The sequence below is a fragment of the Choloepus didactylus genome, chromosome Y (assembly GCF_015220235.1).
Source record: "Choloepus didactylus isolate mChoDid1 chromosome Y, mChoDid1.pri, whole genome shotgun sequence".
NCBI lineage: Eukaryota > Metazoa > Chordata > Mammalia > Pilosa > Megalonychidae > Choloepus > Choloepus didactylus.
This window is the reverse complement of record NC_051335.1, coordinates 36,678,677-36,750,318: the sequence shown is the minus strand read 5'-3', so window position 1 is coordinate 36,750,318 and position 71,642 is coordinate 36,678,677. Positions and strand designations below refer to the sequence as shown.

General features: G+C 46.7%; 2 protein-coding genes across 2 annotated transcripts; both read left to right on the top strand.

Annotated features, from left to right (window-relative positions):
• Positions 1 to 44,809: 44,809 nt before the first annotated feature.
• LOC119524096 (N-alpha-acetyltransferase 10-like) lies at positions 44,810 to 46,192 on the top strand. The gene is made up of 3 exons (XM_037822751.1): positions 44,810 to 44,941; positions 45,160 to 45,309; positions 45,965 to 46,192. Exons 1-3 carry the CDS (start codon positions 44,810 to 44,812, stop codon positions 46,190 to 46,192), a joined length of 510 nt encoding a protein of 169 aa, XP_037678679.1.
• A 3,760-nt stretch (positions 46,193 to 49,952) lies between these two features.
• On the top strand, positions 49,953 to 65,449 carry ARHGAP4 (Rho GTPase activating protein 4). The gene is given in 22 exon segments (XM_037822892.1): positions 49,953 to 50,034; positions 53,562 to 53,769; positions 53,881 to 54,043; positions 54,231 to 54,304; positions 54,432 to 54,657; positions 55,533 to 55,661; positions 55,783 to 56,004; positions 59,087 to 59,188; positions 59,409 to 59,600; positions 59,718 to 59,802; positions 60,046 to 60,075; positions 60,324 to 60,427; positions 61,124 to 61,184; positions 61,281 to 61,358; positions 61,447 to 61,581; positions 61,671 to 61,785; positions 61,879 to 62,112; positions 62,212 to 62,285; positions 62,378 to 62,561; positions 62,892 to 62,981; positions 63,313 to 63,412; positions 64,326 to 65,449. Coding segments are annotated over 22 exon segments (2,901 nt in total). The 5' UTR covers positions 49,953 to 49,967; the 3' UTR covers positions 64,554 to 65,449.
• Positions 65,450 to 71,642: the final 6,193 nt, after the last annotated feature.

Here is a 71,642-nt window from a genome sequence, read left to right as displayed (position 1 = left end):
TGTACAATTTAACATTTCCCTTTTAACCACATGGCAATACATATTACAGTGCAGTTAATTTTGTACACAATGCTATGCTACTTTCAAAATCATCCATTAATAAAACATTTCCATGATTCCAAATCAGAACTCTGTACATTTTAAGACTTAACTTCCCATTTCCTATCCCTACCCCTGGTAACCTAAACATTAGTTTCTGACTCTATGAGTTTGCTTATTGTAATTATATCATATCTGTGAGATAATATCATATTTGTCCTTTTATATCTGGCTTATTTCACTCAACATAATGTCCTCAAGGTTTATGCATGTTGTTGCATTCATCAGTACTTCATTTCTTTTTATGACTGAATAATATTCCATTGTAGGTATATACTACATATAATTTATCTATTCATTGGTTAGTTGATTAAGCAACTTAGGTTGCTTCCATCTCTTTGGTGATTGTGAATAATGCTTTTTCAAGATTTGTGTGCAAATATCTATTGGAGACCTGGCTTTCAATTCTTTTTGGTATATACTCAGTTATTGCATTGCTGGGCCAAATGGTAATCCTATACATACCAAACTCTTGCACAGTAGCTGCATGATTTTACATTGTTTCCAGCAATGAATGAATGTCCCTATTCCTCTGCATTCTTTCCAAAACTTGTAATTTTCTGTTTGTTTTTATAGTAGCCATTCTAATGGATGTGAACTGTTATCTAATTGTGGTTTTCATTTGCATTTCCCTGATGTCTGATGGTGATGAGCATCTTTTCATGTGTTTTTTGGCACTTCATATATCTTCTTTGCAGAGATGTGTATTTCAAGTCTTTTTGCCATTTTGTAGTCAGGATGTTGGTCTTTTGTTGTTAAGCTGAAGGTTTTCTTTATATTTTGTGATATATTGGATAAGCGTTTCCCAAATATGTTCCCCAATTGTGTAGGTTGCCATTCTACTTTCATGATAAAGTCCTCTGAGATTCAAAAGACTTTAATTTTGATGAGGTTCTATTTATCTTTTTTTTTTCTTTTATGACTTATGCTTTGGATGTAAAGTCTGAGAAACCATTGAGTAACACATTGTCCTGAAGATGCTTCCTTAGGTTTTCTTCAAGGTGTTTGATAGATTTACCTTTTCTATTTAGGCCTTTGATCAATCTTCAGTTTATTTTTGTATAAGGTGAGAGGTAAGTGTCCCCATTTCTTTCCTTTGCAAATGTAGATCCAGTTTTCTCAGCAGCATTGTTGAAGAGATTCTTGTTTCCTAGTTGAGTGGTCATTGCACTCTTGTAAAAAATCAGGTGGCCATAAATGTTAGGGTTATTTCTGAGCCTACAGTTTGATTCTACTGGTTTATATGCCTGACCTTTTGCCAGTACCATGGTATTTTGATTAATGTAGCTTTGTAATAAAGTTTAAGATAGGAAAAGGTGAGTCCTCTGATTTCATGATTCTTTTTCAACGTGGCTTTGGCTATTGGAAACCCCTTAACCTAATATATGTATTTAATAGAGAAGTTGTGAGTTTACAGAACAATCATGCATAAAATAAAGAATTCCCATAATCCACCCTATTATTAACACCTTGCAGTAGTGTGGAACAATTGTTACAATTGATGAAAGCACATTTTAATAATTATACTATTATATTTTTACTTTTTATGCATTTGCACTTTAGCACTTTTAGTAAGCAAGAAGTGGAATCACATACCAAATAACACAATACAATAATATTGGTATTTAAAGTTACACAAATTGTTACCTTTACCACAGGTCTTTATTTCTTCATGCTGCTTTGAACCACTGTCCAGTGTAATTTCTTTTTAGTCTGAAGAACTCCCTTTGTCATCATTTGTAGGGCAGATCTTGTGGTGATGAAATCCCTCAGCTTTGGTTCATCTGGGAGCATCTTAACGTTTTTTTTTTTGTTTGCTTGTTTTGATGATTTTTTTATTTTGAAATAAATTCAAAGTTACATGAATAGTTGCAAAAACAATACTAGCCCCATTCACAGAATTCCATCATACCCTGACCCCCCTCCCCTGATAGCTCAACCCACCAACTTTAACCTGCTGTCACATGGCTATTTCTTTCCCTCCCTCCCTCCCTATCAATCATCCATCAACTATTGCTCTGTCTTCTGAACATATGAGAGTTACCTGTGCACATCCTTGAACATGCACTATGATTCACGTATGTACTTCCCATGAACAAGAACATTCTTTTATGTAATTCCACTAAGTGCATCTAAGAAGTATAAGAGATTCAACAATGACACAGTGCTTACATTCTATATTTCCTTTTCCTTATGTCTCAACTGTGTCCCTTTGAGCCACCTGTCCTCCACCCTCTAATCCCATCCAAGTTCATCTTTAGCATTCAATTGTCATCTAGTTAGACTGTCTTTTTTTTTTCTTTTTTCAATTGTGGAAACATATATACAGCCTAAATCTTCCCATTCCTCCCCCTTCCTAGCCTTCCATTAGTGGGATTAATCAGATTTAGAATGTTGTAATGCTCTTTCCCACCATCCATTACTAGAAATTTCCCTTCACCTCAAACAGCAACCCTACACTCATTTCTTAACTCCCCATTGCCCCTTCCCCCATTTCTCTTAACCCAAACTCTAATTTCATCTCTATGGTTATATTCTCTGATAATTTCTTTCTGTTTACTGTGGGGCATAAAATTAACCTCTTAAATCCCTATCAATCTTCTTTTTCTTTGATACCACCTTCACTTCAATAGGGCACATAAACTATGTTCCTATACTCCTTCATTCCCCAACCTTTACATAGTTGTCTAAAATTACATATTTTACATTGAGTTCAAAACCACTAATTTGTCCTTAGAGTTTGTGTATTTTTTATCATGTAGGAAGTAAATAGTGGAGTTATAGTTCAAAAATTATTGACTTCTATTTGTATTCCATTGTGGTTGGAGAATGTGCTTTGAGTATATTCAATTTTTTTTTTTTTAATTTCTCGAGGCTTGTTTTATGTCCCAGCTTATGGTCCCTTCTGGAGAAAGATCCATGATCACTAGAGAAAAATGAGTGTCCTGGTGATTTGGGAAGTAAGGTACTATATATGTCTGTTAAAATTCTCTGTATCTCTTTCTCCTTTCTTTGTCTCTCTGTTGGTAGGGCTTCCTTTAGAATCTAAAGTAGGGCAGGTCTTTTATTGGCAAAATCTCTCAGCATTTGTTTGTCTGTGAAAAATTTAAGCTCTCCCTCAAATTTGAAGGAGAGTTTTGCTGGATAAAGTATTCTTGGCTGGAAATTTTTCTCTCTCAGAATTTTAAATATGTCATGCCACTGCCTTCTTGCCTCCATAGCGGTCACTGAGTAGTCACAACTTAGTCTTATGTTGTTTCCTTTGTATGTGGTGAATTGCTTTTCTCTTGCTGCTTTCAGAACTTGCTCCTTCTCTTCAGTATTTGACAGTCTGATCAGAATAGGTCTTGGGGTGGGTATATTTGGATTTATTCTATTTGGAGTTCACTGGGCATTTATGCTTTGTGTGTTTATAGTGTGTAGAAGGTTTGGGAAGTTTTCCCCAACAATTTGTTTGAATACTCTTTGTAGACCTTTACCCTTCTCTTTCCCATCTGGGACACCAATAAGTCTTAAGTTTGGACGTTTTATTTTATCTATTGTATCCCTGAGATCCATTTCAAATTTTTCATTTTTTTCTCCATTCTTTCTTTTGTTCTTTCATTTTCTGTTCTGTGGATTTCTAGGACACTGAGATGTTGTTCAGCTTCCTCTAGTCTTGTATTGTGAATATCCAGAGTCTTTTAATTTGGTCCACAGTTTCTTTTATTTCCATAAGATCTTCTATTTTTTTATTTATTCTTGCAATGTCTTCTTTATGCTCTTCTAGGGTCTTCTTTATGGCACTTATATCCTGGGCCATGGTCCTCTTGATGTCCTTTAAATCCTTTGCCATGTTTTCATTCTTCGATTGTAGTTCTTTGATTAATTGTGTGAGGTACAATGTTTCTTCAGAAATCTTGATTTGTGTGTTTGGAGCTGGATTCTCCATATTTTCTGGTTTTATCATATGCATTAAGATTTTCTGTTGTTTTTGGCCTCTTGGCATTTGTTTTGCTTGATAGGGTTCTTTCAAGTTGTATCAAAAAAAAGGATATTGATCTAATTTTTCAGAGACACAGTTTGGTGATGTACACTTTCTCTAACTAACCAGCAGATGGCGTCTGAGAGTCACCTATATCCCTCAAGTCAGTTTTCAACCTTTTTTCCGAGGTGCATGGGGAAATGATTCTTGTGGGTTCAGTTGGGGAACTCAGTTTGGGTGTGCTGCTGGAGCCGTCCACCCTAAATGTGGGGTGTGTGTATGGGTGGCCAGGGAAGAAGGGCAGTTCTACTGTTCAAATCTCCCAGGTTCCAGGAGATTCAGGGCCACCGCAAGAGTCTAAGCCTTCATTTCAGTTCAGCCCCAGACCCTCTCTCTAGCTGTCCCACAAACCACCGGACTTGGTGTAGCGTCCCTGGGTTCTCCAAACAGGTCCCCCCTCCCAGCTACGATCCTCCCTCAGCTGAGAGAATGCTGTGCTACGTCATCAGTGTGCACCATCCCTCAAGGGAAGCCCTGGGGTGCTGGGCTGTGCCGTGAGGCTCTCAGCTCATTTCAGAATGCAGAATGTCTGAGGCTGTCTTTACTGCAATGCCTTGCAGGCTGAGAACAGCTGAGGTTTTCTCCACAGAGAGTGAGGGACAGAAAAACTTTCAGATTCACCCATTAGCCAGAGATAGCACCCAATTCTCTGGACTCCCTATCTTGAGACAGATATGTCCCCTGATTCTCCCAAGGTCAGTTGTCACCAAAGCCTCTGTCTGCTTGTTGAGGATTTGCTGTCTGTATTGAGCAGCTAGTATTAAAACCCCACTTGGAGCTGGGCTAAGAGAGTGCACAGCGCAGCTTCCGTGAGGGAGAGGCTCTCAGCTTTAGGTTCTCAGCTCTCAGCGTGGGTCCGCAGTTTTACTTACAGATTTTATGCTGTGATCTCAGGCATTCCTCCCAATTCATGTCAGTGGATGTTGAGTGTACAGTCATGTTTGTCTCCCTGCTGTTATTCCAGGTTATTTACTGGTTTTTTGTTCATTTATGAATTGTTCTGGGGGAGACTAAGTCTTCCACTTCTTTCTATGCCACCATCTTCCCAGAATCCCCCTCTTAATGTTTTTGAAAGTGAGATTTGACAGATAGAAAATTCTTGGCTGGCCGTTGTTTTCTTTCAGCACATTAAGTATTTCAAACACTACTTTCTTGTCTACTGGTTTCTGATGAGAAATTGGGCCTCAATCTTATTGGGACTCCCTTTTCCAGAACACATTGCTTTCCGCTTGCAGCTTTCTGTGTTCTCTCCTTGTCCTTTTCCTTCAATAGTATAGTTTGTTTAAATATATAGTTTGTTTAATAGTATAGTTTGTTTTTCTGTGGGCTGCATGGATATGCATATTACATTTTTACAAAGTTTGGGAAGTTCCCTGTCATTATTTGTTTTAATACAACTTCTGCCTCTGTCTCTGTTTCTGTTCCATCTGAAACTCCCATAATGCATATATTAGTACATGTTAATATGTCCCAGAGGTGTCTTAGACTGTTTTAGCTTTTTCTGATTCTTTTTATTTTCTGCTCCTCTGTCTGACTCATTTTAATTGTCTTGTGTTCAAATTCATTGGTTCTTTCTTCTGCCAGCTTCAGTCTGTTCTTGAAACCCTCCTGGAAATGTTTCATTTTAATTACTGTGGTCTTCAATTCCAGTTTTTCTGTTTGGGTTCTTTTTAAAAATTCTGCCACTTTTCTAAAATTCTCATATTGTTTATTGATTGTTTTCTTTATATTCATTTTTTCTTTGCATTTTCCTTAACCTCCTTTAGCATTTTTAATTTCATTTATTTAAAGGCTTTGTTCATTATGTCCACTTTCTGGTTTCTTTGTTGGTTTTCCTGGGTTTTTATCATCTACCTTTGGATAGGCCTTAATTTCCTATTTCTTTTTTCTTTTACTCTTTTGTTGGACACTGTACCTTTCAATATTTTAAAATGTTAACTCAGGGATGTATTTGCTGAGGTGTCTGCTTCTTGGTTTTGTAACTAGCTTGTGATGAAATAATTTTTTTTTTTGAGCTTCAATCTTCCTGTCAGGAAGGTCTCCCTAAGGCAAATGTGGCTGCAGGGTCTTCTCTGTCTTTTCTGAGCTTGTGTCCTGTCCTAGGCTTGTGCTTATTTGTTGTTTTGGAGTTCCCCTGTTTACAATAGTTTGAATGACTCTTTTATTTCCCAGGAGATAGAACTCCCTCTCCCAGGTGTTTAAAGAAGGAAACCTTTGAACCACACTGTCTGCCACTATATTTTATTATATTCCTTTCAAAGTCTCAAGGTGCTTTCACCTGGAAGGCAAAATCTCAAAGGGGAGCATGTTGAAGAGGTGATTCCAAAGTCAGTCTTTCCCAGGAAAAACAGGACCAGGGACCTAGGAAGGGGGCACAGACAAGCTCCAAACTGCCCTGGGGAGGGGATCAGGAAGGGCACCAGGAATTTCTTCCACAGCTCCCCAAAGCTGAGCTTTCATGGCATGACCATCAGATGCATCTTTTGAACTTATTGCATGCAACACTGAGGAAGCATTGTGTCTTAAGTGTCCTCTGCTGCACCTTTGCAGCTGGTTGAAACAAGGGCCAACCTCAGAGCTGGGCCCCTAGTGATCCAAAGTCTCTAATAAAAGATTATGATCAACAACTGGCTATGAACACACCTGCTCTTTGGGGAAGGGACCTTTATGTCTCTTCCTGCCACCAGTGAACTAGCCAAGGGCTGAACCCCATGGTGACTTGCCATAAGAGTAGGGATTGGGTGCCACTGATGTTTCATGGAGAGAGAAATTTGCTGGTTCTTATTATAATTTACCAGTGTGGGAACCCTGAGCCCCCAAGTGTCTTGAAGACTGCACACAGCAGTTTGCTTGACCTAGGACCATTAGTGTTTGACCTATTCTCCTTTTCTGTGCTAAATATAATCAACTACCTCCTCCCTGAGACTCCCTGAGAGACTGTTACCTACGAGATAATCTATAATCGTCCCCTCCTCACTGTTGATTACAATCAATCAATCTCTCCCTACTTTGCAAGACTGCCTTATGCTCTCATACCTATTGGAATGTTGAGCCCTTATAACCAGCTTATTCAGCAGCCCTAAAGAGCAGACTATTTTCATGTTGAGCTCTGAACTTGCCACCATACAGAGCATCTCCTGAATGCATTCAGAGAAGCTCCTGAATTCAGAGCAACATGGCTTGACTTCCCACACTGTTGGTAAGCCCCCAAAATAAAAGCTCACATCTCAGAATGTGTCTGGTGCTTTCTTTAGTCCTTCAGCTGCAAAAGCCCTCTTGGGCAGTGACAGTTAGCATGCCAGCCTGGAGACTAAAGAAATTCCAGCCACTGATGACATGAACTTGTGGAAGGGGAAGATGAAGTCCCCTGGCAGGATACCAGGGTGGCCTGCATCATCCATGTGGGGATGGGTAGCTACCCTCATAGATGAATAGGATCTGTCAAGGGAGTATGATGATGTGTACACCTCCTTGGCTGGATTAATAGCCCTCACGTAATAGGCCACAGGACTAGCAGGATTTCAAGAGGAAAAGGACAGCTGCCAGGCTGCTGAGTGGCTTGCAAAACTATGTGGGGAGGGGTGCCTACCTTCCTAGATGAATGGATATCTATGTGGGGAAGAGTGGCTACCCTCCTAAATGAATGGGGTCTGCCAAGGGATTGTGAAGATGTGTAATAACTCCCTGTCTGGACTAATAGCTTCCTGCAATAGGCTGCAGGACTGGTAGGATTTCATGAGAAAAACAAAGCAGCCAGGCTGCCAGAACAGTAACCTGGCTGTTCTTGGAGGCTGTGTATGCAGCTACAGAAAATGCTGTAATTGCTGTGTGGCAGTGTGATGCTTAGAACAATTGAAGTTAGAAAGGGATATGCAATTGACCAAGCAGGATTTAAAGACACTCTGGATGAAAGTTTAGAAATACTGGCATGTCACACTACACTAGAGTCAGAGGGCTTAGAAATACTGACATGTCAGTACACTATAGTAAGAGGGCAAAAGCTGTCCAAAGAGCAAGTTAGGCATACCCTAGCTTCCCCTGACTAGGACCATAAGGATGGTACCCTGTTGATTCTTCCTAAAAGATGATGATCCCCTGTCTGACTGGGAAATTAAAACTGAGGAAAGTAAAAGGATGCACATCCTCTGGTCCAAAAAAAGGTGCCTTCCCCCATTTGTACTGTGGCAATATTTCAGTATAAATTACCAGGGTCATTTAACAGCCCTGTCTGGCCAATGAAAAGAACAAATGATACCTGGCAAATGATTATTAATTATATCAAACTTAATTTAATAACTTCTTTGTTTGCAGTTGTCAAATATAGCTACCTTGTTGCAGGATATGAATACTCAATTAAGCCAATTTCACTTTGTGTTAAAACTTGCTAAAGCTTATTTTAGTACTTTAGATCCCTCCAACCAGACTGCATCTACCTTCACATGGGAAAACCAACAATGGACATTTAATGTGCTTCCACAAGGATACCTCCAGAGTCCTACCATCTGCCATGGACTGCTAGCACAAGATTTAAATAAAAGGACACATCCTATGTTTCACTATAATGATGATATCATACTAACCAGCAATTCTTATCCAGAAGTAGAAATTACTGCTAGCACAGTGGTGTCCCACCTTGAAAGTCAAGGATGGGCAGTAAATCAATGCAAATTACAAGAGCCTGGATATCCTTTTAAGTTGTGGGGTATTGAATGGTTGGGTAAAACTAAAGCTATTCCTTCAGCTGTTGTTAAAATATAAAGTTCTCCTACACTGCTAACTCCAAAACAATTAATAGCTTTCCTTGGTTTATTAGGTTATTGGAAACTGTTTACACTCTACTTAAAAATTTAGAAAACTTTGTACACCTCAATTAGAAAAGGAAAAGCATGGGAACAGGATTTTCCATGGCAGGCTGTTTATAAACTCTAAGCAAACTATTATGCAGCCACAAGCCTTAAGAGGGCTTGACCTCAGTATATCTTGTGACTTGGATGTGGCCAGTTTCAATATTGGCTTTGGGTGGGGTTTGTGGCAAAGGTAACAGGCTAAACGTGTAATTATTAGAATCTGGCTCTGTCTTTGGAAGGACACAGAACTCAGATATAGCCCATTGAAAAGCAATTGTGTGCAGCTTATAATGCTCTGTTACAAGTAGAAGCCCTAACTCAAAGATGCCCAGTGACCTGATGGGTGGCCATAGCCATACAGGGGGCACAGGAGTCTCTATATAAACCCCATTCATGGCATGCTCAGCTAAGCATGCTGACAAGATGGAAAGCCTATATTCTGCAATGTTGAATTTTTAACAATAGCCCTGTGAGTGCAGGGATGCATGAAATTTTAGGACCAATCTCCCTTGTGGAAGAGCAGCATGCCCTGCCTCTTTTTGATCCTCCTAAGGTGGCTCCTCCCATTCCCACCATTGACAGACAAGGGAGTATACCTTACTCTGCATGGTATGTTGACAGATTGGCACTGGGGCAACATGGTACCTAGATGGCCATGACTGTCCAGACAAGTACTGACATCATCTGGTGGGAGACTGGAACTTTGCAAAGCAGCCAGTGGGTTGAGCTGTGGGCTCTATGGATAATAATTGTCCATGAACCAGGAGATACCTTGACTGCTCAGATAATTGGGCCACACATCAAGGCTTAACAATATGGATGGTCATGGGGAAGCAGGAGCAATGGACAGTGGTTGACCACACCCTATGGGGAAAGGAACTGTGGGAAGCCTGCCAGAAATGTAAGGTAACTGTTTTCCATATTTCTGCCAATAATTTTAACCCATTGCCAGGTAATGCAGGAGCAGATGCCCTAGCAAAATTCAGCAACGTAACAGCAACAATGCATGAGGTGACTGAATATCTGCATTGGAAACCCAAGCACTGGTGTTACCAGACACTGGGGAAGCTGGTGCTGCAGTTTCAGCTGCCTATCACCCAACAAGAGTTAAAAGGAGTAGAGGATGCTAGCCCCTTCTGCTCACTGTGATGGCCTAGAATGCTTCCTCACTGACTTGGACCCATAGGCCAATGCTAGATTCCTCTCACCTGGTGACAAGTAGACTATATTGGCCCTCTTCCTTGGTCCAAAGGGGCAAAATATACCTTCCCCACCATAGATATGGCTATGCGACTGCTGCTGGCCTTCCCAGTGGGCAAGGCCAACTAACAAGCTACCATACACAGCTTAGAAAAATTAAGTCCCTTTTTCAGAGTCCCCACACACTTGGACAGCAATAGGGGGACCCCCTTTACTAAGCAATTCACCCAAGCCTGGGCTACAGAACGTAATGTCCTTTGGACTTTTCACTTGCCCTATATTCCCACAGCAGCTGGGTTAATTGAAAGAATGAATGGTCTTTTAAAGGAACACTTGAGGATAATAGAAACTCCTTGAGACAATGGACTCGATGATTGTACCAGCATTAATTCCAGACCCAAATTATGGCCATGATCCTGTGGAAATGGTAACCACAGAGCCCATGCAAGCCTTATGAATTCAAATAATGGTGACCAGCTGCCCTCAAGCTGCAGCAAGTCATTGATAATAATATGCTCTTGCCTGTGCCACAAACACTAGAAATTGGGGAAATAAGGTCAATTGCCTCTGGTTCTGGCCCATGCAGCAAATCTGGTTGTGATTCCTGAGCTCATGGGGCAATATGTCAAATGTTATTTGTATTCCCCATCTGGGACCCACATCCCCCAGGGAATGGTATACATAACTTTGCAACCCCCTCACCTGGAGCCCTTCTATCCACTAATGAAAACTCAGTGTGTGTGTGTGTGTGTGTGTGTGTGTGTGTGTGTATATTTATATATATACATACACATACATATATATATATACATATATATATGTATATATATGCACATATATATATATTTCCTATGTGTCCTATTAATTCTTATTAAAATCTGTATATTACTGTTTCAATAACACATTGACTAAATTGTTTTAATAGATTATTCTAACAAATTTTAATTTTAGTGGTAATTGTGTGCTGTAGAACGTTTGCTTGAAAACAGTTACCAAAATTATTTTGGTAACAAGTATAAGAGGTGTAAATGATGTTTTGTATTAAAAGGAAAAGGAAAATAGTTTTGTCCTAAATGACTTCTTGTTTCTGAAAGAAAAAAAGAAAATGTAGGACAAAAGCCTGGGTGGATATAGAAAGTAGCAGAAAGTTTATAAAAAGGGAAATTTATTTCTGTGGAAAAAGTTAGGAAATGGTAAAAAACAAAGCTAAACTAAACAAAAAAAAACTAGATATAGAATAAAGCAGACTTCCTGGTAGTTTTATCCTTTAGCTATTTTAGCCCCAGGTGTTCCTGTGCTTTAATTAATATTCAGTGTTGTGTATATGTACCTTAAAATTCACAAAATGTAACAAAAGGTCTTGATCACATGCCAGTTCATATGCAAAATATTGAACATTTATCTGGTGAGCCTTTTTCCAAATGGTTTAATTCTTTAACTTAGCCATAATGCCACTTGTTAATAGAATGACTTTCCTTATGTACTGGTTTACTTGTAGTCTGCTGTTCACTGTATTGTTGTGAATAATAGATGCAATGCCTGTCCTTTGGCCAATGCAAATTGCTGAGTGGGGGTGGATTGTGGGAACCCCAGGCCCCCAAGCGTCTGAAGACTGCACACAGCAGTTTGCTTGACCTAGGACAGTTAATGTTTGACGTATCTCCTTGTCCATGCTAAATGTAATCTATAACTGCCTCCTCCCTGAGACTCCCTGAGACACTGTTGTCTACAAGGTAATCTATAATCCTCCCCTCTTCCCTGTTGAATACAATCAATCCCTCCCTACTTTGTAAGCCTGCCTTATGCTTTCATACTCATTGGAATGTTGAGCTCTTATAACCAGCTTATTCAACCCCCCAAAGTGCAGACTATTTTCATATTGAGCTCTGAACTCACTGCCATTCAGAGAAGCTCCTGAATGCAGTCAGAGAAGCTCCTGAATTCAAGGCAATGTGACTCGACTTCCAACTCTGTCAGTAAGCCCCCACAATAAAGGCTCATGTCTCAGAATATGTCCAGTGCTTTCTTTAGTCATTTAGCTACAAAAGCCCCCTTGGGCTGTGACAACCAACTTCTTCCTCCTACTCTTCCCTGCATGCTGCACAATGTTCTACTGAGATCTGGAGTTTTAAAATAGTTCTATGAGACAGTTCTTGCCTGTATAATAGTTGTTCTTGTGGAAGGACTGAATACTTTTGCTTCTTACTCCAGCATCTTCCCACAATCCTCTCTCTAGTAAAACTTTTTTAAAGAAGGAAATTACTTGGTTAGTTTTTCAATTTGTAAGGAACACTGATAATTATGTGGAGATTACACTACAACGAGTTGAGATTAGAGAAAAGGAAGCAAGTTAGGAGGTTTTTGTAGTGTAAAAAAGATGTTAAATTTATGAATTAATGTTATTTAGGAAGTTAAATTAATGTAAGTTTACAATTGATTGGATTTGTTGTGAGAGAAGGATACATTGGTATTAAAAATGAATCTAAATTTTTTGTCTTAAAAGATAGGGTGATTGGTTGGGCTAGTCACTGAAGAATGGAAGACATAATGAAGGAAAGAATTAAGAGGGACTTGAGGTCCACTTCAGATATATTGAATTTAAGGTATATTTGGATACTTAATTGCCTTTGTCAATTGATCATTGAATGTAAATGTCTGGATGTAATGAAAGAGGTTAGATGTATAAATAAAGACTAGGGACCCATTAACTTTTAAGTGACAGTTAAAACCATGTTAGTGGATGAGATCATGGTAAGAGTTTGTAAAAATGATGACCCCCCCTTACAGCATTCTTATTTAAAGAGAAGGGTGCAGATGTTAATAAATAGTGGAAGGAATATAGAAAGTAGTCCAAGGTCTTTAGATGATTGAAGAAGTGCATTGTATCATGGAATGTAAGAGAAAAGAAAGGAGCAGGGAGGGAATGGTCAACAGTATCAAGTGACACAGGTAAAGAATGTCAATAGAAAGTTAAAAAGTGTCCATGAAATCTGGCAAATAAGGAATCATTAGTGTTATTGGTGAGAGCACTTTCAATAGGATGGTGGGATAGAACCTAGATTCTAGTGGGAGGGAATTAATGGGAGTGGAATGATTAAACAAAGTTCTATAGTGCATTAAAATATCTTTGGAATCAAGTACCAAGAGACCCAACCAAAAGTGTCTTAAATAGTAAAGAAAATTTATTTTCTTATATGACAAGATCTGAAATACAGCAATTTCAGCACAGTAAAGATTTTATTACAGGCCCAGTTTCTTTCTACATTTATATTCTACCATTCTCAACACTCTTGACTTTTGTCCTTAGCTTTTTACTCACATAGTTACAAGATATTTGCTGTAGCATTAAGCGTCATACCTCATACATTGGATGGAATGAACAAAAAGAAGTGATTTGTGTCCTGTTTTTAAGAATGAGGAAAATGTGCTCAAACTATCACAGAAGAATTTACCCACATCTCACTGGCCACCATTGTGACACAATATCATTAATAGATTTATAACTGACAAAGGCAATGGACTAATTTATAGAAATTGAGATTCATATCCCTCCAAAAAAAAACACATGGGCTAGCTGGAAGCAGACAAGACAAGGCTTCTGTGGTCCCAGAATATTCTGCTTTTTGATCTGGATGATGGTAACACAAATTAGCTAACTTTGTGAAAATTCATAGAGCTCTACACTTATGATTTGTACTCAGCTGTATATATATATATATTATATTTCAATAAAAATTCATATTACCATTGTTATCATCCACTCTGGGGTTGGTGGGAAAGAAAAGCTAGTCTTCCTGAAGCTGATGGTACTAGTGTAGTGTATTGTCAGCAAGGAAGAAAGTAGAGAATATCTTTTTGGTTGGTAATCAGTAGTATTTGCCATTTACCCTGGTAAAAATATATAGAATTTGGTTGAAACAGATTGTTAACTATAACAGAAGAAAAAAGCACAAAATTAGTAACTTAGAAACAAGAAAATATTCATTATTTAATCATACTATCTTTATGTAAAGTAGTTGGATTAGACTTTTAACATTTACACTGTATCAGAAGGAAGTTAATATAATTAGGGTTTATATAAACAGTTGAATTAGACTTTTAACATTTTTACTGCATCAAAAGGAAGTTAAGATAATTAGGGTAGGAAAAGAAAGATATAATTGAATTCACTATGTCAAAGATTCTCCACCCTATCAGACCCAGAACACCTATAACTAACATTTTAAAATAGAACTTTTCTTATCCTGAAATAAAATTCATAGATATTAAAACTTTCTGAGACAAATAATTTTAAAAATACAATGCCCCAATTGAAATACAAAGGAGAAATCAAAGTAAATGAATTTTTAAAAATAAAATAGGTATTTTAAGATGTGAATGCTTAGGTATTACTACATAGAAAGTCTCATGAAAGAGTAAGATACTTGCATTTATTTATAATGCATACTTTTGTTTTAAGAGTAGTAGGAGGAACAGAAGCCAGTTTGTACATAAAGTACAGAAAAATGATAAAGATGAGGTTTGGGTAGATATTAAATTACATACTAGTGTTAGGATAAGCAAGCTATAACAGAGTACAGTTATTGGTATATGAAAAGGGAACAGGGAAAAATAGCCTTAATTTAAATGGAGCTTACATACCAAGACAAATTGCATACTGTGGAAACAGAGAAAATTAAGAACTGTGATACTCTTTCAAATAAGCTGGACGTCCTAAAAGAGTTGAAGTAATCTGCATTATGAAATGGGATGTGGTAGTGATGAAATAGCAACAAAACAGTACATCCTACTAGGAAAGTTTACCACATGTGGGGACACATATTCTTCATCTAGTACTTAAAGAGACCTTGGAGATGGTGATTGGTAACTATTTGAATAGCATCACAGTAAGAGTGAAAAAACAAACCACAAAAATAAGTAACTATAACATGCATTTTTCACAATATATATTTTGTATCTTTTGGTTAAGAAAATTAAAAATATAGATGGCAATAACATGCAAATTTTAAAAACAATTTTTAATTAATGAAATTCAATAATATCCCTTGGTCTATCCTCTTTTAAATATTTGAACCCAAGTTTATTTTGAAAAATCTTTTACATATTTGCAATTCATTTAATCGTCTGCATTTGCTGTACTACTGCCAAGAAATGTTTTTGAACTAAATATGAATTTGGAAATATTATAGTAGGTAAGTTAGCTTATTTCAAATGAAGTGGGTATGAAAATTTTAAGTGCAACAAAAATCTTTTATAATTATGCAGATTAAATTCTGCCTTTTCCTCAAATCAATTTTTGAAAGATCAATTATCTCTATTTGCAAATGATTATTAACATGTTGCACATATATGAGTTTAAAACTGAATATCATTCAAACTGGTAATTTAATTTCACACAGATCTTTACATCTACTCATCATACATTTTACTTGCATGCAAATGACAGCAATGTATTTCCAAATTAATATCTCTAAACCTATCCTTAAGTAATTGAAGCAAAGATGGAACCTGAAATTCTTCACACACAGTATTATATTGAAACAATTGTAAATCTATTTATAAATCTCATATTCTCTTCAAAGTAATGAACTTGATCTAATAACCGTGAGGCTCAAGAATGACTTCATTTACCTTTCTGAATGTTAGGTTGGACCATATGAAATTTCATATTTTGTAGATCAAATGTTATATATTGACAATTTCATTTGATTCAATGTAATATAATTGAAATATATGTCATATCATTTCCTAACATTTTAATTTCATTGTTGAATTTCCTGTTGACTGAATTTTTAAAATTCTAAAATACCATGCCTAATAGTAAACACAATCTTTGTAAACAATTTCCTTTGGAGAACAAATTCTTCTTCTCTGCCATTGCATATCTTATAAAGTAATCAACAACTCAAGGGATTAGTTTAATTGATAACACTGATAGCAGCCTTCCTTGGTTTCACCAAGATTCTTGGTGACTACTTGTGGTCAATTAATAATGGGCTGAATTTCTGAACTTCCTGATGCTATTTCATTTAAGATGGCTATAAACACATGTTGTCCACCAGCCATGGCTGGTGCACCAGCTGTTGCATGAGAAATGGAATTTGAGAAGAAACATTTTTCACAGAACAAGTCTAAGAATTTCAAATACTGACACTTTGCATCCATTGTTGCTAACTTTAAAAATATTTCATTTATGATATTTTCCTTCCCAACAAATAATTTGTCGGGAACACCAAAGCTCAATTATTTATGAAGAATGCTTTCACCTGTTTGTAATGAAAATATGTTTGAGGATATTTGTTACATAGCCCATTTTCAACATTTTTATCATCTCACAAATTTTTCTCAAAGCCCTATCCCTGCTCAGTAGAATGGAAGAAATCATTTCACCAAGATTTTTTCCACAATTCTACTAAGAACCTCTCATAGACATGGCAAAATTAATTTTTCTTTAATATTGTGCATCTTGCCACATTTTACTTTACCTGTGCTATTCTATAAGACACAATGAAACCTTTATGCTTTGATTAATTTTTAATTCCAGTGATGGTATTAATGATTTTCAAGCTTTTATTTTTTTCTCAGATGTATGATATATTTTTGTCAACTTAGTATATTCCTTTTTTTAACAAAACGTTCACTTAATCTTGATGGCTTCATTGTTTGCTTAGCAGAACGAAATGGTAAAAATAAGTGTACTAGAAAAACATTTCTGTTTTGGTGAGGCTTTACAAACAACCCAATTTCAAGTATTTAACTAATTTTTGTTCACTTTTTCCCTTTACTTTTGACTTTTAATATAAAGATAAATCAAACATGAAAATATTTATCACTGCAGATAGAAACGCAGATTGATACAGCAGTAGTGGCCACAATATCACCAATCATGTTGTCATTACAGACATGATTTTCCAAAATGGTAAATAACTTCTAGTAAAATTCTGTATCAAACAAGGTACAATTCTCCCCTTAATTTATGTAATGGTTTCTTTCCTTGGAATTTCAACATGTTAAACCTTTGCTAAATGTACATTGTTTTGTTGTGGAATGGAGTTAGGTTCAAGGCTGACATAACTGTAATCAGAATTTTCACCTGCATGAGTATATGTAGGGACATTAAAAAGGCATGCAGAGTGATTTGTTAATGTTCAGCATTGCTGCTAGCTTTGCAAGAAATCTAGCATGTCTGGCCTCTAACTAAATGCCAGGAGCTCCAGCAATCATTTCAATGAACAAAAGCACTCATAACTATGTAATAAATGCACACCAAAGGTCGTGCAGCCTTAATTGGGAACCACATTGCAGTAACTTCAAGGTTTTATGAAATATTGTATTAAAAGCATGCATTGCTTGAATATATTATCATCATCTCTTTGATTCTTGGTTCATAAGTGTTACTTTTGGGATATCAATTTGGGTTTTCCTTTGGAAAGTGTGTCATACTATTCAATTTATTTAAATTATGTGGATTCCTATTTCATGTAATACATTGGACTAGGTGCGAAGAAACCAACCTGACACAGAATGCTAAAATGTGCCAAAGAAAATATTTTAAATGTCCTTAAAATGTTTGGCTAAGCTGGTGGGAGGAGAAGGGAAACACTTTGATTCTAAAAACTATTAGATAGTTTTAATTCTGAGAGGTAAGCAGGTATTTGCTCTGGGAACTACAATTTGAACTTTAAAGAGCTCTTCTAGGAGGAATGCAGGCAAACACTGGGATGTATTAGAGATGAGAGGTATTTCAAATAGGGGATTCTCCCCTTAAGGTTAAAAGCCCCCATATAGAGATTTGTCCCTCAAAGTCAACACCCTTGGGGTGGGGTGTGACTTAGAAAACCACAACCTGAAGAAAGATATGTTGGGGATACTTTGCTGCCAGCCTTGGCTTTAATAGAGATGAAAAAATAAATAAATGTTTTTTTTTCCCAAGAAATCCTAAGCTCAAACTCAACTTAATATAAATCTGGAGAGAAAATTCATATCTTCCTGGTCCCAGAATCCCCCAAGCTGAAAATTTAGTTTAATGTGGTCCATGTTGGGTAGTGCTCCCCAGTGCAAGATACATACTTGTCTCTAGACAAATGGTTCTCTACCTTGGCTACACAATAAATTTACAATTAACACAAAATTTAAGGTGGGCTTTCCCATGGAGGAGATGCAAAGAGATACGGTCAAGCATAGGTAAACAGGAATTCTACACTACTAGAAAATTTCAATTTCTTAAATTGGGAGATACGTACAAGAGTGTTGATTCCTTCATTATATTTTTAACATATTTAGAAGTAATTCATATAATTTTTATTAAATGATATATTTCATTATTTAAAATAAATAAGTAATTTGTGGTTCTGTGGGAACAAAAGCCTATTGAGAAAAAAATGAAACTAGTAAAATAAGATTAGTATTTTCAAGAAATAGGGCAAAAGTTCCTGGAAAGCCATAAGACTTCATCACAAAATAAACAAGTGTTTTTTTTTTCTCCCTTCACTAATTGCAAATTTTTGAAAGTATTTAAAGGCAGGATTTCCAACAGTGACAGAGCGAGAGAACAGCAAATTCTTTCCTCAAAAAAGCAACATAGAGCTGGAAAAACAAATGGACAGAAACAACCATTTCAGTGCTCTAAAAATAGATAAATAGTATACAATTATCTCTGAGGCACTGGAGTTTGAAAATCTGCCAAAATTTGGGTAAGAACACAGGGAATCCGTGGCAGTATGGCCTAGGGCTTCTAACCCCTCTTCTTAGCTCAGTTGAGGTGGTTTCTAACAGGACAAAGCAGGACATATGGGCCATAAGCAGATTCTCCCATTTGATAGAAGGATTGGGAATAGCACTTTGAAGACAGGTGAGCAAGGGAGAGCCAACAACCCTAGTATTCTTAGATTACTGTAGTATATAAGGCAAGCATATTCCTGGGTGATGCAAAGGGAGAGCCAGAACCAGCACATAATCATGACTGAACCTGAGGCTATGTATAAGAAATTGAATATGGCCCAGTGGGAAGTAAATGACCAGGCAGATTCAGAAATGGGCTGAACTTTAAATGTGCTCCCCTATGCATACACAGATTCATCTATAAAAGATGAAAGCCTTACTGGCTCAAGGTGGTCAAACACAACCTCTTTAGAATCATTGGCTAACCATTAAGCTATGCAGAAAATCCATAGGTAGTCAGGCTGAAAAACAAAGGAAACAAGAATATAAATAAGAAAGTAATCAAAACCAAACTAATTAATTGTAAAAACTGAGCTGAGACAACAGCCATAAATGGAGGGGAAGGGAACAAATTTCATATACTTAGTCTAGGCAGGTTACTAAACAAATAAACAAACAAAAAAGCAGCAAGGAAAAACATTTAGGAGGAAAAATAAGAATTCACATTTGTTATCGTATCAAAAGGGTCTACTTTTCAACAAAAATTAAGAGACATGAAAGCACACAGAAAAGTGTTCCCGACGCTAAAGTGTACTAAGATGTTGGCTTTAGCAGAGAAAGACTTCAAGGCAGGCAGCACTTATCAATATATTAAAATATCTAAAGGAAAGTATATTTGAATAATTAAAAGACAACAATGACTCTAGAAATAAAGGTTCTCTAGGAGATAATTATTAAAAAGTAAAACAGAAATTGTATTTGAAAAGCACAGCAATTGAAATGCAAAATTCAGTAAAAGGGCTTAAAATCAGAATAAAGATGACAGAAGAAAGAATTGGTGAACTAAAAAAAAAAAAACTAAAAAACAGAACAATAGAAGTAATCCAATTTGAAAACCAGAAAAAGATTGAATTAAATTGAACAGAGCCTCAGAGACATGTGGGAAAACATAAATTGAACCATAATGAAAGTTCCTGAAGTATAAGCCAGAGAGAATTATTTTTTAAAAAGCCCACAAATTATACCAATTAGATGAAATGAAAAAAAAGTCCTAGAATGACACAAATTATCATAACTGACTCAGGAAGAATTAAAAAATTTGAATAAATTTATAGTAAGTAAAGAAAATCAATTAGTAACTAAAAATCTCCAAAGAAATGTTCAGGCATGGATCACTTAACTGGTGAATTCTAACAAATAAAGGAGAAATACCAATTTTCCACAAACTCAGAAAAGAGAGAAGGAAACACTTCTTAACTCATTCTATAGACAACAAAATCCTTGAGAAAATTGTATCAAGTTGAAGCCAGTAATATATAAAAAGGTATAAACCATGACCAAGTGGAATTTATCCCAAGAAGGCAAGGTTGGTTAAACATCTAAATGTCAATGAATATACTATATCATATTAATAGAATAAAGGGCAAAACCACATGGTCATCATAATAGATGCAAAAAAAAGTTTCATACAATCCAACATCCTTTCTTGATAAAAAAACACTCAAACAACTAGGAATAGAAAGAAAAGTCCACAATCTGATGCAAGGAATCTATGAAAAATTCATAGCTAGCATGATATTTAATGGTGCAGGACTGAATGCTTTCCTTCATGACTGGGAACAAGACAAGAATATATGCTTTTGTTACTTCTACCCTACATTATACTGGAGGTCCTTCCAGTAAAATAAGGCAAGGGAAATTAAAGGCATCCAGTTTGGAAAATACATAGTAAAACTATCTTTATTCACAGATCTCATGATACTGTTCACAGAAAATTCCAAGGAATCCCCTCAAAAACAACTAGGACCGGAGGCGGGGCAAGATGGCAGACTGGTGAGCTGTATGTTTTAGTTACTCCTCCAGGAAAGTAGGTAGAAAGCCAGGAACTGCATGGACTGGACACCACAGAGCAATCTGACTTTGGGCATACTTCATACAACACTCATGAAAACGTGGAACTGCTGAGATCAACAAAATCTGTAAGTTTTTGCGGCCAGGGGACCCACACCCCTCCCTGCCAGGCTCAGTCCCGGGGGAGGAGGGGCTGTCAGCTCCGGGAAGGAGAAGGGAGAACTGCAGTGGCAGCCCTTATCGGAAACTCATTTTACTGATACAAACTCCAACCATAGATAGACTGAGACCAGACACCAGAGAATCTGAGAGCAACCAGCACAGCAGAGAGGAGATAGGCATAGAAGAAAACAACACGAAAAACTCCAAAATAAAAGCGGAGGATTTTTGGAGTTTTGGTGAACATAGAAAGGGAAAGGGCAGAGCTCAGGCCCTGAGGTGCATATGCAAATCCCAAAGAAAAGCTGATCTCTCTGCCCTGTGGACTTTTCCTTAATGGTCCTGGTTGCTCTGTCTCTTAGCATTTCAATAACCCATTAGATCTCTGAGGAGGGCCCTTTTTTTTTTTAAATCATTTTTCCTTTTTCTAAAACAATTACTCTAAGAAGCCCAATACAGAAATCTTCAAAGACTTGCAATTTGGGCAGGTCAAGTCAAGAGCAGAACTAAGAGAGCTCTGAGACAAAAGGCAATAATCCAGTGGCTGAGAAAATTCACTAAACACCACAACTTCCCAAGAAAAGGGGGGTGTCCGCTCACAGCCATCATCCTGGTGGACAGGAAACACTCCTGTCCATCGCCAGCCCCATAGCCCAGAGCTGCCCCAGACAACCCAGTGAGACGGAAGTGCTTCAAATAACAGGCACACACCAGAAAACTGGGCATGGACATTAGCCTTCCCTGCAACCTCAGCTGATTGTCCCAGAGCTGGGAAGGTGGAGCAGTGTGAATTAACAAAGCCCCATTCAGCCATCATTTCAGCAGACTCGGAGCCTCCCTACACAGCCCAGCAGCCCAGAAGTGCCCTGGGGGTTGGCACTCACCTGTGACATAGCACAGTCATCCCTCAACAGAGGACCCGGGGTGCACAGCCTGGAAGAGGGGCCCACTTGCAAGTCTCAGGAGCCATACGCCAATACCAAGGACTTGTGGGTCAGTGGCAGAGACAAACTGTGGCAGGACTGAACTGAAGGATTATACTACTGCAGCAGCTTTAAAACTCTAAGATCACCAGGGAGATTTGATTGTTAGGGCCACCCCCCCTCCCTAACTGCCCAGAAACACGCCCCATATACAGGGCAGGCAACACCAACTACACACGCAAGCTTGGTACACCAATTGGACCCCACAAGACTCACTCCCCCACTCACCAAAAAGGCTAAGCAGGGGAGAACTGGCTTGTGGAGAACAGGTGGCTCGTGGACGCCATCTGCTGGTTAGTTAGAGAAAGTGTACTCCATGAAGCTGTAGATCTGATAAATTAGAGATAAGGACTTCAATTGGCCTACAAATCCTAAAAGAACCCTATCAAGTTCAGCAAATGCCACGAGGCCAAAAACAACAGAAAATTATAAAGCATATGAAAAAACCAGATGATATGGATAACCCAAGCCCAAGCACCCAAATCAAAAGATCAGAAGAGACACAGCACCTAGAGCAGCTACTCAAAGAACTGAAGATGAACAATGAGACAATAGTACGGGATACAAAGGAAATCAAGAAGACCCTAGAAGAGCATAAAGAAGACATTGCAAGACTAAATAAAAAAATGGATGATCTTATGGAAATTAAAGAAACTGTTGACCAAATTAGAAAGATTCTGGACACTCATAGTACAAGACTAGAGGAAGTTGAACAACGAATCAGTGACCTGGAAGATGACAGAATGGAAAATGAAAGCATAAAAGAAAGAATGGGGAAAAAATTGAAAACATCGAAATGGACCTCAGGGATATGATAGATAATATGAAACGTCCAAATATAAGACTCATTGGTGTCCCAGAAGGGGAAGAAAAGGGTAAAGGTCTAGGAAGAGTATTGAAAGAAATTGTTGTGGAAAACTTCCCAAATCTTCTAAACACCATAAATGCACAAATCATAAATGCTCAGCGAACTCCAAATAGAATAAATCCAAATAAACCCACTCTGAGACATATACTGATCACACTGTCAAACACAGAAGAGAAGGAGCAAGTTCTGAAAGCAGCAAGAGAAAAGCAATTGACCACATACAAAGGAAACAGCATAAGACTAAGTAGTGACTACTCAGCAGCCACCATAGAGGTGAGAAGGCAGTGGCACGATATATTTAAAATTCTGAGTGAGAAAAATTTCCAGCCAAGAATACTTTATCCAGCAAAGCTCTCCTTCAAATTTGACGGAGAGCTTAAATTTTTCACAGACAAACAAATGCTGAGAGAATTTGCTAACAAGAGACCTGCCCTACTGGAGATACTCAAGGGAGCCCTACAGACAGAGAAACAAAGACAGGACAGAGAGACTTGGAGAAAGGTTCAGTACTAAAGAGATTCAGTATGGGTACAATAAAGGATATTAATAGACAGAGGGGAAAAATATGACAAACATAAACCAAAGGATAAGATGGCTGATTCAAGAAATGCCTTCATGGTTATGACGTTGAATGTAAATGGATTAAACTCCCCAATTAAAAGATATAGATTGGCAGAATGGATCAAAAAAAATGAACCATCAATATGTTGCATACAAGAGACTCATCTTAGACACAGGGACACAAAGAAACTGAAAGTGAAAGGATGGAAAAAAATATTTCATGCAAGCTACAGCCAAAAGAAAGCAGGTGTAGCAATATTAATCTCAGATAAAATAGACTTCAAATGCAGGGATGTTTTGAGAGACAAAGAAGGCCACTACATACTAATAAAAGGAGCAATTCAGCAAGAGGAAATAACAATCGTAAATGTCTATGCACCCAATCAAGGTGCCACAAAATACATGAGAGAAACACTGGGAAAACTAAAGGAAGCAATTGATGTTTCCACAATAATTGTGGGAGACTTCAACACATCAATCTCTCCTATAGATAGATCAACCAGACAGAAGACCAATAAGGAAATTGAAAACCTAAACAATCTGATAAATGAATTAAATTTAACAGACATATACAGGACATTATATCCCAAATCACCAGGATACACATACTTTTCCAGTGCTCACGGAACTTTCTCCAGAATAGATCATATGCTGGGACATAAAACAAGCCTCAATAAATTTAAAAAGATTGAAATTATTCAAAGCACATTCTCTGACCACAATGGAATACAATTAGAAGTCAATAACCATCAGAGACTTAGAAAATTCACAAATACCTGGAGGTTAAACAACACACTCCTAAACAATCAGTGGGTTAAATAAAAAATAGCAAGAGAAATTGCTAAATATATAGAGATGAATGAAAATGAGAACACAACATACCAAAACCTATGGGATGCAGCAAAAGCAGTGCTAAGGGGGAAATTTATAGCACTAAATGCATATATTAAAAAGGAAGAAAGAGCCAAAATCAAAGAACAAATGGATCAACTGAAGAAGCTAGGAAATGAACAGGAAAGCAATCCTTAACCAAGTACAAGAAAAGAAATAACAAGGATTAAAGCAGAAATATATGACATAGAGAACAAAAAAACAATAGAGAGGATAAATATCACCAAAAGTTGGTTCTTTGAGAAGATCAACAAGATTGACAAGCCCCTAGCTAGACTGACAAAATCAAAAAGAGAGAAGACCCATATAAACAACATAATGAATGAAAAAGGTGACATAACTGCAGATCCTGAAGAAATTAAAAAAATTATATGACGATACTATGAACTACTGTATGGCAACAAACTGGATAATGTAGAGGAAATGGACAATTTCCTGGAAACATATGAACAACCTAGACTGACCAGAGAAGAAATAGAAGACCTCAACCAACCCATCACAAGCAAAGAGATCCAATCAGTCATCAAAAATCTTCCCACAAATAAATGTCCAGGGCTCAGACAGAAGGAGCTCATAGTAAGCTGGAGCTGAGACAGACATTTTGAGGATGGCAGTCAGAAGCTGATGCAGAAATTTTGTAGAACACCATTTTGAGATGCAACTTGGAAGGAAGCAGATGCCAGCCACATGCTTTCCTAGCTAACAGAGGTTTTCTGGATGCCAATGGCCTTTCTCCAGTGAAGGTACCCTCTGTTGATGGACACTTTATGTCTTTAAGACTGTAACTATGTAACCAAATAAACCCCCTTTATAAAAGCCAGTACATTTCTGGTGTTTTGCATTCCAGCAGCCTTAGCAAACTAGAACAGGGTGGCATAATATGGTGGTTAAGCATTTGGACTCTGGAGCCAATCTGTTGAATTCATAATCCTGCCTCTCTCATTCATTTGTTTTGTGACCTGGATAAGTCATTTAAATTATCTGCCCCTTAATTTCCATAACTATAAAATGGGAAAAGAGCGTTACATTCTTCATAGGGTTGTTGACAGGATTAGGTGAGTTAACTTATGATTGGAATCTACAATAGTAAGTAACCTATCATAGAGTAAGTGCTATGTTCATGTTAACTGGCATTATTATCCCTGAAGAATAAGTCTACCTCTGCCAAACACCAGAAATGAGTCCTGGGACCTACAGTTTTCATTATCAAGGGCCCACTTATGGCCAGATTGTGGTAGACCTTTTCTTCTAATCAGCTTTTCTTCAAAATTGGTCAGGCTCCAGCAATAATTTTCAAGCACCTACTACTTAATGCCTGCTTATTACATAACCATTTGGAGTTAACTTTTATGTAAACACAAGGGATATGAAAAAAAATAATGAATGAGGAAAATTCAAAATCAAAATTCTTACAATCACACTCTATAGACATTTATTTTTATGTAAATCTGCATCCAATGCCCTACAATAAAACTGATATTTAAAATAGACATGAGGGACAGAACCATCAAAGCTTTGTTATGTCCATATGGTAGGAGTATATTGGAAGGAATGAAGTTATTTCAGAGTGTTTGTTTTTCCCATTGCTTTGCTTTGTTTTGTTTGGAAATGTCTTTTATTTGATAAAGTAATTTTAAAATTAAAAACAACAAAAAATTCTATGATGCACATATTTTCCCTAAAGGTCTTTTGGTGCCTTGTGGATGTTTATTCACAGCTGGATTCATCCTTACACTTAAAGTATCTTTCTTTTTACATCTAGTAGTGATGCCTTTTTGAAAGAGGTAATGTTTTTACATTTAAATTCAATTACTACTGTAGCTTAGGGAGGTGTGATGTGAAAAATAAAGTTTATGATTAATTTGGTGTTTGGCAGAATATATTTTGTGATGTTTAAATGTTACCAACTTTAAAGGAAGACTTGGAGGCTAATTGTGGTCTATGTAGTCAATTTCCTGTGCTTTTGATATTTTTATAGCTTCTAGTTCTTAAATATTCTAGAATATATCTAAGCCCTAAGCAAATGATTAACAACAGCTCCATCACATTCTTTTTTAAATGATCAGCTGTCTCAAAATTTTATTTTGAGTAATTCATTTCACTTTGTGATGTATACATGAAAGACTTATGTAAGAATCTGTTTTCAAGCAATGTATCTGTCCCACCATTTTATAGAAAGTATATTTTAAATTTTATTTAAATATTTATAATATTCTAAAAATCTCTGAAGGGGCAAATAACCTTGCATTGATGACCTTTATTTAAAATTTGTTTATCCTTATGTATTTGTTCTTTCAGTTGAACTTGAAAGTCATTTAATTAGATTTTAAAAAATTAGAAACCCATAATGTCTACGAATTTTGATTAGAATTGAATGTTTTAACATGATTCTTGGAAGAAAAGTTCCAGCAATATCTTGAAGATCTTTTGATAGGAGGTGGTTTCCTAGACCATACTCCCAAAATGTGAGCAACCAAAGAACAAATAGACAAATAGGATCTCCTCAAAATTAAACACTTTATAAACCAAAGAACTTTGTCAGAAAGATAAAAAGGCAGCTTATGCAATGGGAGACAAAATTTGGAAACCACATAACAAGTAAGGGTTTAATATCCCAAATATAAAAATTGATCATACAACTCAACAACAGAAACACAAACAACCCAATTAAAAAATGGGCAGAAGACATGGACAGACACTTTTCCAAAGAGGAAATACAAATTGCTCAAAAGGATATGAAAAAATGCTTGACTTCACTGTCGGTTAGGGTAGTGCAAATCAGTATCACAATGAGATATCTCACACCTACCAGAATGGCCATTATCCAAAAACCAGAAAATTACAAGTGCTGGAGAGGATGTGGAGAAAGAGGCACACTTATTCAATGTTGGTGGGAATGTAGAATGGTGCAGCACTCTTGAAGAATAGATTTGCCGTAAGACCCAGCTATTCCATTAGTAGTATATACTCAGAGGAACTGGAAGTTAAGTTTCAAATGGACATTTGTAGACCAATGTTTATTGTGGCATTATTCACAAGAGCCAAGATATGGAAACAGCCCAGATGTCCATCAACAGGTGAATGGATAAGAAACTGTGGTGCATACACATGATGGAATATTAGGCAGCTATATGACAGAACACAGGCACAGAGCATATAAAAACACAGCTGAACTTTGAGGACTTTATGTTGAGCAAAGTTAGCCAGGAAAAAAAGGGCAAATAATTTATGGTCTTACTAATATGAACAGTAATGAGCAAACTTTGAGAGTTAGAAGCTGATAATACAGGTTATCAGGAGATCGAAAGAGGGTAGAGATTGGGCATTTGATCTTGAAGGACTACAGTATGTTCAGCAGGATTGCCGGTACAGATCCAGAAATAGATAGCATAATACTGTGTGATGGTAGCACAATATTGTAAGTACACTGAACAAAGATATCCATGAGTAAAGCTGAAAGAGGTAGACTAGGGCATGTATGGCACCTGAGGTAAAGATAGAAGATAAAGACTGGAACTGTAAAACTTACCAAAAACTGGAGTGGTCAATGATTGTGACTAAATATACAAATGTAAAACTCTTCTTGCATGTGGGAGAAAAAATGATTGTCAACCATGCAGAGTGTTGGAAAGGAGATGGTATTGGGGAAAAACAAATCAAAGCAAACTGGAGTCTATGATCAACAGTAACATTGTAATATACTTCCATTAAATGTAACAAATGCAACATACCAAAGCTAAATGTGTATGAGGGGGTATATAAGGGAGGGATATGTGATTCTTGGTGGTCATGTTGTTGTTTGACCCTGCTATTACATAGTATTGCAGCATATTTTATTTTTCCCTTTATTATGCTTTTTAACTTTTTTTTCACAGTAATCAAAATGTTCAAGTGCTGATTGTGATAATAAATACACAACTACATGATGTTACCATGAACAACTGATTGTACACTGTGGATAATTATATGGTATGTGAACATAGCTCTTTAAAATTGTAGGGAAAATATAAACAGGGATAAAAGTGCTGGAGAAAACATGGAGAGAGTGACGTATGTATTTACTACTGGTTAGGAGGCAGAATGGTGTAGCCTTTCTGGAGGACAATGTGGTGGTACCACAAGAAGCTAAGTATGTGGGTGCCTTAAGGTCCTGCAACTGCATTTGGGGGCATATACTTGGAGGATCTGAGAGCACGGACATGAATGGAAATTTACACACTGGTGTTTATGTACACAGTCCATGATTTACAATGGGTGGAGGTGGCCTAGTGGTCCATTGACTGAGGAGTAGAATGGTGAACCACTGTGTGTGCATATAATGGAATATTAAGCAATCATGAGAAGGGGTGAAGCTGTGAGACATGCAACAAGGTGAATGGATTTTGTAGATAGCATTTTGAGTGAGCTACCCCAGAAACAAAGGCAAACACTACGTGCCTCACCAATGCGGACTAACTACAATGTGTAAACTCAGAATTGAATCTTAGAGCATAGCTTATCAGGGGAATGCTTATAGTAATGGTTCCTAGATTGTAAGATCTTACAATAGTCACATCTATTACTGAATTGTAATGGCTATCTCCAGATTCTGAGATTCTGATCCCTTTGTGTATAACCTGACTGAACCCTGGAACTTTGCATATCTGTGTGACACCTATAACTCAGAGCTAGAACTCAGTAAATATGAATGCCAGTATTAGCACATACAGCAATGATTGAAAAAGCTAAAAAAAAAGTCCAGACTTCAATTACAGATATGAATGAAGCATACCTAGTTAGAATTAAGGCAAATATGGCCCAAGGGTAAGGACAATACTGAATGTGTTTTAAAACTTCAACTTCCATGTGGGACCAAGAGAAGAGATATTTAGTTGGTGAAGGATATATATTTCCTATATTCCTCATTCAGTTTGTCCAAATACCATAATTACATAGAACTTTGAATAGGAAGTGAGTTTGTATAGATTAGTGTGAAATAGCAACACATCCCAAAGTAATTTGGGCAGAGAATAAAAATATATATGCATGGCCACCCTGAGGAGCTGGAGAAAATGCAGAAGTCTTGGGTTTCCTCACCTTGATTGCTGCTGATATTCTCACAAACATTGAAGTCTGGTGGCTTGGTATGCTGAGCCCCTTTTCCAGGACTTGCCTTATGAAGCTTGTTACTGTAAAAGAGAGGCTAAATATGCTTATATTTGTCTTTAAAAGTCTCCCCCTGAGTACTTCTTTGGTGCTTAGATGTAGCCTTCTCTTTCTAGCAAACCCAACTTGGCAGAACTCACTGCCCTCCCACCTATGTGGGATCTGACTCCTAGGGGTATAAATTTCCCTGACAATTCAGGATATGACTCCCAAGGATGAATCTGGACCCAATGTCATGGGACTGAGGACATGTTCTTGACCAAAATGGGAATGCAAAATGAAACAAAATGAAGTTTTAGTGCAGAGAGATTTCAAATGGAGTTGAGAGGTCACTCTGATAGACATTCTTATGCACTATATAGATACCTCTTTTTAGGTTTTAATGCATTGGAAGAGCTAGAAGTAATACCTGAAACTATCAAACTGGAATTCAGTAACCTTCTTTCTTCAAGGGGTGAGAGTATGATTGTGAAAGCCTTGTGGATCACACTCCCTTTAACTAGGTATAAATGGGTGAGTAGAAAAATGGGGACAAAACTAAATGAAAATTAGTGTGGGAAGGGGGATGATTTGGGTGTTCTTTTTTACTTTTATTTTTTATTCTTATTTTTACTTTACTGGTATAAGTAAAATGTTCAAAAAATAGATTGGGGTGATGAATGAACAACTATATGATGTTACTGTGAACTGTTGATGTACACCATGAATGACTGTATGATATGTAAATATATCTCAATAAAACTGAATTTAAAAAAATCCGAAGGGAAACTGCTGATTTGTATGTGTCATGTCCCCCAGAAAAAGCCATGTTCTTTGGTGCAGTCTTGTGGGGGCAGATATATTGGTGTTGATTAGGTTGGAATGTCTGGATTGGGTTGTTTCCATGGAGATGCACCACACCCAACTGTGGGTGATAACTCTGATAGGATAATTTCTGTGGAGACATGGCCCCACCCATTCAACATGTTCCTTGATTAGTTTACTAGAACACTATATAAGCTCAGACAGAAGGAACAAGCTTGCTACAACCAAGAGGGAAACTTTGAAGAAAGCACAGGAGCTGAGAGAGGAGCTGCAGCTGAGAGATAATTTGAAGATAGCCATTGGAAACTGACACTGCCATTCTGGAGAACACCATTTTGAAAGGCAACCTGGGAGCCAGCAGACACCAGCCACATGCCTTCCCAGCTAACATATTTAAGAATGCCATCTGCCATCCTTCAATGAAGGTACACTATTACCTTAGACATTTTATGGCCTTAAGACTGTAACTTTGTACCAAATAAACCGGCTTTATAAAAGCCAATCCATTTCTGGTGTTTTGCATTCCAGCAGCATTAGCAACTGGGACAGATTTTGGTAAAAGAAGTGGGGGTGCTGCTGTGCTTGCAAATACCAAACATGTTTGAATGGCTTTTTAAATGGATAAGGGAAGATTCTGGAATAATTGTGAGGAATGTGATAGAAAAGGCCTAAACTGCTTTGAAGAGACTGTGGAAATATGGACTCTAAAGATACTTCTGATGAGGATTTGAGCAGAAATGATGAAAGTGGCATTGCAATCTGGAAGGAAGGTGATCCTTGTTTTGAAGTGGCAGAGAATTTTGCAAAATTGAGTCCTGGAGTTTGATGGAAGGCAGAATTTGAAAGTGACAACCTGGAATATTTAGCTCATAAGATCTCCAAGCGAAATATAGAAGAAATATCCTGGCTTCTACTTGCAGCTTACAAAAAATATGACAGGACAGAGATAAATCTAGAACTGAACTCTTGGATTCAAAGAAACCAGAAGCTGATGGTTTGGAAAATTCCAGGCTTCCAGGGGGTAGAATCCCAGAAGCTACAGCCCAATGTGAGGATTTAACCAAACATGGAACCCAGCCACCATTTCGGTAAAAGCCAGGATTAGAAATAGAGTTATCCAGACAGGATTTGTGAAAAGTCCTATTTTCTGATGGCTTTGACCCCTGTGTGCTTCATGTGACACCAACAGAATTTTTGTGCGGTTGTCACAGATGGAGCCATTGCCAGTCTGGACTGGAGGAGGCAGACAAACAAACAGAAGGAAAAATTTCTCCAAAGACAGAGCCATGGAGGTTGAGATCAGGAGTCAAGAGGTCTCAGGCTTGGAGAATGGAGTCACCCACACAAATGGAAAGGGTGAATTTGCCCTGGAGGTCAAGGGTGGGCCTTCTCCCTCAATGCTCAGGAAGAATTCTGTGATCCCAGGCCCTAAAGACAGTGGCACACATTCCTAGGGGAATGGGGAGAGCCTGGCTGTCACCCCACTGTTCTGAAGGGGTTGAGCATGTGCCCCAGAGATGGAAGAGAATCCACATGCCACCCTGGTATTTGAGAAGGGTGTGGCCGAGAAGGTGGTTTTCTCAATGTGTGGACATGTTGGAACACTCACCTCAGAGTTTGGAGAGGAAAGGGTCATGAAAGTCTTTGGAAAGGGTTAGAATCCAACTCTATCAAGCCCCAAGGATACAATGCTATTTGATAAATGACTCTCAGACTTTGAAATCTAATGGAGTTTGCCCTGTGAGTTTTAGGAATTGTTTTGGTCCCTTAAACCCTGTATTCCTTTCAGTTTCTACTTATGATAATGGGAATGTTTATCCTATGACTGTCCCTTCTTTGTATATTGGAAGCAGATAACTTGTTCTAAATTTCATAGGTCCACAGATAGAAGAGAAATTTGCCTTAGGACAGACCACACCTGTAACTAATTTTGATGGGATCTTGTACTTAACTACTATTACTTAAATTATTTAAGTTTCTGTGATATTGTGATGGGATGAATGTATTTTGTATATGGGAAGGTCATGTTTTTCAGGGGTCCAGAGGGTGGAATGTGCCAGTTTGTATGTATTGTATCCCCCAGAAAAAACCATATTCTTTGGTGCAGTCTTGGGGCAGATGTATTGGTGTTGATTAGGTTGGAACATTTGGATTGGGTTGTTTCCATGGAGATACATCCCACCCAACTGTGGGTGATAACTCTGATTGGATAATTTCCATGGAGGCATAGCTCCACCCAGTCAGCATGTACGTTGATTAGTTTACTAGAGCACTATATAAGCTCAGACAGTAGGAGCAAGTTTGCTACAACCAAGAGGGGCACTTTGAAGCACAGGAGCTGAGAGAGGTGCTGCAGCTGAAAGAGACATTTTGAAGAAGTCCATTGGATGCTGACACTGACATTTTGGAGATTGCCATTTTGAAAGGCAACCTGGGAGCCAGCAGACACCAGCCACATGCCCTCCCAGCTAACAGAGGTCAATGAAGGTACCCTGTTATCTTGGACATTTTATGGCCTTAAGGCTGTAACTTTGTAACCAAATAAACCCCCTTTATAAAAGCCAACCCATTTCTCATGTTTTACATTCTGGTAGCATTAACAACCCGGAGCCAAAACTAATATAGCTAATGAACAAATACATCAAATTTGCAGGCTAGAAGATTAACACACAAAAATCAGGAGGAGGGGCAAGATGGTGACCTAGAGAGGTGTGGAATTTAGTTATTCCCCTGGAGAAAATAATAAACAATCAGAAACAACTAATAAATATTCTAGAGCAACTGCTGGAGGCAACTCTGTCTATGCATCATATGCCAAACTAGATTGGGTGGAATGGCTGAGATTGCAGCATAAAATCTGTAGGTACAAGCTGTGGAACTTCACTGGGAGCCCCTCCCTACATAGCAGGCAGAGCTGCAAGACCTCACTGTAGGAGAAAGCTGCATTCATGGAGCCAGTGAATATAGCTCAGCTGATCTCCAACTGAGGTTTTAATTAATAAATGTGGACTGTTGAATACAAATTTCAAAATCATAAACAAACCCCTAACAAGCAGGAAAGTATCCTGAGGTTGGTCTCAGTGGAGGGGAGTTGGGGATGACAGAAAGAAAAAAAATTAATTATAAAAAGAAAAAATACAGAGACTTTTAGAGACTGACCTTAGAGAGCCAGAGGGTGCCTGTGGACCAGAAAAGGAGTCCAGAAGACTGGTTGCTGTCTCTGGATTATGGGCAAAGTTGTGGGTCTATGGATTGCCTTTAAAGGGGTCTTTCTCTCTCTAAACCTGAGTGGTTCAGTGGAGAGAACCTCAGCCATTTACAGTTCACAGCACTCTGACACAGGCTGGAGTTGGCAGACTCAGAGAGACAAAGGAGCCATTCAAATGCAGAAGATAACTCTATATAGGGTGAATCTTCCCTAAGAGGAAGGGGGTGGGGCCCTACTCTAATGCAAGCCTTCCCTTTAGAACTGAGACCAGAGGGCCTGGCAGAAAACAGTCAAAACAGAAACAACTTAACCTGAAAATTAAAGGGGCCACATCTCTTTATACCAGTGGATAATGATAGGTTGACAGACACTACCTGATGGGCAGGTTAGGAAAAGCACAGTGGATAGAGACCTCACAGGAAAGTCTGTCAAACTTCTAAGACACATCCCCAGGGAAAGCTGACACTGTGTATTGCCCCCTTCTAAGATCTAAGCCTGTTCTCCTCTGTGAAAACCTAATTGGGGTAATCAAGGAAACAAGACACCTATAAAACAAAAAAACACAATTCACACTAGGGAAAATGAAGATATAGCCCAGTCAAAGGAACAAACCTACACATCAACTGAGATACAGGAATTGAAACAACTAATTCTAAATCGATTCAACAAGTTTAGGAATGATATGGCAATAGAGATCAAGGATATAATGAAAAAAAATGGATGAACATAAGGTAGAAATCAAAAGTTTGAAGAAACAACTGGTAGAATCTATGTGAATGAAAGGCAGAACAGAATATATGAAAAACACAATGGAGACAAAAAAAAAACACTGGATTTCAAGAGGCAGAAGAAAACATTCAGGAACTTGAGAACAAGACACCTGAAATCCTACACACAAAAGAACAGACAGGGAAATAATGGAAAAATATGAACAATGTCTCAGGGAATTGAATGACAACATGAAGTGCATGAATGTACATATCACAAGTTTCCCAGAAGGAGAAGAGAAGGGAAAAAGACAGAAGCAATAATAGAGGAAAAAATAAATTTAATTTTCCCATCTCTTATGAAAGACATAAAATTACAGATCCAAGAAGTGCAGTGTACCCGAAACAGAATAGATCTGTATAGACCTATGCCAAGACACTTAATCAGATTTTCAAACATCAAAGATAAAGAGAGAATCTTGAAAGCAGCAAGAGAAAAGTGATCTACCACATATGAAGGAAGTTAGGTAAGACCATGCGAGGATGTCTCAGTAGAAACTATGGAGGCAAGAAGGAACTGGTGTAATATATTTAAGACACTGAAAGAGAAAAACCACCCATTCAGAATTCTATATCCAGCAAAACTGTCCTTAAAATATTAGGGAGAGTTTATAATATTCTGACAACAGACAATGAGAGAATTTGTGAACAAAATACCTGCTCTACAGGTAATACTAAAGGGAGCACTACAGAAAGATAGAAAAAGAAAGGAGTATGAGGTTTGGAATGCAATTTTGGGTGATGGTAGCACAACAATGTAAGTACACTCAACAAGATGACTGTGAGTATGGTTTAAAGAGGAAGGTTAAGGGCATGTGGGGCACCAGAAGGAAAGTAGGAAAATAAAGAGTGGGACTATATAACTTAGTGAAACCTAGAGCACTCAACAATTGTGATAAAATGAACAAATATGTTTTTACATGAATGAGAACAAACGAATGCAGCCTTGCAAAGTATTAAAAAATGTGGTGGTACTGGGGAAAACTATAATCAATGCAAACTAGAGACCTTAGTTAACAGAAACATTGCTTTATGCTTCCTTTAATGTAACAAAGGTAATATACCAAAGCTAAATGCATATAAGAGGGGGGTATAAGTGTGGGGTATGGGACTTTTGGCACTGGCGATGTTGTCTGACTCTTTTATTCTACTTTAGTTTAATTCTGTCTTTCCTTTCATTGCTTTTTATCTGTTACATTTTTCTTTTTCTTTTTCTTTTGTTTTTCTACCTTCTTTGACTCTTCCCCTATCTCTGTGAAAGAAATGGTGATACCCTTATATAGATATTGGTGAAAGTAGTGAATACATTAATACATGTATATACAGGGAACTATCAATTGTTTTCTTAGAATGGAATGTATAGTGTGTGAACAAAACTGTCTTAAACAAAACAGGTTGATGAAGAAGTCTTGAGGGCACTATACTGAGTGAAATATGTACAACACAAAAGGACAAATTTTGTATGGTTTGTCTGGTATTAAATAATTATAAAGTGTAAACTCATACACATGAAATATAGGTTACCAGGATGTAGAACCAGGCTAAGGAATGGGGAGCAATCACTTATTATGAGCAGAATGTTTAAGTATGTTGAACTTAAGTGTTTGGAAATGGACAGAGGTGATGTTAGCATATTATTGTGAGAATAACAAACAGAGCAGAATGGTGTGTGAATGTGGTGGAAAGGGGAAGCTTAGAGTCATATATGTCATCAGAAGGAAAGTTGGAGGTTAATATATGAAAATGTATAAAACAGTGAATCTTGTGGTGGACAATATCATGATTAACTGTACAAATACTGGAAATCTCTTCCATGAACTAGAACAAATGTATGGCACTATAACTAAAAGTTAATAATAGAAGGACATATAGGAGAATATATATATTACTAACTATGTCCTACAGTTATCATATTTTAACATTCTTTCAACAGTCAAAAATGTACCATACCAGTACTATGAATCAATCATGGAGGGGGTTAGGGATATGGGAAGATTTGAGTTTTCTTTTTTGTTTTTATTTTCTTTTTTGGAGTAATGAACATGTTCTAAAAATTTGAAAAAACTTAATTGTAGTGATGGATGCACAGCTGTATGATGGTACCATGAGCAATTAATTGTGCAGTTTGGATGACTGTATGGTATGTGTGCAATCAATAAATTTGCATTTGAAAAAATTAGTTAGGTGCCTATTTGACAGCAAAGAAATTTCCAAATGAGAATGGAAAAAAAATCCATTCACAATGCCATCTAATAGAATAAAATAGCTCAGAATAAATTTAACCAAGAAGTTGAAGAACCTGTACATTTAAAACTATAAAACACTACAGAAAGAAATTAAAGACCTGGATAAATAGCAAGACTGCCTGTGTTCATAGATTGGAAAGTTTAAGATTGTTAATATGTAAATACTACCTAAAGTGATCTACAGATTCAAGACAATGCCTTTCAAAATTCTAACAGCCATTTTTACAGAAATGGAAAAGCTTATTCTCAAATTGACATGAAATCACAAGGAGCCCTGAATAGAAACAATGATACTGAAAAGGAACAGCAAATTTGAAGGTGTCACATTATTTGACTTCAAAGTTTACTACAAAGATACAGTAATTTAAAAAAAAAATAAAACTTGTTACTGGCATTGGTCTATAGACCAATGGAATATAAATAAGTCAGAAATTACTCACATATCTATGACCAAAATGTGAAATAATAATCTCTTCAACAAATGTTTGTTGAGAAAACTGGATATCTGCGTGTAAGGATGAAGTTGAACCTCAAATTCAAACCATATATAAAAATCAACTAAAACTGGATCAAGAACATAGACATAAGATGTAAACCCATAAAACCCTTAGAATAAAACAAACGGGAAAACCTTCATGACTTTGGATTTGGCAATCATTTCATAGGTATGACACCAAAAGCATGAACAATAAAAACAATAGGTAAACTGGACTACATTAAAATGAATAACATTTCTGAGCCAAATGACATTATTCACAGATGAAAAGAAAACCTATGTAATGAGACAAAATAGCTGCCAATCATTTAAGCGATAAGGGTTTAAAACCAGAATATATAAAGAACTGCTACAAGTCAACACAAACACAAACAATCCAACTAAAAATGTTTAAAATACTTGAGTAGTCATTTCTCCAAATAAGAGATATAAATGGTTGGTGAGCATATGACAAAATGCTCAACAATGTTAGTAATCAGGGAAATGCAAATTAAAATCACAGTGTGACACCACTTCACACCCACTAATATGGTTATTATTAAAAAAATGAAAAATAACAAGTGTCAATGAGGATGCAATAATATTGTGACTCTGTACATGTGTTGGTGGGAATATAAAATCGGTCAGGTACTATGGAAAACATTTTGGCAGTTACTCAGGAAGTTGGACGTAGAATTACCATATGACCCAGCAATCCCACCTTTAGGTATATACCCAAAGGAATTGAAAACAGGGACTACGATATATATTTGTACACCAATGTTCCTGGAATTATTATTCACAGTAGCCAAAATGTGGAAGCAACCCAAGTGTCAATCAACAGAGGAATGGATAAACAAAGTGTAGCATACACAGGCAATGTAATATTATTCAGCCATATAAAGGAATGAAGTTCTAGTAAACGCTACAACATGGATGAACTTTAAAATCATTATGGTGAATGTACTAATATAGACAAAAAAAGACAAATATATAAAATATCCAGAATAAGAAAATGCATAAGAACAGGAACTGGAGTTTATCAGGAGATAGGGAGAGGGAGAAATGGAGAATTATTGCTTAATAGAGTTTCTGTTTAGGGAAATGAAAAGTCTTGGTGATAGATGGTGGGATGTTAGCACAACATTGTAAATCTGATTAATACAACTGAAGTGTACACTTTTACATGTTTAAAATGAGAAATTTGGGGTTCTCTGTATATTACTATAATTTAAAGTTATATTTGTTGTTTATATTTTATCTATTCAGATCTTTAAAATGCTGAGTGTCTTAACTAAAGTCTTATTTCATTTGGTTCTTTTTTTGTTTTTTTTTTCCTTAGTTTTTTACTTGTGCACATTTTTCTTCTGTGTTATTCAGTACATGGAAGTTCTTGCCTCATATCTTCATTGTGCTATGTACCTTTCACTACTATAAAATGAATATATTTTTCCCAATTAATGCTTTGTTGCTTAAAACTCTTCTTTACCTAATATTAATGTTTCTCCTCCTTTATTTGAGTTTATAATTTCCTAAAAATAACCTCTGCTTCACCTTTTACTTTAGCCTTTTATGTTTAAACTTCAAAAATTGTCTAGTGTATATGTAAGGTCAGGAAGTGTTGGTTTCAACATTTCTGCAAGCCATATTTGGAGACTAAAAACAAATGTAATTATTTATTCAGTACATATTTACTGAATGTCTCCAGACAGCCTCTGTCATGCAAAACTTTTAGATTAAGAGGTAACAGTATTAGAATATATAATTTCTGAGTAGTTCATGGGTATGTTAGCAGATTAGAAAGATTCAAGACTCAGTTCATCCTGCAGGGAAGCTAATGAACAGCCATGAACTGTCTGAAACAATTGTGTGTGTGTGTGTAGGGGGGGATCCAGAGACTAGAAGCACACTGTACACCATCCAGAGAAGAGTGGAAGGAAGTGATGATAACCCATGATGAAGAGCTGTGAGTAAAATTCTCCACATGGTGGAGGCTGGAACCCATCCTCCATTCTCATGGCAGACCACCCTGGGATTCAGTCTCTGACAGGAAATAAAAGTCTTCTCTCCCAAGAATGGGATGTGGGGCACAGCCAAGCACAGATTTTGATTGGCAAGTTTGGAACACTGAGTCCGGGCTCTGAGGGCATTTTCAAGAAGCCCAGGACAAAAGCAGCTGGAAGCTCCTGTTTCAACCCTGCTCCTGAGAGGGGAGGAGGAAGTGAGGGTAATTTAGAGACACAGTGCCTTCTTGGGGCTGCATGGAACAGTCTGATGAAGGGCAACTCATCCCCAAGAATGGGGGGGAGAGCATGGCTGATCACCAATCATGACTTTTGCTTAGCAAATTCAGAACACTGGTTCCTGGCTCTGAGGGAAGCTACAGTTTCAATTCACCTAGGGGGAAAAATGGGCAGACTCTGTTTCAACCAAGCCCCCTATAGAGGTAGAAGTGGGGAAAGCTAAAGTCACAATGCCTTCTTAAGGCTGAGAGGAACAGTTTACTGAAGGGTGGCTCTTCCCCAAGAGAAGGGGAGTTCATAGCCCAACAATATTTCTGAGTTTTGTTTAGCAAATTCAGATTTCTGGGTCTTGGCTCTGTGCTAGGGCTTCAACCTGCCCTAGATTTAAGTAACTGACAGTCTGTTTCAACCATGTCCCCAATAGGGACAGAGTTAGTTGAGACTTAAAGACACAGTACCAACTTAGGACTGTGGGGAAGAGTTGGCTGAAGACTGTCACCTGCAGGGCAGGCCAGGAAAGCACAGATTCCAGGATCCCTCAAAGAGAAGACTGGCATCATTCCTGGTCTCCTCCCCAGGGCACTTTGGAACCTGTCTATGCTCCCTTCATGAGTCCCTAAACCAGTTTTGACTGGGAAATACTGATTTACAAAGTCCTCTCCTGGGTGACTTCCCTCCCAGAATTTGCCCTCCAGGCAAAAGCAGCTAAGGACAATGAAGGGAGTGTTAAAAAGCTATAGAGGCAAAATAAAAGCAAATAGAACATATCAACATTCTTTGAGATACAACAGGGGAAAGGAAGCTTTCTTCTGAGGGTGAAAGAATTGTGCAAATTATGCAATATCAAAAATTATATTGTCTTTCCAGAACAAGAATCAGATGAATAAGAACTGAAAAAATCTGATCTGTTAAACATGAGCTTTTCTAAAGGTTTGTAAAAGTTGAAGCAAGTGTCAAAGAAATGCTTAGCACAAAGTTTATCAACAATAAAACCCTAGGCAAAAGAGTGAAACTGAAATTCAGAGAAAACTCAAGATAATCAGATGCCTAGACACCAGCAAAATGTACAAGCCATACTAAGAATCAGGAAGATATGACCCAGTCTAAGGAACAAATTTAAACTTCAGAAGAGACACAGAGTTTTGTACAACTAATCAGAGATGTTCAAACAAATCTCTTAATCAATTCAAGGAGATGAAGGAAAATATGGCTAAAGATAGAAATGATATTAAGGAGACACTGTGTGAGCACAAAGAAGAATTTGAAAACATAAAAAGAAACATAACAGAAATGATAAGAATGAAAGACAGAATAGAAGAGATTAAAAATACAATAGAGGCATAAAACAGCATATTTGAAAGGGCAGAAGAAAGAATCAGTAAACTAGAAAATAGGACAGTTGTAATCTTACAGACAGAAGAACAGGTAGGGAAAAGAATGGGAAAATTTAGCAGGGTCCCACGGATTTAAATTACAGCACAAAGTGCACAAACATATGCATCATGGGTGTCCCAAAATAAGAAGAGAAAAGAAAGTGGGCAGAGAGAAGATCTGAGGAAATGATTGCTGGAAATTTCCCAACTCTTATGAAGGACATAAATATTCATGTTCTATGAGCACAATATACTCCAAACAGAATTGATCCTAATACACCTACTCTGAGAAACATGCTAATCAGAATATCAAATGCAAAAAATAAGGAAAGAATCCTAAAAGTAGAAAGAGAAAAGTGATTTGTCACATACAAAGGAAATGCAATAAGGCTAAGTACTGATTTCTCATCAGAAACCATGCAAATGAGAAGGCAGAGGTATGATATATTTAAGGTACTAAAAGACGAAAACTGCCAGCCAAGAATTCTTTATCCAGCAAAACTTTCCTTAAATAGAAAACTGAAAGAGAACATCAGCAGCAGACTTGCCTTACAAGAATTACTTAAAGGAGTTCTGCAGGTTGGAAAGAAAAGAATAGGAAAGAATGGCTTGGAGTAGTGTGTAGAAGTAAGCAACATATTCAAAAGAGAGTCAAAAATAAGATATGATGTATAAAAACTTAAGGATAAATAATTGGACTAAGTACTGTCTTTACAGTAATAACATTGAATGTTAAGAGATTAAACTCCTCAATCAAAAGGCACAGATTGGCAGAATGGATTAAAAAAAATGGGCTCACCTTAGACTCAAGGATACAAATAGGTTGAAAGTAAAGGCTGGAAAGAGATATTCCATGCAAACTGTAACCAAAAAAGAGTTGGTGTAGCTATACTAAAAAAATATAGACTTTAAATTGAAAACTTTTACAAAAGACAAGAAAGTCACTATATATTAATGAAAGGGGCAATCCACCAACAAGAAATAGCAATCATAAAGATTTATGCACCTAACCAGGGTGCCCCAAAATACATGAGGCAAACACTAGCAAAACTGAAGGAAGAAATAGATATCTGTACAAGAAAGGTTGGAAACTTCAATACACCACACTCATCAAGAGATAAAACATCTAGGTAGAAGATTAGTAAGGAACTATAGAGCTTGAATAATATAAATGAACTGGGCCTACCTGACATATACAGGGCATTTCACCCCAGAACAGCAGGATATAAATTCTTCTCAAGTGCTCATAGATCATTCTCCAGGGTAAATCACATGTTGGGTCACAAAACAAGTCTCAATAAATTACAAAAGATTGACTATTCAAAGCACTCTTTCTGACCATATTGGAATGAAGCTGGAAATCAATAACAGATGGGGAACCAGAAAATTAAAAACATATGGAGGCTAAACAACACAATCTTATGAAGAGCTGAAGGCCAGAAAAGCTCTGCTTTGGGGATCCATCAAAAGAACAATTGTCACCCTTCTGATGCCCTCATTGGGCAATTTTTTCTCTCTACTTTCCTTCATTTCTTGAGCACTTTTTCATTAGAAATTTTAATTTGGTTGTAGAGTTCACAATAAGTAAATGGTTAATTAGTATTTAATGATATAACAATAATTGTATAATTGCACTGAAATGCTCAGTAATATTTTGTGGTATACTCTGTGCATTGCTTAAAGGAGTTTCTATTCAGACAAGAACTTATTTCAAGGTACAAAATATCTAGAACCATAACATGAAATTGCCTCCAGATAAAAGCAGCTTGAGACAACAAAAAAGAATGGGAAAAACTATAGATGTGCACTGCCTGGGGCAAAGGCCTACCAGCTTCAAACACATGGGAGTGGGAAGTCTGTGTCCTGGGAAATAGAGGAGACCACCAATCTATTGTAAACAGAGGAACTCCAAAACAACTAACAAGCAAAATTCCCAGAGAAGACACATGTCCAGAAAGACAGGGAAAATAGTGCACACTGCATTCTCCTTGGGTGAACATCCTGATAGAAGGTCTTAGGTTCAAGAAAATTTGGGACTTATAACCAGCTGTGTGGGCAGCCAATTCAGCACCCGTCAGTCGGCCTAGTGGCACGGTCCCTGGGCCTTCAGTACATGTCGTGGTGACTGTTCCACAAGGTGGAGCATCGAGTGGCGCCTATGATTACTGCTTAAAAGGAATTTGTTTCTTGCTGCTGTTTCTTATATGTTTCTTATGTTGTTTCTTATATTTATACTGCCTCTTTTTCTCATTTGGGCTCTGTGGTGGTGGAATGCTCCCACACCTAGCTACATTAATGAGCCAACGGTGCGGTCACGTTTGCTGCTTCGTGGGGGGGGGGGGCAGCCGGTTGCTGAACCCTCGGCTCTCGGCGTTGCTCTGAGGGTACCGGCGGCGGGGGCTCTTTCCCGGAGGCGAGGGCGAGGCGGGGGACTGGGCCCTAGTCCCCGGCGGAGGCGTGCAAGGAGGGCGGCGAGAAGGAGCAGGCGGGACACGGTTCTTTGAGGGTGTGGAAAACCAAGAGAGAGAGAGAGAGAGCTTTATTAGGGGAGAGCACCAGCTTATATTGGGTGATTAGGGGGCGGGGTAGCTGTAGAGGTCAGAGGCTTGGATTGGTTCAGAGAGGGTGCAGAGGTTGATAGACAGGGGGCGGGAGTTGTTCCGGTAACTGAGCATGCTCACTAGAGGTGGGGGAGTTGCTCTGGCAACGAGGAGTGTCCGAGCAGGACAAGGGGGTGGGGAAAAGGCGGTTCCCTCCGGCAAGCCTCTCCCAACAGTGGTATTTTGGGTGAGGAAATGGGGCCTGCCTCCGGCCTCACTTTCCCAGGCCCGGGGGGCTGTGGAGGGCGCTGTCGCCCGTGCCCACCACCCTCCCCAGGGGCGGATCCGGTCCCCTGGCCCAGGCCCGCCAAGTTGAAGCACGTAATCAGTGTCCCGCACAACGGCTTACCTTGCATTAGCTTCAGTGTAAGTGAAAATGCCTGCTCCTTTCTTAGAAGACATTAGGTCACCCTCTCTGCTCACTCCCGCTGGCCACCTGTCAGCTAGGCAGAAATCCCCCTTCCCAAGCTTTGAACGAGTTAGCTAGAAGAAATAAAATAGCTTTAAAAGAGTTAGCTAGAAGAAGCAAAAAGGTAATGATTAACAGATTCAAAAACATGAACACAAAAAATAGTTATAGGTTGCTTGGTACTCAGTAATAGGAACTGCTATGCCTGTGCCCGAACAGTGTCTTGCTACGCTTCAGGGAGTCTGTCCCTGCTAGCCCATTGATCACTGTGTAAGAATAAATAATGTCTAAAATTTAGCCAAACTATTCTAGTATTGCATGCCTGAATGCTAATGCGTATGTTACAGAAAATTATAAAAATAAAGCTCTGATGCTCCGCTTGGTCGGAGATTCCATCTTTGTACCCAGACACAACAAGGTGTCTGTCTCGTGTTTTCACTGACTCCAGCTTCCCTATCAGGATGCTGACTGTTGCTGAGGGTTAGGCCAGCCCTCGGCAAGTAAGTAGATCTAGGTTTTTCTGAGGGGGCTGGGACTCTTCTCAGGTCTGGCCCCTCCAGGAAGGAGGGCAGGGCCGGCGGAGAGATCTGGCATCCGCTGAGCCGGGGAGGAGGACACTCGGTGATTGGTGACTGAAAAGCCAATGGGGAGATGGTGCCCGCCCATTGAAATCTGCTCACTGCATGCTGTGGTGACAGATTTGGCGCATGTCGCTGGGTGGAGGAACGATCCGATCCATTGGTCGATCCGATCCGTCAGTTGTGTGGCGCTGGCTGGGGCGAGGGGAAGGGAGATGAGGGAGTAGAGCAGGAGCAGGAGCTGAGGGGGACTGGAGGTGACCGCGCCCCTAGGCAGTCTGAGTGACACCTGAAGGCAGGGGAGGCAGGCCCCAGAAACCCAAAGATATCCAGGCAGGAAGGGTCACCAGTAAGAGCTACTTCCTAGCAAATAGGGCAGGCCTGCTCGGGGCAGGGGGTGTCTCTGTAGGCCCAGCCTGACAGCACAGTCTGGCAGGGAGTTGCCTGTCCCCAGTCCGTGGGCCAGAGCCCCTTGCCAGTGAGGCTGGGGCAGTTGCCTGTGGAGGCTTTAGTTTGCTGAGGTTGAAGAAGGGCTGTTGGGAAGGGTGGTGGCCCCTGGGATTGAGCATTCGAGGAGGGATCTGTGACCTGAGGAAGGATGCCACTGGTGGGAACCGGCAGCTCCCCAGCAGGGGCTTGGGGCAGGGGACCTGTGCAGCCTGGGGGTGGCTGCCATGGAGCAAAGGCCACAGCAGCCCCTACTCCTCCGGTTCCAATGGCTCACCAGGAAGTGAGCCCCAGACACTCGGTGCCAAGCTGGGACGTACAATGGCCACAGGAGCAAGGGGGTAGAAAGGCTCTGGGCCCTGCTTCCTGCTAGACTCTGCAGCAGAGGACAGAGGCAAGATCCTGCTGGAAACGAATTCCTTTGGGCTGGGCTTGCCATCTTCAAAAGGGTCCATCAAGGGGGAAAGAAATGAGCCGCCACCCCAGAGCATATGATGCTAGAAAGCAGAGAACTTGCCTCCAGATGTGGATCTGCCTTCTTGCCCTCCCCCCACCCCTGCCCCCAGGATCAGTGAAGTGGAACCCAAATACTACGAGGATGGGGAAGACGCTTATGCAATGAAGCAGGATCTCACCCAGATGGCGGATGAGGTGAGGGGCCCCAGGGGCGCAGAGAAAGGGAAGCAGCTCGGGGAGGGGTACAGGTGGCGGCTCATGGGAGCCCCAAGCCAGCTGATGCCACGCTACGGTGGTGGGGCACGCCCGACTTGGGGTGCCAGCCCTTGCCGTTTCCGAGGCTGTAAAGTGAGGCAGTGGGACTTGGCTGGGCCATCCAAGACGCTGTCCTCCGCGCAGGAAGCCTTTGTGTCTCCTGGGACGGGATGTGGAAGGCAGAGGGAGAGTGCTTTCTAGAGCAAGTGGGGCTGGATGCCCCTGGGTGGGCTGAGACCCAGGGCCAAGGGACAGCCACAGCTGGCCCCAAGGCTCCGGGGAAGGACAGAGCAGGGCTGAGACCGTTCCAGGTCCTGCCCGAGGCGCCTCAGGGGACAGTGCTAGGAAGGCTCGGGTGACGGGGCATGCTTGCTCTCCTTTTCCAGGTGAGGGGACCGAGGCCCCGGGCATGGCAGGGCCAGGAGTCGGCCTAGGTCCGGGGTTCCCTGAGCCTGCCCTGCTGCCTCTCATTTTGCCCCCTTCCCCCAGCCAGGGACAGGATCAGGCTCCCCTCACCTCTGGGCTTGGGAGGCCCATGGGGAGACTTAGGCCCCCATCTCTTTCCTCCTGCTTCTCCCTGGGCTTCTGGCGGCAGCTGAGGCGGCAGCTGGAGCTGAAGGAGAAGGGCAGGCATGTGGTGCTGGGTTCCATCGAGAACAAGGTGGAGACCAAAGGCACTTCACTTGCAAGTTCGGGGGAGGCCTGTCGGGAGGAGAAGGGCCTGGTGGCTGAGGACAGTGGTGGTGACAGCAAGGACCTCAGCGAGGTCAGCGAGAGCACCGACGTCAAGGACAGCTCAGAGGCCTCCGACTCGGCCTCCTAGAGCCTGCACAAGCTCTTCTCCCTAAGAGCTTCTCCCCAAATACTACGAGGATGGGGAAGACGCTTATGCAATGAAGCAGGATCTCACCTGCCCCATCCCCACCCCACTAGGTTTCACAATAAAGTTCACCCAGTGGCCTTGGGGAATCGGCGTGCATGCCTCGCTCTGGCCCCCGTGTGTCCGTGTGCTCCGTGAGCTTTCAAAAAAAACCTTGTTGCCCAGAGTGTCCTGCCAAGCCCAAGTAGCAGGGAACAGAAGAGCCGGTCAGGGCTTTGGAGGTTGGGGCTCCTGACGACTTCTGCTGCCACCGTTTTATGGACTTGGGCATCTTCAAGCCCTGGAGTTCTGGGAGAGCTCCCTGCAGTGGAGAGAGATGCTCCACCTTCTCGGCCCTGCTCGGCCATGGCCGGGCAGGACCAGGTCCCAACATCATTAAGGAGAGCCTTGCCACTCTTCCTGGCTGAATGTATTTTGAGGGACTGGCCTGGGTTAGCCAGCCCAGGGGGAGTTCTCCCTTATTTTCATCAGTGGCACTGCCCCGGGGTCCCACCTCCAGCCCTTTTCTCACTCTCACCCATGCAGACCTCCTGGGCCCCCGGATGCTTCTGTCCAATGGCTTATTGGGCTTACCTACAGATGTCCTCTCTGGCGAGTGGCCCAGCCAGCTACCCAGTTGCCCAGACCCCTTCAATTACCCATCCTCAATTCCCCTGCCCCCCATCCACACACACGGTCACCAGGTCCTGTACCCCACTGCTGCAGTACCTTTTGAATCTACTCCCTAACTTAAAACCTCACTTAAAAAAACAAAGACTTTTAGTACAATTTTAGATTTACAGAATAATTGAAGAGTACTTAGAATCCCGTACGCCCGTGCCTAGTTTCCCTCCTTCACATCTTGTATTCGAGTGGTGCGTTTATTACAATTGAACTAACGTTGATAATGACACATTGACACTGCAATCCGTGGTTACACTGAGGCTCGAGTTCCAATGGCTGTGTACAGTTTTGCAGTTTCATACAGACTAAAAGCCCTCGAGTTTTCACGGCCCCACCAGAACCCAAATATTTGGTCCTGCACCTTCTGATCCAGTCCTTCCCTGGGACTGAACCGCCATTCCTTGCTGCTCCTGGCCGCTGTATGGGGATCTGCCCGGCCCGCCCGTTTCGGCGGAGCCAAGCACTCGTTCTGAGCGATCACGACAGCTTATGCCTCCGCTGCTGCAGGTAATACGCTGCTTCCCGGCTGGGCTGAATAATTCGCCACGAGGCGAGAGCCGGGTCTTTATCTGGCTACTGCCCGGCACGTTATGAACCGGCGACGAAGAAAGCCAGGGCGGGGGAGCGGGCCGGGGGAGCGGGGCAGGGCCGAGACCGAAAGGCGCGCCTGCGCATGCCCGCGGCGCTCCAGTCCGCAGGCTCGGGCAAGGCTCCGTTCTGATTGGCTCAAGTCGCGGGCCTCTCGCCGCATTGGTCGGAAGCGGAGCCTTGCCCCGCCCGCCGTCCCTGGCGTCAGTCCCTTCCGGTTCGCAAGCCGCGGCGGCTTAGTTCCCAGGCTCTGATTGGCCCCTGGAGGGTGGCGCCCCGGGCGGGCTCCGCTCGGCGGGATGAGCATGCGCGCTGGCTGGCGCTGGGCTGTACTGCCTCGCGCTGCGCTAATTAGAGACGTCTGACGGCCGCACCCTCCTCCAGCCGGGCCGTCCGCCTGGCCTCCGTGCCCCGAGCCTGAGGCCGGCTGTGGGCGCGCGGCTTTCCCTCTGCCCGCGTGCAAATATGCCTCGCAGGGTGGTTGGGTTTCCTGGGGAGGGGAAGGGGAAGCCACAGACCCACCGGCCAGGGGCCCAGCAGTTCCCCGAGCTCCGCAGCGCGGCTGCCGGGAGAGGGCCCTCCTCGAGGCCAAAGAGCTGTGGCTGCCGCGCTGTGGGTGCGAAAGCAGGGGTCGCCCCCTCCGCGTGCGGCCGGGGGTGGGCTCTGGGGGCTGATCCCTGGAGCCCCCTTGTTCACCCTCCCTCCCCGTGGAAGGAGGAATCGGAGGAAAATAGGAGGGGATCTCATGGCACCTGTCCCTGGAACCCTTACTGCCTAAGTCACGCTCTCACAGGGACGGCTGGGACACCCTCGATGGAGCTCCCGCCTCCACTCTCGTGCACCCCGGTCCACCCTCCACACCAGCCCTGAACGCACCCCTCGAGACTGAGTGCGCGACCCTCTGCAGAGCTAAAAGGCTCCTGCAGATCCGGGCCCCAAGATCTTGGATTCTTGGAGCTCAGCACTGGAGCGAAGGATGGAGTGAGACACTGTGGGACCCAGTTTCACACCCGGCCTTGAAGGCCAAACCAGCGTCCTTTAAAAACCAGGCTGAGCGCTCAGGGTGTTAAAGCAGGGGCTGACTGGGGCCCCGAGTTAGGATTTCTGGAGTCAGAAGCGGCGTGAGGAGAGCATTTGGAAGCAGGGGGCTGCTTCCAGTTCTACGACTGTTTCCTGTATGCTGCAGCCCCGTCGCGGGCTGCTGGGTGGATGAGGGAGGTTTGAGGAACAGGTAGGGCTCTCGGAGGGAGGGGACAGGGGCAGGTGGATGTTGGGGTTAACTGATGAGGGGACTTGGCTGCAGGCAGTGATGGGGCACCCGAGTCTCCCTCCTGACACAGATGCAGGTTCGGGTGCGGTTGCCCCTGTCCTGCTGTGGGAAGGGGTGGGAGGCTCCTGCACTGGCCGGTGACACTTGGCACCTTGGAGTTGGGCCTTGGTACCAGGGTTGGAGGGGAAGGGGCCTTGAGGGAGTCTGCTTTCCAATTCTGGGCAAGGTCATTGCTCATTATCCAAAGGCAGGAAATGCTCGACTGTATCCCCTCCCTGCAGAGCTGCGGGTCCAGGTCACGTGTGCTACCCACATTTGCACAGGGCCTGGCTTGGACCTCCAAGCACCCCATTGCCTGCTGGCTTGCTGACCTGCTTAGGCCCCGGCCCCTCCGTCACTTTCTGTACCCCAAGGCTCTCCCTCCCTCCAAGCGGAAGACAGCTGTCTAGCCTGGCTTGTCACCCACCAGCTGCATCCTGCCTTCCCAATTTACTGGAGAAAAGCCACTGCCCGGCAGCCTCGAGTTGGTGGAGGGGGAAACCCCAGTGGCCCTGGATGAAGGAGGACCCAACACTGGTCCCCAGGCACCCGAAGCCCTTGCTCTGAGGGGGCTGGAGCAGGGCTGGGGTCCCCCCTCCCAGGCCCAAGCCAGGGCAGGTGCCATCTGCGTGATGGGGAGGGGGGAGGGAGTAAGGAGGCAGAAGAGCCACTTGCGGCGGCAGGAAGTGGTAACCACCTATGGAGAAATGAGGCTGGTTCCTCCCTTCGGGTCGAGGCCAGAAGGGGAACCTCGCAAGGACCCTGTCCCCTCCCCCACCGAAGGGGCCCGGAGGGACCAACGGGACCTGCTGCGGGCCTCTGGGGCCCACCTTCCTTCCCACCCACCCTGAGAGCCCCCAGCCCAGCTCGCCAGGGCTCCCCTCTCAGGTGCACTCAGGAAGGGAATGGCACGACGGGGGGGGGGGGGGGGACCCGCCACGGGCGTCCCGCCCCTCGGAGCCCCCGGGAGGCCCCCTCCGGCGAGCCAGGCGCCAGGCCCCGGCCACCCCGCCCAGGGGCACCACGCGGCGAGGGGGGAGGCCGGGGGGTGGGGCAGGCTCCCGGTGCTGGCCGTGGGTGCCACCCCAGGTCCCAGCACCGGCCGGCTCGCGCCCACGTGGGGAGCAGCGGGCTCGACGTCATGGCGGCCTGGGCATCATGGCCACACACGGGAAGCTGCGGAGGGTGCCGGGGCCACAGGCCGAGTATGAGGCGCAAGTCAAAGGTGAGAGGGCGCCAGGCGCTCCCCGGCCCACGGCCCTGCGGAGTCCCCCCCCAAAGTCTTGGGATGCAGGGGTGGGGGGTGTGTGCCTTAGGCAGCCTGGAGGCCCCTACGGCTGGCCAGGGGTGGCGCTGGACCAGGGAAAGGCCCCGCAGCCCTGGTCCCAGCTACCTCTGCAGGGGACGGGGAGGGAGCCCGAGGCCCCTGATGGCCTCTCCCGGCCCCTTTGGCCTCAGCCGCCCACTGTCCCCTTCTTTCCTCCCTTTGGGCTTTCTGTCATCTTCTGTTCTCCCCGCACCTAACAGAAGGAGCACGGAGCCCCTGGTGGCCCCAGGGAAGGCGGAAGCGGGACGCCAGAGGGAGATCAACCACCTTGACCTTACTGGGGTGGGGGGTGGGGGCGTTGAGGGAGTAGGGAATGCTAGGTTGGTGACTTGGTGACCCTGGCCTGGGCTCCTTTTCCCTCCTTGAGGCACTGAGCTGGCTCACAGAAGAGGGCCACTGCCTCTGCTCTCTGTGGGTCAGGGCCACGGGGAGTGAATATTGGCTTGGCTTTCCAGATTCACCCGGCCCTGGCGCCACTGCCCAGCCTTCTGAGATGTGTCCTCTTTGGGTCCGATAAACACCTCTGTGCAAATTGCATGCAAAGCAGCTTTACGATTCCGATTCCCCAAGTTGCCAACTTCTGCTGGTCTTAGGGAGTGGTAAGCGTGTTCAAAGGAAAGAACGTAGCATCCCAGAGCCAGCACTTTGAAGTTCCCTGGTGCCTTCCAATGTGTGACCCCATATCGCTCCCCTGGTGATCCTGGGAGGCATTGTCTCACTCTCTTTTATCTGTTACAAAACCTGAAGCTCAGAGAGGTGTGATGACCTGCCCGTGGTCACACAGCTGGCTTTCTTTCAAGTCCAGGGCCCTTTCCACCGCCCCGCAGCCCCCAGGAGGTAGATAGAGTGAGACAAGAGGCAGGTGCCAGCGTCACAATTCAGTGCTAGCAATTTGTAGTTAACTGTGCCTGGGCTGGCCCCAGGTGACTTTGCACAGGCTGGGCCAGCTCTCCCAGCCTCACCTTCATTGTTTCTCAGCCCGAGTAGAATCCCAGAGCTGAAGGACTTTGGAAACTCTTCATTCAGCAAACGGGTCAGTTCATTTACTCCGGAAAACTGGCCTTTGGAGCAAGACAGCCTTTAAGATGGTCCTTCCATGCTCTGTCTGGGTCTCCAACATTTTTAGCCCCTGTTCCCCATCCCTCCACCCCACCCCCCCAAAAAAATAAACCTTCCCACCATGCTGGAAAAACAACGTCAATATCTCAATGCCTCCCTTCTGAAAGGTCAGCATAGTTATGGCCGGGGAGGCCATCTTCCCCCGAGCTTCACTTGTCAGCAGAAGTGAGACCGTGCGAGCTCACAGGAAGTGTTGGCAGGCCCTGAGGCCCAGCTCTGAAATTCAAGCATGCTTGCATTCCATCTCTCCATTTGATAAATGTTTGGTATGCACCTAGCTTGTCTCCAGCCCTGGGAATACACTGGGGACAAGAGAGAGCTTGTCCCTGCCCTCGGAGGGCTCCCAGGCCTAGCGGGGGAGAGACATCCCATCCCCTAGTTAATTTCAGTAACAGTGAGAGCCACTACAAAGGGAAAGCACAGGGACCGAGAAGGGGGGCCGGAGGGACAAGACCTGACTTGTGGGGCAGGGAGGGGAGGTGCTCGGAGAAGGGCTGAGCTGAGATCTTGAAAGCCCTACAGTGGTCCCGTGGAGAGCTGGGGCCCCCCACTGGCAGCCCCTGGACGGCGGGGCAGTGCCATCGCTTCCTCTCCCAACTGGCTGAAATTCACCAGTCTCAAGCCTGCTGCTTGGTTCGTGTTGAGGGGAGCCGGAACATTCTCAGACTGTTCTTGGAATGAATGAAATTTATTTGTGTCATATGTATATATATATATATATGTTACTCTGATTCGGTTAACTCTGGATGGATGGCAAGTACCTGGAAGCCCGTCCCACTAGTTCATGGCCCTGAAAAGTTGTTGAAGGAAAGCGCTCTCCAGCTCTCGGAATCCTTGCCTCTGCCCGCTCTGGGTTGATTCCACTCTCAGGATGTGCCTCCCCCTCCGCGCTGGGCTTCCCGTTGCCCAGCTTGATCCCTTGGTGGAAGGACAGAGCTGCTTTTCCAATGGTTTCAGTTAAAGGATTAGGACCAAGTCTTGCCGAGCCATTCTCTGTGACGGCTGGGGGCTGGGGCTTATGCTCGCAGCCAGGTCTGGGGCACCTGGAGTCGGGGTGGAGGGGAACTCCACAGGAAGAGCCGTGGATCCCCCTGCCCCTTGGTGGCACAGAAGGTGGCAAGGTACAGGGCTGGGCCTGGCCACTTCTCACCGCCTCCCACACCCACTCCCTGGCCCGATCCGCCACCGTCCTTTGCCTGGACTAGTGCAGTAGCCACTGGTGGCACTCCGAGCTTGCCCTCCGACACCCAACCTCGGCCCGCGCTCTACCCGGACACCCCAGGGACCCCCCCCAGAAGCAAAGCCAGGTCTTGAGGTCCCGCCACTCCGCAGCCTTCTCCCACCCACTGCTGCCACCTGACTCTCCCCCTCTACCTGTTCACCTGTCACCTGCATCCCCACTTCCTATCGCAGCTCCCCGGGATGAATAAATAAATTAACATCCCTCCCTCGGGATGTGGCAAAGATTACTGAGTAGGGGGCCGGTTCACTCCAAGACCCCATGGGGTCTTCTGTCCCCAGTGTCCCCAGTGCCTTCCTGCACACGCAGTGGGTGCCGAGTCAACCCAAGACAAAACGGTTATTTTTTTCCCTGCAGGTTGCTTAAGTTTGTCAGCGGGACACTTCTCTGCCTCACGGCTCTAGGTTTGTGTGGGGAAAGTCGGGTTGCCAAATCCAACAAGTGATAAAATGTCAAAACTCCAGTGGAGTGGGGGCCCGGGGCGGGGCCCTCTGGGTGGGAGAGGTGGGGAGCGGGAACTGGGCCCAGAAGACCCGGGGAGACCCCTCGGGCCCTGGGCTTACCCGCTCTCTGTGCCGCTGGCCGCCACAGGGTAGCCTTTTCCCCTGTGTTCGTAGGGGGTGCTGCCTGGCCTGGTTGCCCAGACACCCGAGGGGAAGGAAGTGGCAGGGGAGGCAATTTGGGGGCTTTCCAGGAACCAAGGACTGATGGGAAGCCAAAGCGAAAGAACAGGGAGAGGCAGTCCAGGGCGAGCCCGGGGCCTAACCGTAAGGAACGACTTTGACGTTCCAGATATCCCTGCTTCCTCTTACCTCGTGGCCTTCACACTGACCCTTCCCTCTTCCTGGAGCACCCTTCCCCGCCCTCTTGAACCAGTTGGGTCTGCCCAGCTCCCCTTAGCCCCAGGACGGACGTCTGCTCCCTGGCAACCAATGCCAGGCACAAAGGAGCCCCGGGGCAGCCAGGATTGGGCATCCGTGTGTCCCTGCCTTGTGCACTGCCCCTGCCAGCCCAGGCCACCCGGGGCCACCCCAGCCACTGAGCTGCTGTCCCCCCTCGGCTGCAGAGATGCGCTGGCAGCTGAGCAAGCAGTTGCGTTGCCTGGAGCTGCAGGGCAACATCCAGAGGGAGCTGCTGCAGGAGCTGGCCAAGTACATGCGGCGCCTCACCGAGGTGGAGCTGGAGTACTCCCGGGGCCTGGAGAAGCTGGCCGAATGCTTCTCCGGCCGGGGAGGCCATCTCGGTGGCAGCAGCCGGGAGCACCAAAGCTTCTGGTAACACACCGGGCAGGCCGGCCGGGCCCCAGGGTGATGGAGAGCCCCCCACCCCACCCTCACACCATGCTCCCCCACGCTCCTCCGGTCTGAGTGGCCCTCTGTCCCCAGGAAGGAGCCATCCCTCCTGTCACCCTTGCACTGCTGGGCCGTGTTGCTGCAGCAGACGTGGCAGCAGAGCCAGGAGAGCGCTGTGCTTAGCGAGGTGCTGGTCGGGCCCCTGGCCCAGCGCCTGAGCCACATCGTGGAGGACGTGGGACGCATAGTCAGGAAGGTGAGGCCCTGGCCACGGGAGGGGTGGTGGCTGGCTTCGGGATCCAGCGAGGGTGGCTGTGGCTGGCGAGCAGGGGCACCCTTGTGTGGCCCAAGAGGGGGCAGGGCGTCCCGGGCCCCTGGCGGACGCACGGCAGGGCAGGGCCTGCAGTCACCCTCACCTGTCTCACCCATCCCGTCCCGCCCAGAGCAAGGATTTGGAGCAGCAGCTACAGGAGGAGCTGCTGAAGGTGGTGTCAGAGCTTCAGACGGTGAGAATGGGGTGGGGGAAGGCCTGGCCGACGGTCGGGGCGAAAAGCCAGGCCCAAGGAGAATGGGGTGCCCGGATGCGGGGGAAGGCCGAGGGGGGTAGGGTACCCAGGCCCAGCACGCCCCTCCCCAGGCCTGAGCACCCTGCTCTGGTTGGTGGGCTGGCATCGGGCCTCCCTGCAGGCCAAGAAGACGTACCAGGCGTACCACACTGAGAGCGTGAACACCGAAGCCAAGCTCCGGGAAGCCTAGCAGCAGGAGGAGAAGCGGACAGGCTGGAGCGCCGCCGCCAACCCCCCCCCCCGAGGGGGGGCCCTGCGCAAAAGCTCCCTCAAGAAGGGAAGGTGGCTGGTGGAGAAGATGGGTGCCGGGGCCTGGTGTACGGGGCCCGTTGTGGGGAAAGGTGGGGCTGGGGGAGAGCCTTGGACCCCTGGCAGGGCCACCTGTGGGCTCCCTCCGTAAAGAGAGGGCCTTGGCCTGGTGTCCCCCATGTTCCCAGCCCGGAGGTGCTAGTGGCAGGATGCTGCCCTTGGGCTCACTGGGCCTGGAGAGATAAGGGCAAAAGAGTGAACAGTCCCCAGGCCATGGCAGCACTGGGGGCTTCGGTGACTCTGCAAAGTGCCACAGTGGCCCAGTGCCACCAAGCTGGGTCCTGCTAGCTCCTGGGCCAGGGGCCTTCCCACCCAGCTGCCCCTGCCTCCAGACACTTCAGAATGGGTGGGCTATTGGGTGGCGCGCACACAGCATGCACTTTCGTGGCAGCCCGCAAAGAAAGAACAGGGTGGTTTGGGGTGGCAGAGATGCCCAGATTGGGTGCCAGTCTGGGAAGGGGCTGGCAGAAGACTCTGGGAGCAGAGGAGGGAGGTGGCGGTCAGCCAGGGTTGTTAGGGGGAATGGAACCATTGTGGGGGGTGTTTGCCCTGCAGCCCCCTTCCAACCCAGGGGTCAAAGGGCCTTGTTATAAAGCCCTTAGTTCTCTGTCCCCTCACCTTGGGCCACTCCTTCCACTTTGGCCTGGTGCTCGGGTCACCTTCTGCTCCTCTGTGCCAAGACGGCCCCTCCGCTCCCCTCCCCCTAGAAACGGATGGGCCTGTGTTCCCCCAACCCCCACCTTTACAGCCCCCCAGTTCCCGCAGCTCCTGGCTCTCAGCTCCAGGCTGCGTGTGACTTTTCCTTATGAGATGGCTCGGTAGGTCCGCGGGGAGTGGGTGACCCCGGCATGACTGTGTTGTCTTGGGCAGCGCCAGGCCAAATTCTTGGAGCACAGACTCAAGTGCACGAAGGCGCGCAACGAGTATCTGCTCAGCCTCGCCAGCGTCAACGCCACTGTCAGAAACTACTATTTGCAGGACGTCTTGGACCTCATGGACGTGAGCACTGGGGGCGGCGGGTGTGTGTGTGTGTGGGGTGGGGGAGTGAGGCACCCGGGATCAGGGCCTGCCCAAGCCGTCTCCTTCCTCCCTCACCCCTCAACTCACCCCTGTCCCCCAGTGCTGCGACACAGGGTTCCACCTGGCTCTGGGGCAGGTGCTCCGGAGCTACGCGGCAGCCAAGAGCTGCACCCAGGCCTCCCAGATGCAGGGCCTGGGCAGCCTGGAAGAGGCTCTGGATGGCCTCAACCCCCCCAGGGACAAGGCCAAGGTGCTGGAGCTGCACACAGCTGCGTTCTGTCCCCCGCTGCGTTTCGACTACCAGCCCCAAGACGGGGACGAGGTGAGGGCCAACACCCTCTATTCCCTCCCCACACCCCTGAAAGGCGGAGACCAAAATCTTCACTGGGTTGACTCCAGGCAGTGGGTGGACACGTGTGTGTGGTCACATACTGTTCTTTCGACTTTCATGGACATGTTCCGATTTTCGTACTAAAAACTCAGGGGCGGGGGAAGTAAACCGTGGAAACAGGGAGATACAATTAAGCACCTTTTAGCTTGTCCCCTGAGTTGTTTTTGCCTCGAACAGTTCATTGCCCAGGGACTGGCATGACGTGGTGGTGTGCTTTTAGAGCCAGCTCTGAAATTGAGTTCGTTTCATTTGCATTTTGATTAAAGTAATTGTTTCAAAACATGTATGTGGTTTTAAAAGTCCAGTATTATCCAAGGCTCTCGATGACACACAGCAAGCAGTTGTCTGTGTCACACCTTCCTGCTCCCAATCCCCGCTCCCCAGAAACAAGCACTTTCAACTCTTCGAGCTGTTGCTTCTAGAAGTATTTCCCTTCCATATTTTTAAGTAACACAAGAAGGCTGCTATTTGTTTTTCCATTTTGGAAATGCTCTGCTGGCTTTCTCCCGTGGAAGACTAGGATTCGGCCCTTCCATGATTTCCCACATCCACCCCTACACACATACTTCCAATTCAATTATCCCAGAATTTGGGGCTAAACTAACATTTAATGTTTAAATCACAATGACAGCAGATACTGTTCCCAGCCAAGCCAGGGACCAGATTGCGATTGCTTTTCCTTTGCAGGACAAGTTTTTAGATTTTTCTGGAATTATTCACTGCCTCCCCTTAGAAATGCAATTTGGCTCTCTATGTACCTAACACCAATGCCTGTCCACTTTCTTAAAATAGTTGTCTCAGTCCTCTCAGCTGGACCAGGCAAGCCGTGAATCCCATCTTCTCTTCTGAGCTCCCCACCCCCCACCCCGGGGCCCTCCAGTCTGGTCTGCTTGGCTTCCAGGCCTTTTGCCCAGCTGATGTCTGGGAGCTGCTCCTGAGAAATCCCTGCTGTTCTCTCTGGCTTGGCAGCCTCTGCCTCCTGGCCCCTTGGCTTCGTATTCCAATAGATTCTTGACCTTGCTTGTCTGAAAATGTTTGTATTTTCTCTTTACAATTGATGGATAGTTTTGCTGGGTATAGAATTCAAGGTCGAAAATCATTTTCCCTTGGAATGCTAAAGGCAGTGCCCCATTGTCCTCAGTCAGTATCATTGGTGAGAAGCCCGATGTCGTTCTGATTTCTGAACCTTTGTGGGTGACCTGTAGTTTTTCTCTCTGGAGGTTTTTAGGATAGTCTCTTTTCTCCCTTGTGAAAGTTTTTGATGATATGCCTCAGGGATCCTTTTTCCTTCACAGTGCTGGGCAACCAGTGGGCTCTGTCAGTATGGAAAGTTCTGTCCTTAGGTCTGGGGGAGATCTTCTTGTACTATGCCTTTGATAATTTCCTCCCCTGGATTTTCTTTCTTCCCTCTTGCAAGACTTCTTACTTCAATGTTGCGCCTCATGGGTTGATTCTCATTTCCTTATCTTTTCTAGTTCCCATCTCCAGACATTTTTATTCTGCTTTCTTAGAGATGTTTTCAACTGCGTCTTCCAACCCCTTCTTGAATTTTTGAATTTTTTTATTTGGAAGATTTTGTTTCTAACAGTTCTGTTTTGTTCTCTGAATTCCTGTTTTAAAATGACCTTTTGTTCTTGTCTCATGGATGTAGTATCATCTTAAATATTTCTGAAATGTTAATTTTTTTTTGTTTTCTTAGCATTTTCCTGTGCTCCCTACAGTTTTTGAAAGCTTGCTTTGGCTTCTGACTTTCATTTGAGAGCTTTCCTCAAATGCCTGGTGATTCTTGGCTGTTGGATCATATTAAGAAGAGGATTAGATATCCAATGTGTGGGAGCAGAGCTTGTCAACCGTGGGCTTCTCTGCAGGGGGACTGGGCAGAAACTCAGCACTTTGTTAGAGGGACCCCCAAATGTTGGTACCTGTAGGTCTTTCCTATGAGACTGGCCTGTTTCCCCAAAGGATGCCAATGTTTGGAGAACAGAGTGGGGTGAGAGGGCTGGGAACTCACTCTTTGGGATGTAGGTTTTCCTTTAATCCACATGTTTTTGGTTCAGTGCCCTCCAACCTAAGACCACCAGGGACACAGTCATCATTGAACAATTCGAGTTTATTGCTCATTGCAGTAAGGGGGCACCAGGGGGCATCTCGGTAACAGAGTTTAGAAAGGACTTACAGGATTGGGTCTTGTGTTAGGTGGTTTGGGAGAGGGTTCAAGGAAGTGGGGCTTTGCTCTGGCTTGGGTGCTGTCAGGAAGTGGGGGTCATTCTCTGATTGGTTGCATTAAAATACCTAGAAGGCAGGAGGAATGAAGTGAGGCTAAAGCTGCAATTGGTAAAGAAGTAGTGTTCACTCATATTAGCCAGGACAGTGGGACATTTGGTCATTTTTATGGCTTGGGCACAGTTCTTGTTTTTGGCTGGGATTGGACATCTTGATTCGTCACAGTCAGAGCCTGCCCTTGTCTGATGTTGATGCTCTGTGAAATTGTGTTGTCCAGGAGGACACCCCAGTGCCTCCAGCCCAAGGACTTCCTCTTCTGGACACCTCACCTAAGAAGAGTCATCCAGTAATTGCCCTCTTGAATCTGGCTTCTTTCACTTAGCATGGGGTTTCAAGGTTCATCCAGGTTGTAGCTTGTATCAGAACTTCATTCCTTTTTAGGGTGAACTAAGATGCTGTTGGATGTAGGTACCACATTTTGTGTCTCCATCTGTCCCATCCGTCCCTTGAGGGACCCCTGGATGGTAGCCACGTTTTGGCTATGGTAGCTAGAGCTGCAGAGAACATGTATGCACAATGTTTTGTGTGGACGGATGTTTCCAGGTCTCTTGGGTATACACCCTCACCATTCTTCATACCAGTTTTATGAATGCATCCAGGAATGGTGGTTCCATACATCACCGGTCAAGAGAGCAGGAGTGCCCTGGAGGTTTGGGTGCCAGCTGCCCCATGTTGGAGCTCTGAGCCCTAGGCCCAGCCCTCACCCCCCCTGGGCACTGCTCCTCCTCAGGTGACTGAGATCCAGGTTGAGATGGAGCTGAGGGACGAGATTCTGCCCAGAGCCCAGAACATCCAGAGCCGCCTAGACCGGCAGACGATTGAGACAGAGGAGGTAAGGGTGGCAAGGCCCCTGGTGGGGGACAGGGACCTGGAGACACGGGAGCCTGGGCCTCCTCCTTCCGGAAGCCCCACGCTGGCTTCGCTGGGAGAGCCCTCTTGGAACCGGCCACCATCCCATGGGGCAGGGCCTTCCAACTCCTTTTGACTTAGACTCCCTTGCCTCCCACCTCTTCCCTCACGTGCATCCCACCCTCATGCTGTCCCCTCCCCAGGTGAACAAGATGCTAAAGGCCACCCTGCAGGCCCTGCTGGAGCTGGTGGCATCGGACGATGGCAATGTGCTCGATTCCTTCCAGGTCAGCCACTCCACCAAGTCCCTCAAGTCCACCAGCTCGGACCCGGGGGTGCGGCAGGCTGGCGAGAAGCGCGGCCAGCACCAGGAGACTGAGACCTTCTACATCACGGTGGGAAGGGCCGGGGCTGGGGACATGGTGGGGTGGAGGCACAGGGGACATGCAGGAGGCCAGGGGAGGGTCTGGAGTCGGGACTCACACTTTGGGTCCCTCTCCTGGGCTTCCCAGAAGCTACAGGAGTATCTGAGCTGATGGAGCATCCTGGCCAAGCTGGAAGCCAAGCACGAGCGGCTGCAGGAGGCCATACAACGAGGTGGGCCAGCTCCCAGCCCCCAGGGGCCAGGAGCCCACCCGCCCTCCTCTCTCCTGCCTGGAGGACCCCTACCCAGCCCACGTCCCTGTCCACCCAGGGAGGTTGATTGGCACGTGGGGAGCAGCCCAGCAAGGTTCCAGGCCTGCAGCTTGCCTCTGGCTCCTCCACCTCCCTGAGCCGTCTCTCTCTGGGGAGCATCCATTCTCCTGGCCCCAGAGGCTGACTGCCATTTTTCCTTTCCAGGAGACAAGGAGAACCATGAGGTGTCCCGGTGAGTTCTTGGGACCTTCCCTGGTTTGCTCTGAGTTGCCGAAGTGTTCCCCATCCGCCTCTCCCCTTGGTATCTGCAGCCCCACTGCTCATTCCTCTCTGCTCTCAACGCCCCAGTTTGCCTGGTGGCTTCTAGAATAACTGCGGGGGTCCAGGGCCCTGTCTGCTTGGGCGTCCTATTCCCACCACCCCCAAACCCCACACACACCAAAAGCTGCCGGCTCTCTTGGTACCTGCTCCTGTTCATTGCAGGACCCAGTACACGCGGAGAAGATTCCAGAGGAGCCGCCAGCCCCGCCCCAGCTCGCAGTACAACCAGAAGCTCTTTGGGGGAGACATGGAGAAGTTTATCCAGGTACTTGCTTGGCTGCACGCTCCAGCTGCATCCAGGCCCTCCCCCCTGTCCTGTTCTGGTCTCTCTCTAGCCCTGGGTCAGTTCCGCAGCCCCCACATCCTCCATCCCCAAGCCCAAGCCATGTGCCCCCTCATGGGTGGGGCTTTGCCAAGCCCCCTGCCAATCAAAGGGCATCTCCTCATTTAGTGGAGAGCATCTACAAAAGGTCTCTGCAGACAGCCGTTTAGGGGAGCAGCACGAGCACACCCACAAACCCCACTGCACAGCCACATGGCAAGGGGTGGGGAGTACCAGACGGTGAAATGACAGAAGGCAGAAAGATTGGAAAAGAAGAGATAAAGCTGTCTTTGGTCGTGATGCGATTATGTACAGAGAACATTCCAGAGAACCTAGGTTGTTTAAGTGAACACATTCGAGTTTCACAATGTTCCTTGATAGGAACATTGGTCAGCAGACAGAACTCCGTTGCGTTTTGACACGGCAGCACCAAGCAGCTAGTAGACACCACCTGAGGGACAAGGAACACAGAAACCTCACGTGCCGAGGCATGAAAGTTAACAAACCATGTGCTGGGCCGACAGCTCTCAGGCAGGGTTTGAGCACAAATCAGAGCCATTGACCAGGCTGGCAGGGGCAGCAGAGAGGGGTCTGATGGGGGGGTCCCTGCCGAGTAAACGCCCTCTCCATCCCCCACAGAGCTCTGACCAGCCTGTGCCCCTGGTGGTGGAGAGCTGTGTCCGCTTCATTAACCTCCATGGTAAGCAAGGCCCCTTCCAGCTCCCAGCACCCAGCACCCAGTGCACAGTGAAGGCCCAAGCTTTCCAGCTCCCCACCTCTTCCTCCGCCCTTGCAGGACTCCAGCACGAAGGCATCTTTCGGGTGTCGGGGGCCCAGCTCCGGGTCTCGGAGATGCGGGACGCCTTTGAGAGAGGTGGGGCTGGGCCGGACGGGTGGGGTGCGGGCACGGCCCGAGCAGGCGCCGATCCTTCTGCTCCACTGCCCTGCCATGTCGTCCCCAGGGGAGGACCCGCTGGTGGAAGGCTGCGGCGCCCACGATCTGGACTCAGTGGCCAGTGTGCTGAAGCTCTACTTCCGGAGCCTGGAGCCGCCGCTCTGCCCCCCGGGTCTGTTTGCCGAGCTGCTGACCTCTGCAGGTGAGGCCTGGGGCCCCAAGCCAGGGTGGGTGAGAGGGGGCCCTCGGGGAACAGCGGCCCCCTCACACGGTTCTCTCCGGGGGTGACGGCTGGCCCAGAGCTGGAGGCCGGGCCGGAGCGGGCCGAGCTCGTGAGCCGCCTTCTGGCCCGGCTGCCTAGGCTGGTGCTCGTGGTCCTGTGCTACCTTTTCACCTTCTTCAACCAGTGAGTACCTTCCTGGGGGGTTGGGGAGTGGCCCAGCGGGACCCCGGGGGCTGGTGGGTGAGGATGGCGCGAGTGCCCCGCTTGTGCCCCCAGCCTGGCCCAGTACAGCGACAAGAACATGATGGACCCCCACAACCTGGCCGTGTGCTTCGGGCCAACGCTGCTGCCCGTGCCTGCTGGACAGGACCCCGTGGCCTTGCAGGGCCGGGTGAACCAGCTGGTACAGATGCTCATTGTGCAGCCCACAGAGCTTTTCCCACCCCTGGCTCAGCTGCCCGGCCCCGTCCATGAGAAGTGCATGGTGCCATCTTCCGCCGACTGCTTGGGGTACAGCCTCTGTGCTGGTTGGGAGATCAGGGGAGGGAGAGGGGGTGCACCCGGCAGAGGGAGACCACCCTCATCTGCCTCCCCGGCCCCGGACCTCAGGGACACCCAGCTGGAGAGCGTGGCCAGGGAGAACGAGCCGGAGCTGGAAGCCGGGCCCCTGGCACCAGAGGATGGTGAGGGGACGGGAAGGAGGAGGGCCCCGCTGCCCTGCCCGGGGTGCCCGCCGCAACCGCTGTCCCCCAACAAGGCCCCATCTCCCCCGCAGACCTGGAGGGGGTGGTGGAGGCCGCGGCCTGCTTCTCCTACACGGGCCGTATGGCCCAGGAGCTGACCTTCCAGCGAGGGGTTGTGCTGCGCCTGCATGCCCACGCCTCGGGCAACTGGTGGCGCGAGGAGCACGTGGGCACACGGGGGCTCATTCCCCACAAGTGCATCAGCCTGCCCACCAGGTGAGTGGGTGCCGCTGGCCCTCTCTGTCTTCCTCTCCTCTCTCTCCCTCTCCTGCACGGGGCAGCCCAGCCAGAGGGCTCCTCAAAGGGCACCTCTTATGTCACCCCCTTTAGAAGTGACTTGGCTCTCGGCCAGCGGTGCCCAAACTTGAACCTGGAGGGCAACCACCCCCAGGACTGCCCCCAAGTTTCAGATTCCGTGGGTCAGGGGTGGGCCCAAGGTGGTACATTTCTGACCACTCCTTGCCTGCTCTGATGCCAGCGGTGTGGGGACCCCATGTGGAAGAGAACTGCCTCTCCAGACAACACCCCCCAACTTTGTCACCCCAGAGCGGAGAAGCACCTGGTGGGTCAGGGGCCACTGGCTGTAGGGGAGCTGCTAAGCAGCCCAGAAGTCCTTCTGGCAGAGTCCATCAGTCGGTGAGCAGAGATGGGCCCTGGGCTGGCAGCCCCAAGTGACAGCCATGTGGCCGGGAGGGTCTGGGGACAGGCTCCGGCCCTGTGCAGAGGGGACCCGGGGGCAGGCTGTGAAGCTGCGGGAGGCCGAGGGAGAGCAGAAGGGGACCCAGCTTGGGGCCCACTGGGGCCGGCCGAGCCGTCCTGGCCAGAAGCGCCCCCACTTTTCCCCACCCAGAGGGGGGCCAGACCTCTTTTCCTTGGCCACACCCCCAGGGTAGGAGGTGCCACTGCCACGTCAGCTCAGGGACTTCCCTGCAGCCCTCTGGCCAGTCTTGTGTTCTGTGCCCTGCAGGCCAGAGCCCTGCACCCCACTCGAGGCCACGGGCCCTTTTGGGCACAGATGGCACTGCCCGGTCCCGAGCTCCCTGGAGAGACACGTGGAGGTGGATAAGGTGAGGGTGGAGTGGCGATGGCTGCCAGGTGCTGGGGCCATGTCAGCCTCCCCGAGGAACCAAGCTCCTCTCCCCCAAGTTTCCAGTCCCTTCTCTCCCTGGCCTCCGCCCAGGCGTGCCAGCCGCCGGCGCTCATACAAGCGAGCCCAGCGCTGAGCCCAGGGAGGGGCAGGCCAGTGGGCGCATGAGGGCGGGGAGCGCAAAGGGGCACAGAAGCAGGGACAAAGGGGACAGAGACCCTTGGCTGGGCTGTGACCCGGGCACCCAGACGTTTGGGCTTCATGTGTCAGTTCTCGAGCAGGTAAGTGGCAGGTGTGGACAGAAGGGGCTGACATCAATGGCGCCAGGCTAGGTGACAGGCGGTGGCACGGCAGGCGCTTGCTGGAACAGGGAAGATGAAAGGGACAGATGGGTGAAAGGTTGGAGAGGGGGCCTAGCAAAGGGGTGGTGGCATGGGGAAAGAGTGGGTGCTTGACGGCCCTGCGGGCTCAGTGCTGGGGTCAGGGGTCTCAGGTGGGCCACACAGGTAGAGGGGCGGGGGCTGGGGGCTGGGGGTGGGGGGTGGGGAGTGATGCGGGGCTGGCCTGGGGCTGCAGGTGGGCCTGGGGGTCCCTGCAGCTGGTGGCCTCTGAGTCCTGGGGCTGGGGGTGGAGATGGGACCTAGAGTGGGCTGAGAAGAAATGAGTGGCCTGGGGACGTGGCCACAGGCTCCCCCGCTACAGGGCCCTTTGCTGCCCCAAATATGGAAGGAGAAAAACCAGGCCCGGGTGGGGGACTGGGAGGGCAGGGGTGGGCAGTGGGGCCCAGGAAGGGGCAGAGGAGGGGAGAGGGACAGGAGAGGGGTGTCGGCTGGCAGGTGGGGGGAGCCGCTCTGCCCTCACCCAGAGCCCTCCCTTTCTCCCCTGTCCGCCAGGCCGTGGCACACACCATGGACTCCGTGCTTAAGGCGCTCTTGGGGAAGACCAGTCCCTGCCAGGGTCTCGGGCCAGCGTCCCCCAGTTCCCCCAGCCCTGGGCCCCACAGCCCACAGCCTGGGGCCTCCAGCCGCCCCAGCAGGAACAGAGGCTTCTTCTGAGGCCCCGGGAGCCTGGCCTCCCCATCGACGGCTCGTCCCCCGGGACCATACCTCAATCCACACTGAGCCCCGAGAGAGGCGGTGGAAGGGACCCCGTGGCCGCGCTCCCAGCAGCCCTCGGAGAGACTGGCCACTGTGCCAGGGGCTCCCTGGCTTCTCCCTGGCCCTGCTCCTGACCCTTGGCTGAGAGGAGGAGGCCGATCCCCAAACAGGGTTCCCCGGGCCCCCGTCCCTGCCCGTCCTCGGACTGGCTCGTCCCCCCGGGAGGGTGCGTGCCGGGCAGGCTGTGACACCCACTCATAAAGGCCTCTGCGTTCACCCCCGGCCAGCCGCTCTCTGTCGTGGTTGGGCGTTGAGGGGGTGGCTGGGCAGGTGGGGACAGGGCCAGCCACCTGGCACTTCCTGGTTGGGCACAGGCGGCAGCTTGGGCAGCCGGGAAGGCCTCCCCCTCTCCCCACCCTAGGTCCCCCAAATCCCCAGAGTTGCTCCCACACCCACTGCTACCCTCAAGCAAGGAGACCCCTCACCGCATGAGAAGAAGCTGGAAATTTTATTATGGGGGGTAAAGGGGGAGATTAGAGAGGCTTAGAAAGGAAGGTCTGTGGCAACACACTCCTCCTTCCTCCTGGGCTCCCCCCCAACCCCCAGGGACCTCCTTACCCGGCGGGCACGGTGTCACACTGCAGCCCCCTGCCATGCCCCTTAGACCCTGGAGCCCCAAGGCCAGAGCCGGGCTGGCAAGGCCCGAGAGTGCCAAGGCTTGCCCAGGGCCACACAGCAAGGCAGTGACGGGGCCCCGGGCTCTGGCCAAACCCCAGTGGACCCCACCCCTGGTTTCCAGGGCCAACGCCAGACAGCAGAGCCTCATGGAGCCTCTGGAAGGAAGGGGCTCCTCAGGAAGAGGGGTCCTTGGCCAGGGAGGAGCTGACAGTGGCCCAGGACTCATCGTGGGGGGGCTGGGCTGGGTGGGGCGGGCCTCTGGGCGCAGCAGAACAGGCCACGGAGCTCGGAGGAGACGCTGCTGCTGAAGGAGGCGTAGATCCAGGGGTTGGTGCAGCTGTTGAGGCTGGCTAGAAGCATGAGCAGCACAAAGGGGTGCCCTGTGGGGGTGGGGAGTCGGGCTGGGGCTCAGAGGAGGAGGCAGGGGCGGTTGTCCAGGCCAGGCGGCCACCCTCCGGGCCCACCAGGGGCCACCTGTCCACAAGGCCCAGGCCACAGGCACACCCACCTTCCCAAGGCGCCTTGGGGTCCCACGCTGCCCACAGCTGCATGAGGAAGAAGGGTGCCCAGCACAACATGTAGATGATCACAATCACCAGCGTCATCCGCACTGTCTTGGCCACAGCCGCCGGTACCCGGGCACCCTCGTGGGGGCCGCCTGTTCAGCACCCTCTGTGGCGCTCCCCAGCCCCTGGCGGCGGCCCTGGTGCTAGGCTGGCATGGATCTCCTGGAAGATGAGCACCTGGCAGGCGGCGATGCCCAGGGTGGGGGCCACGAACACCATCAGGGCGATCCAGGTGACATAGGCACAGACGCCCCAGGGCTCCACAAATTGGGCCCAGCAGTCCCGGGCCCAGTGCCATCGTCGCACTGGGCGAAGATGAAGAGCTGGGGCAGCCTGAAGAGGAGGGACAGGGCCCAGGCCACCAGCACCGGCCAGTTCCAGTGGGCGCCCCCGCCGTGGCGGTAGGCCAGCATGGGGCGGCAGATGGCCCGGTGGCGTTCCAGGGTCGTGGCCAGGATCATGTAGGAGGATGCGTACATGCCTACCATCTGCAGGTACTTGACGGCCCGGCACAGGGCGTCCAGCCCCTGGAAGTGGTTGGTGGCATCCCAGGCCAGCTGGGGCAGGACTTGGAACAGGGCCACGGCCAGGTCCGCCAGGCACAGGTGGCCGATGAAGACGTGCATGGGTGCCCAGTGGCCCCCCCAGACCCGCCGGGCCAGGGCCCCCAGCACCAGGGCGTTGCTCAGAACCACGGCCACAAAGATTGTCGCCAGCAGGGCCACCTCGGCTCGGGCCAGCAATGGGTCCCGGGCGTCCGGCTCCTCCTGGCTGCCGTTTCCCAGTGGCGGGGGGCTAGGCCAAGAGGGGCCCAGGCACAGCTGGGCAGGGGTCAGGGGAGGGCTGAGTTAGGGAATGCGCTCCACAGGGCACCCCCACCCCCACTTCCTGGGTCCCAGTTTCTGGCAGGAAGGGTTCGCCCCAGGAAAAGCCACACGGGGGGTGGATTTGCACTCTGGCGCCATTTGCCAGGCCCGTGAGGTTGGGGAGGAAGTGGGGGGCCCCAGCCCGGTGGGTGGGGTAGTGGCATGCCCCCCACACCCCCCCCCCCACCAACAGCCCAGAGAGGTACCCAGGGCCCTCGTCCTTGGTCCCCAACCCCCTACCCCCGAGTGGAGCTGAGTTAAGGCCTTTTAGGAAGAGGGGCTTCTCTGCTTCACCCCCACATTCACCTCCCAGCTCATCCCAATGGGGGCCCCCTGTAGGGGGAGGCCTTACCGGACACAGTGGGCACCAAGCACATGGCCGAGCAGGGTGGGCCAAGCCGCGATCTGGGGGGGCAGGTCGTCCGAGTGGCTAGAGAAGACAGGCCCTTAGAACTAGAGTGACAGGGTGCCTGCCAGCTGGGGGGGGGGGGGCGATGAGCAGGGGAAGACAGAGACAGAGACAGGGACGGGCACACACACAGACCCACCCAGGCAGCCCGCGAGATCCCCACTGCTGCCTGAGCCCAAGAGAGTCGCCCACGGAGGGCTCAGGGCTGGGCCGGAGGGGTCCAGCTGGCCACGTCCTGCCACAGTCCCTCGCCACCTGCCCATGCCCCCCCAGCACCCTCGCGGCCCCTTATCTGGCCAGGCTCCTGGGCTTCTGGGCAGCTGAGTGGCACGCGGTGGCCCCAGCACTTGGATCTGCTCTCCATCGCCCGCCCCGCCCCGGCCCAGCCCCGGAGTGACCTGCCCAGAAGGGGGACTTCCTCCCCCGCCCTCATGCCGCCTGCCCCGGCCTCCTGCCCCTGCTCCACCCTCGCCAAGGCCCCTGGCCCTCCCTGCACCCCACTCCTGGGGACTCCCACCCCAGGCCTGCGTCGGCTCCTCCACCCCCAGAGCTCCTGGAAATCACCGAGACCAGCGCCTTCATTTTAATAAGTGGGGAAACTGAGGCCAAAGATGGGGGGCAGGGGGAACTAGCCCAGGACTGTGTGGCTGTGTGGGACTGAAGTTGTACTTACGTTTCCCAAGGCCGGCTCCCACTTTTGGGCCCAGGAGAGGGAGGGTGAGAGTGTGAGAGTGCGGGGTGGCGGCCCCTCCCCCTCCTCAATTAGGGCCTGGCCGGGGAGGAAGGACAGGAAGGGACACGGGGTGGGGCGGGGCCAAGCTGGGCCCCCACGTACCCTGGTGAGATCCAGCTTCCTCCCTGAGGTCCTGTGGGAGCCAGGAATCCCCCCCACTTCCTCCTCCCCCACCTGCAGCTACCTGTCCTGGGTCCAGGGACCCCTCCACCCCCCATTCTGGCCTCCATTCTCGCTCTCCCTCCCTTTCACACACATGCATGCCACAGCCACACGTGTGCAAAGGTGCACACACTTGACCTACACATGCAGTACTCCCGAGGGGCCTGAGAGGAGCCTGGAGGCCGCCTGGGGCTCAGGACCGGGTGTCCCTCGCCCACCCCTCTGTCCCTGGCCCCTGCAATCCCCCCTACCCCCGCACTCTGGGCTCAGGACCCCTCTCCTTTCAGCCCTTCCCCGCCCCTCCATCCCCAGCGCCCTCTCTCCATCCCTCCCCTGCTTTTCCCCGGGCCCTGCCCTCAGCTCAGCCCAGGCCAGCCCTGCTCACGCACCACCCAGGGACAGGCTCCAGGCCAGAGATTGGCCCTTTTTTCTTGTTTGTCTGTCTTCTCTGTTGGCCGGCAAGACTCCAGGCCAAAACAGCCTCTCCCTGAGCAGCCCACGGCTGCGCCTGGCACCAGCACTCCTCTTTCCTGGCCCGAGGGCCTGTGCAGCTCCCGGGCAGGGAGGGGGCCATGGACTGGGGACCCCCACAGAGCAGTGGGGAGCAGGGTGCTTGGGGGGGAGTATTACAAATATGCAGAACTGCATACCTCCCATGTACAGTACATACACAGCATATACACACCCCCACATACAGCACACAGGACACACGCCCACGCAAAACGCCCACCACACACACTGCACACAGCACCCGATACACACACATACATCCCCACATCACAGCATGCATGATTGCGTGTGCACAAACCCTTCACACTTGCAAGATGCCCCATGCACACCTCACTGCTCGTGTCCCCCACAGCACACAGTACACACAGACCACACATCCATGTACACACACACACACACACATATTTATATCTTTTTTTATGAACCATTTGGCAGCAGGTTGCAGAACCCTGCCTCTCTACCTAAACCCTTTGGCCTGCAACGTCTCCCTAACTACGTGTTCCAGTTTGCTAATGCTGCTGTTATGCAAAATACCAGAAATGGATTGGTTTTTATAAAAGGGGGTTTATTTGGTTACACAGTTACAGTCTTAAGGCCATAAAATGTCCAAGGTAACGCATCAGTAATCGGGTACCTTCACTGGAGGATGGCCAATGGTGTCCAGAAAACCTCTGTTAGCTGGGAAGGCAAGTGGCTGGCATCTGCTCCAAAGTTCTGGTTTCAAAATGGCTTTCTCCCAGGACGTTCCTCTCTAGGTTGCAGTTCCTCAGAAATGTCACTCAGTTGCTCTTGGGGTGTTTGTCCTCTCTTAGCTTTTCCGGAGCAAGAATCTGCTTTCAAGGGCCATCTTCAAACTGTCTCATCAGCAGCTACTCTTTCTAGCTTCTATGCATTCTTCAAAGTGTCCCTCTTGGCTATAGCAAGCTTGTTCCTCTTCAGAATGTCACTCACAGCTGCACTGAGTTCCTTCTGTTTGTCAGCTCATTTATGTGGCTCCAGTGATTTGATTTAGACCCACCCTGAATGGGCAGGTGCACACCTCCATGGAAATTACCCAATCAGAGTCATCACCCACAGTTGGGTGGGGCACATCTCCGTGGAAACACTCAAAGAATTACAATCTAATCAACACTAATATGTCTGCCCACACAAGATTGCATCAAAGATAATGGCATTTTGGGGGACATAATACATTAAAATTGGCACACCATCACCACTGTCAACCTAAGAGGATAAAAGCCACTGCCCCAATGCCATCCCGGTCATCCAGACTGGTAGAAAGGGGAGTCCCCCAGTTGCTCCACGAAATACTCCCTGTCTTCCTTCCCATGTGCTCACTCCCCAGGTGCCAGACCCTAGTGGCCTCTGGGGGGCCGGTCCCCAAGTTGCTTGCAGCCCTGCAGTCGAGATGGCCATGCCTGTCCCTGGAACTGAGGCACCTGGGAGCTGCAGGGGGATGGTTTTCCTGAGCCGACCACGGAGGAGCACATGGATCTAGCCAGGCTAGAGGCCCGGCTTTGCCAATGCTCAGTGGCATGACTGTGAGCAAGCCATGCCCAGCTATGAGCCTCAGCTTCCCCCTCTGTAAAATGGGCACCACGGGAAGGCTGGAGTATGGAGAGACGATGGGCAACAGCAGTAGGCAATGATTCGTTTGCTCCACAGGGAGCCTGCCTGGAAGCTAGATACAGGAGTTCCCCCCATGGGTTCTGGAAGCAACGTCAGCCTTTTGAGGTTAAAGGACCACAGCCACCTGGGGCCTGGATCCCAGGGACAAGCTGGCATGGGGCTGGGGCTGGAAAAGATGTAGCCATCTCGGTTCCCTGAACTCCTTTCCCTGTCGTTCAGCCTCAGGGAAAAGTCTTAGGGGATGTCCCCACTGCAGATTTTTTCTGGGCTCCTAGAAACGAGATGAGGGGTTTATGCTGACCCCAAGGCCAGGCTGTAGAGGGAGGCAGAGCACGCCATTCCCCGCTGCTGCACCACGACAAGGACTGGGGCCTCTTGGAGACATTGCCCAGGAGCCGGGCAGCTGGGAGAGGCTGACAGCACTCAGCCCACCTCCTGGAGATGGCAGTGGTGGGCAGCAGACCCTTGAAAGGAGAATGAGGAAGGGATCCCCTGAGAAGTGTTTTGAGGGGGTGGCTGAGTAGGCCCTGCTCTCACCCCAGTGAACACTGGGAAGCTGGTTCTGGAAGGCTGAGGAAGGACCTGGCCAGCCTCGGCGGGCCGCAGGCCCAGGGCAGGACCAAGCAGACCTCCCCTCCCCGCTGCCTACCCCCAGTGCCACGCCCTCTTGTGTGTCCACCCCAGTGGCTCCCTCTAAGATAGCAGAAGGGCTTCTGGGGGTGCCTAAGGCATGGACCCTGATGTCACCCAGTCCCGGGTCTGAGCAGAAGAGGACAGGAGGCCCCAGCCAACCTGGTAGGAGGAGGGTGGGCACTGATCACTCAGGTCCCAGCGGATGACAGGGAGCTGAGCTGGCAGGAACCAGGCAGAACCATTTCTCCAACAAATCACATGAGCTGCTGCCTGCTGGGCCCTGTGCTGTGGATGTGGGGACAGAAAAGTCTGAGCTCTGCCCCAGGGAGCCCACACCTCTTTGGGGAAACGGAGGGGTGGAGTAGGAGGCCCTTGCTGTCATCCAGGAGAGAAACGGGGACTGGTGACAGAGTGGAGTGAGCAGGTGGGAGAGGCATTCTGATGGCCTTGGAGCACATTCAAAGATTGGCAAGAGCGAGACAAGCCAGCCAAGGACACTGAGAAGGAGTAACCAAAAAGCTAGAAAACTCAGGAAGGTGTGAGGTCACGAGACCGAGAGAAGACACCCGTGGAGACGGAGGGACTCCCCAACCCGGCCCTAAGAGTGAGCTGCGCACGTGTCAGCACCCATGGCTCTCAAACCAAGCAAATCAGCACTTGGGACCAGAATAGGTTGAAAACAATGCCAGTCAAACAGAGTGGGGCCTGGGGGGCGGGGAGCAAGACCTGATGGGCCGAGGGTGACAACCCAACAGAGTGCCACGATCAGGAGGTGATAATCTAACACCCCCCACTGCCCCGTCTTGAGGTCCAAATGCAAGAGAATAGCTTTAAAATGTTACCTGGGCAGGTTGAGGGAAGGCTAGGGATTCTTGATGGATTAAACGCCCAGCAGGATGGGAGGGGACCTCTGAAGGAGGAGCCTGG

Coding starts and splice junctions, on each gene's coding strand:
- LOC119524096 (XM_037822751.1), top strand. CDS start 44,810: ATGCCACTGGTGGGAACCGGCAGCTCCCCAGCAGGGGCTTGGGGCAGG. Junction 44,942..45,159: donor TTCCAATGGCTCACCAGGAA/GTGAGCCCCAGA, acceptor ATATGATGCTAG/AAAGCAGAGAACTTGCCTCC. Junction 45,310..45,964: donor TCACCCAGATGGCGGATGAG/GTGAGGGGCCCC, acceptor TTCTGGCGGCAG/CTGAGGCGGCAGCTGGAGCT.